Source organism: Chlorocebus sabaeus, chromosome 4, assembly GCF_047675955.1.
Source record: "Chlorocebus sabaeus isolate Y175 chromosome 4, mChlSab1.0.hap1, whole genome shotgun sequence".
In the NCBI taxonomy this organism is placed as follows: Eukaryota; Metazoa; Chordata; class Mammalia; order Primates; family Cercopithecidae; genus Chlorocebus; species Chlorocebus sabaeus.
In genome coordinates, this window is record NC_132907.1 from 51,441,765 (window position 1) to 51,513,853 (window position 72,089).

The following is a 72,089-nucleotide window of genomic DNA, read 5'->3' on the forward strand; positions in this document are numbered from 1 at the left end:
TTCAAGTGATTCTCTCACCTCAGCCTCCCAAGTAGCTGGGATTACAGATGCCCACCACCACACCCAGCTAATTTTTTGTATTTTTAGTAGAGACAGGGTTTCACTATGTTGGCCAGGCTGGTCTTGAACTCCTGACCTCAGGTGATCCACCTGCCTTAGCCTCTCACAGTGCTGGGATTACAGGTGTGAGTCACCATGACCAGGCCAGAGATCTTTCCTTACATTATTTTTTTTGTTGCATTACAGTTCATTGTGTGCATGTGCCATCATTTTTCCTAGTTCACTATTGATAGATATGCAGGTTGTTTTAATATTTTGCTATTAAGGTAATGTTACAATGAGATTCTTATGCTTACATTTTTGCATGCATTTTTCTGCATTTGTAGCATAAATTTCAGTAGTGAAACTCTTAAGTCAAAGTATATATTTTAAATTAATAGGTATTGACAAATATATCCTAAAAATTTTCACCAATTTATACTCCTGTTAACCATGTATGAGGGAATACTTGTTAATACCAGGTAATATGAATCACTTTGATCTTTGCCAGTTAGGCAGGTGAAAATGTAGGTCACTTTTATTTGTTTTTATTTGCATTTAAGTAACTTTGAATAATGTTGAGCATTTAAAAAAAAGTTTGTAAGTCCTTTTTATTTTTGTGAACTGCCCATCCTTATCCACAGCCTATTTTTCTTTTATTATTATTATTACATATATATATTTTTGAGACGGAGTCTCCCTCTGTCACCCAGGCTGGAGTGCAGTGGTGCAGTCTTGGCTCACTGCAACCACTGCCTCCTGGGTTCAAGTGATTTCCTGCCTCAGCCTCCCAAGTACCTGGGACTACAGGCACCCACCACCACGTCCAGCTAACTTTTGTATTTTTAGTAGAGCCAGGGTTTCACCATGCTGACCAGGCTGGTCTTGAACTCCTGACCTCAGGTGACACCCGCCTTGGCCTCCAAAAGTGCTGGGATTACAGGTATGAGCCACCATGCCCGACCATCTACAGCCTATTTTTCTGTTGAGCTATTGGCTTCTTCCTTACTGATATATAAGACCTCTTAACACAAGAGTCTTTTGTCTTCTGACTTACAAATACCATCCCCCGGTATACTTATTTCAACTTTTGTCTTTTTTTGAATTTTATTTATCCATGATGAAATTTCACTTTTTTATAAGGTCAAGTTTTTTTAAATGGGTTCTGAGCCTTGTTTTATGCCTAGAAAGACCTTCTCTGCTGTAAAACTTAAACAAAAAAAAAAACTCTTCCGTATTTCCTTGGGTGGTTTTACATTTTAATTCTTCATTTTAAATATTTAATATACCTGGAATTTAAAGGTTTCACTTTATCTTTTTTCTACACAGTTAACCAGTTGTTTCAAAACCATTCATTGAATAATCCACAGTTTTCCCTGAGGTAAAATATTAACTTTGCAATATATTAAATTGGCATGAGCCTTTTGTCTTCTGGATTTATGCATCAGTGATACACTAACTTAACTACAGTAAATTTATAATATATTTTAACATCCAGAAACATTAATCATCCCTCTCTGCTCTCCTTTTTCTGATTTCCCTGGGGGTGTTTTTATTCCTGTTAGCTCAAGGTACCATTCTGCTCTATGGTTCCCAAATTATTGACTGAACTTAGGCAAGTCACTTAACTTCTATGCTTTAGCGTATAATAAAGCTGATGATGGCGATACGGAATTGAATTTGTATTCATATATCTGGAAAGCATGAATGCTTAAAAAAAAAAAAAAAAAATTTAAGCCAGAAAGGAAACTATAGTGTTAACCAGGAATAAGAAAGTCAGGGCAAGGGAAATTCCCTCCATTGGCCCTAGGTTCAAACTTTGTTCCTAATGACTAGTCCTGCATTCTTTCCTCTCTGTTTACTTTGGCATACCTCATCACACATTTAATTACAGAGTGTAAACTATGAAACCACACACTGAAAGGAACCAAACCTGGCTCTCCTAAAAGCCATCTCAGCTGGAAAATGTTCCATCTTGTTTCTAAATACAGATTTCTGAAATTCTCTCTCTATCTCCCTTTCTGTCACTGCCTTTGGCCCTTGTTTCAAAACTATAAATCTTCTGGTGATATACTTTTACAACTAATTATCCTCCAAGAGTAATTTATTATTTTCACTGTGGTATATAAAACAATCTCTTCTGAGAAGTGAAAATTTAAAATATTATTACCAATTAGGCTATAGATATTCAGAAAAGGCCAAGAGTACCAATTGTAGACTTCTGTGACCACACTGACAAGACTTTGCTTATGTAATGAAGGCCTTCTCATTTGAGTTATCCAACTCATTATTCATTCAGTGAATAGTCATCTACTATTTGCCAAGCACTGAGCAACACACTGGAGATCCTGCCTTCACTGAGCCCACACTATTGGAGGAGAGAGGCATGTACTGAGATATTTTCAATACTGTGAGATAATTTGGCACTATATATGAAAAAGTGATTTAAATGGGCATACCCTTTGACAATTTTCACTTCTAAAAATTTATTTTATTTTTTTCAAGGCAGAACCTCACTCTATCCACCCAGACTGGAATGTAATGTTGCAATTTCTGCTCACTGCAGCCTCAACCTCCTGGACTCAAGCAACCCTCCCACCTTAGCCTCCTGAGTAACTAGGACTACAGGCACATGCTACCATGCCAGGCTATTTATTTTTATTTTTTGTAGAGACAGTGTTTCCCCATGTTGCCCAGGCTGGTTGTGAACTCCTGGGCTCAAGTGATCTGCCCATCTCGCTTTCCAAAGTGCTGGGATTACAGGCAAGAGCCACCATGCCTGGCCCTAAGAATTTATTTAAGAACAGCTAGGCGCAGCAGCTCACACCTGTCATACCAACACTTTGGGAGGCTGGGTAGCGTGGATCACGAGGTCAGGAGTTTGACACCAGCCTGACCAACATGTTAAAGCCCTGTCTCTACTAAAAATACAAAAATTAGCTGGGTGTGGTGGTGGGCACCTGTAATCACAGCTACTCAGGAGGCTGAGGCAAGATAATCACTTGAACCTGGGAGGCAGAGGTTGCAGTGAGCAGAGACTATATCGCTGCACTCCAGCCTAGGCAATAGAGCAAGACTCCGTCTCAGAAAAATAAATAAATAAATAAATAAATAAATTTAAGAAAATACTGAAATGGATGAACAAAAGGTAAATGAATGACTATCATAGCATTTCCACAATAATAATCATCATCAGGAAAGAGACAAAATCAAACTACCTAAATATCCAGCAACTGGCAGAATCAAGTAAATAAACTATGACAAAACTATGTGATTGAATACTATCAAACCACTGAAAGAAAAAAAACTATACAAATCTATAGATATAGCTATAGGTGATGATTCCTGATTTATTAACTGAAAAAAGTCACAAAACAGGAAGTGTTATATGACCATTTTTGTAAAAATAAAATACACTTACAAACAAATTTTTAAAATATGAAAAGATGTACATCCTAATGTTAAAAAAGAGTTAACATTTGATTGGATTGTTGATTATAAATTATCATATGTAAATGATTATATGATGGTTTATAATATGAATTGGGTATCTCGTTATAGATGATTTCTGTACTTTCAAAAAATAATATAGTGTAAAACCTAATTGTATATTCATATATATTTTGTACAAAGAACATGTATATTTTTAGTCAGAACAAAAGTTTCTAAACCTAAGGTATAATACAGTAACAGTGATTCAACAGGCATTCCTTTCAGTAATGGGAATATAGCACCTTCTGTGTGTTGGGCCTGAGCTGCAGTAGAGCAGGCAAAGCTAATGGGAGGGGTTTCCCGCTCTCGAGGCCCAGACTAGAAGGTTGTGAGAGCAGAGGGTCACCCACCGGAGCATGGGGAAACGTGGATGGGCAGCAGAGAGATGCACAGAGTGTCATTGAAGCTGTACCTTAAAAAATGAGGAAGAGTTTCCTAGATGGTATGGGAAAGGCTGTGAAGGTTGTCCAGGCAAGGGCAACAAGATCAGAGTCTCAAGAAAAAAACAGAAAGGTCAGGGCTGCAGATGGATATGCAGTTTTCACTGCAGAAAGCTACCTGCTGAGGAAGGAGGAGTGGGGCGGATATGCAGGACGGGCTTCACTTGCCAAGTTATACATCCCAGTTGCAACCGCCCTAAGAAGTATCCACTCCCCGTCTTTTTTCTTTTTTGTTTTTTAAATAGAGGAAGGGGACTTTTGTTTCTGCAAGCACCTTCTGCTTGTGAAGCTGTGGGTCTGGAGGCTTTGTTCACCCAGAGAGGGATACCTTTTCCTATTTGCAGAAGGTGCACTGAGGGCTTTGAAACCTCTGTCCAAAAAAGTCCTTAAATCCTGACTTGGGAAAAACCATACCTGACATTGTCTTCCTGAGGATGAAAGAGCCCTGTCACATGCTCTCCAGAGCCATTGTAACGCATGTGATAGGCTTTACATAATAAAAGCCATCATTGCAAGATGCTGGGAAGATGTGGAAAGTGTTGCCGAGAAAAAATTAAAATTTGGTAAATTTTTCAGCTTAACAGCATGAATATGTATCAAAAGCCTTTCAAATAAGGATTCCTTTTTACTTTGCAATTCCACTTTTCAAAAAAAAAAATTTAATGCATTCTAAAGAATAAGTATAAAAGTTTGAATGTGATTCATTGCAGAAGTTACAATAGTCGAAAAAAAATCCACAATCTTGGTTGGGTGCCATGGCTCACACCTATAATCCCAACATTTTGGGAGGCTGAGGCAGGTGAATCATTTGAGCCCAGGAGTTTGAGACCAGCCTCGGCAACATGGCAAAAACCCATCTATGTAAAAAATACAAACATTAGCCAGGCATGGTGGCGTGCACCTACAGTCCCCACTACTCGGGAAGCTGAGGTGGGAGGATCACCTGAGCCCAGGAGGTCAAGGCTGCAGTAAACCAAGATTGTGCCACTGCACTCCAGACTGGGTGACAGAGCAAGACCCTGTCTCAAAAAACAAACCACAATCTTTTGGTTTGTTAAGAACAGTTGGTTGGTTCAATAAAGTACAATATCTCTGTATTAGGAAATACTAAACTAGGCAGCAGTTAAAAATCATGTTTTAGGCCGGGCACGGTAGCTCACGTCTGTAATACCAGCCCTTTGGGAGGCCAAGGTGGCAGATCATCTGAGGTCAAGAGATTGAGACCAGCCTGGCCAACATGGCGAAACGCCATCTCTACTAAAAGTACGAAAATTAGCTGGGCATGGTGGCACTCGCCTGGGAGCTACTCGGGAGGCTTAGGCGGGAGAATCGCTTGAACCCAGGAGGCAGACATTGCAGTGAGCCAAGATCATGCCATTGCACTCCAGCCTGGGTGACACAGCAAGACTCCATCTGAAAAAAAAAAAAAAAAAATCATGTTTTAGAGCTGATTCATTCCCAGACTAGGTGAAGTACCTCTGCAACAGCATCCTAAGCACTGTGCTTCTCCTGTGTTTGCACTGAGCAGACTTTATTGCTATGGCTTACTGAATTGTGTATCCTCCTTGCAGACAGAGACCATGTACCTTTTGCTCACCATTTGTCCTCAATGCCTAGCACACTGTCTTACATATAGTAAGTAGTTCCTTTATCAAGGTTTAGTCAATGAATGAATTACTAGATATGCCAACAGATTAAGAAAGCTATTTTTTTGATATTTAAAATGTTTACTTTTTATACTTTTTTACATGTTCCAAATTTTCTACAATGGCCCTAGTATAATTTTGTAATCAAAAGAGAACATATTATTTTTAAAATTTGTAACTCAGCAGCCTGCCATAAAGTATCTGGAGTCCAGTTTTTAATATGAGACTTCTGTTTGGCTCTGCCCTACTTTAGCAAATCTATTAACTATTCAAGTATTACACAGGATAAAAGGTGATTATTCTCAATGCCAGAGGGTTTATCAAAGGGGTTCATTACATTATAAATTATCCTAGGATATTTAAGTGTTGATATGATTTTCAAAATACTCTGTCCAGACGTGGCCTGTAATCCCAGCAATCTGGGAGGCCAAGGCGGGCAGATCACTTGAGGGCAGGAGTTCGAGACCTGCCTGGCCAACACGGTGAAACCCTGTCTCTCCTAAAAATACAAAAATTAGCAGGTCGTGGTGGCGTGTGCCTGTAGTCCCAGCTCCTTGGGAGGCGGAGGCCGGAGAATCTCTTGAACCCTGAAAGCGGAAGTTGCAATGAGCCAAGATTGTGCCACTGCACTCCAGCCTGGGTGACAAGAGTGAAATTTCATCACAAAATAATAATAATTATTGTATATATATATATTCCATCGATATGCTAATTTTCCAAGACAAATATTCAAGGAAGCTTCAGTGGCTTAATTTTATTTTGTGAATTGTTACTCTTTGGAAATCTTCATCCTCCTAATCCAAGCAGGTCATTTTACCCAGTGCAGGATGGCAGTAGGTATTTTTATGATCATTCGAGATTTACAATTTGCTTCTTTTTAAAGTAAAAACTCTCTGGTTCTTCCTGGTAATTTTTTTAAAGTTTTTTTCCTAAAAGGTTACATCTAGATATTCTTAGCCAGGACCATTTCATAAACGGAAAACACAAAACCAGACATAGTTTTAGGTCCTCAACTGTTTCATCCTATGGCTCAACTATCCTCTGGGCCCTAATGGCACACATTTCTGTCTCCTCATTTTCTTTTGCAGAGTCCCCGTGCATAGAGAAAAATATTTAGGTAATCAAAGTTATTCATCTGAATCCACGGCTTTGGGACTCCTTCCTAGTTTATGGGTGGCAGTGTCTGCCTAGTTAGCACCCCTCTCAAACACAGACACATGCCCCATAATTATAAATTGTCCTGTGTTCTCTCCAGACAAGAATCCCATGGTTCAGTTTTTCTCTCACTCCAAACGAAACTGATGTGCCCAGCATTCCTCTTATTCATGTCTTAGTACAAAAACTTAGTAAAAAAAATGACATGGCATAGGGTTTGTAGTGGTTTACAGGTTCCTGTGGGTAGACGTCAGGCTTGCTTTTTAGCACCAGGGTAACATAATACCCTCCCATAAGGTTGTAATTTCAATGGTGATAATTTCATGAGAGCTTTAATAGTTTTGGTTCTATATGTTATAGCAACTGTCTTCTAGTAACCACCATCCAACCCACGATCCCGTTCTAGTGCCCCCAGGAAGCTGTGGATGAAAGGGAGAATGCTAACAACCCAAGGAGGAGTCCCTTTGCTTTCCAAGTCCCTGGATTAGCTGTGAACCAAGACCAGAATGGGCTTTAATAATTCCGTATCTTTCCACAAAGATAATTTTTTTATGACTTGTCACCCTTGTCCCCAGAAACTCATGGTTTCCATAAGCTACTTAAAAATTGATTATGCAATGGGCCTCAAGTGTCCATTAGAATCACCTGTGGAGCTTTTACAAGCTTCAAATGACTGGTCTCCTACCCGAGAGTTCTGGTTTACAAATCAGGGAAAGGGGAGAGTCATGTAGACTGATTTTTTTTTTAATGTTTCCCAAATGATTCTGATGCACACCCCAACTCACAATGACCCTGCCAGCTGCCAGATCTCCACTGACATCCCCTGACCCCCAGGCAGGGTGAACACAAGTTAGGAGCTTGATAAGTCAGGGAGGAGCTGGCCTTAAGGAAAGAAACATGAGAAACAGATACCCTGAACACCTCCCAGGGCGGGGCCACCTGGCTTACTTTTCCTCTACACTTTCTCTGTGCCCAAGGACACTTTTAGCCTCATTTCCTGATTGAACAGCCTTACTTGTGTTGCTCTCAGTGCCAGTAGGGCAGGCAGGAATGCAGCAGACAGGACTTGCCATCATGGCCTTGGCTGTCTGTGCAGCCCTACATGCCTCAGAAGGTGAGTGGGGGCACTGGCCACTTAGGCCTCCACTGGAAGGGGGGTATCTCCCAAATCTGTGCTGGAAGGATTGAGGTGGGGCAAGAATAGCTATCTCTTCAAGCAGGAATTTCCAATTGATTTCTGATTACCTACCAGGGAATGACATAGGTTTAAATTCTAGATCTCCCATTAGTTTCAGGAAGGAACCTCATTCTAACAGGCATACTAGAAATTTTTGCCACCTGCAGGATGAGGTTCTTCCATATAGGTGCAACTTCGGGCTATATTTCCTTTTCTGATGATGGTATCTTAGAAAATCCCCAGCTAGAGGCTGGAGTAAAGCTCCTACTATTCATCTGTCTTCCTCCACACCCCAACCTGCTAAATTGTCTGAACACAAGTGTGCACATTCCTGGAGGGAAAGACAGACTTGGCCAGCTGCATTCAAATTAGGTAAGTTGTAAATTTCCTGAGCAAAGTCAGCCCTATGGATACAAAAAACGTAAACTTCAGTCTGATCTTTAAAAAGGGAGGGCAGAGCTGAGCACAGTGGTGCATGCCTGTATTCCCAGCTACTCGGGAGGCTACAGCTGGAGGATAGCTTCAGGCCAGGAATTCGAGATTGCAGTGAGCTATGATCGCACTGTGAATTGCCACTGCACAGCCTGGGCAACATAGTAAAGCCCCATCTCTTAAAAACAAAAAGAGGGGAGGGGAGGGGAGAGGGAAGGAAAGGAAGAAAGGAAAGAAAAGAAAGAAAAAGAAGGATGAGGGAGATTGAACCCTACAAATTATGTCAAAGAGAATTTAAATTGTGAGTTGCTAGCATGTATATGGAGACGGTAACTGCATTTGAACTAGAGGGAATCTCTTCTAAAGTAGCACTCACTACTATATTCAGGAAACCCTAAGTGTCAGTACTTAACACTTGACCAATGGCTCTTTTCCACTGTCATCTTTTCTTTAAGCTTTATCCTGAACAGATTCTCTAAGTCTAGAGCAAAGGCGGAATATAAGTCTTCTTTGGTCTGCTTTTTAAAAATTTGAGCCAACATTTTAAAACTGAAAGCTTTCTCATATACATATTCATACATACACACATACAAATTGGATTTTAAAGCTTCTCTTGAAAAATCAGATGTGGCAACAATGATTCCACCATACCGAGGCAAGAACTGGCTAAAGCAGATGAGCCTCTGAAGTTTGCTGTATTAACTGCCTAGTCCCTGCAGACATTTGCTTAGGGACTCCAATATAGTCCATCAATGTACTGGGCTTATACAAATAAGCAACAGAAAAAAACTGGACAGTCTCTTCTCAATTTCTAGTAATCTATCTATCTTATCAAGATAAAGACAAAAATTTGTCACTTTATGTTTCTGTAACATTTCTCAGAAAAATTCACCACTGAGATTTTGGGACTCATTTTCACTATTTCTGAAAGGTCTACCTGCTAAGGCTTCACTTCTAGTTCTGGTAATTCCACTAACTCAAATTTTTTACATAAAACTTTGAAATGTGTGCCTCTATCCAGCTTCCTGACCTACTCCCACCTGTCCCCGCAGCAGCAGCTCTCCTACAGGAAAGAAGGGAGGGAACAGCAGGTCGAGAAGGCAGAGTGTAATGAGGAAAGCTCTGCCGCCGAGCGCGGTGGCTCAAGCCTGTAATCCCAGCACTTTGGGAGGCCGAGACGGGCGGACCACGAGGTCAGGAGATGGAGACCATCCTGGCTAACACTGTGAAACCCCGTCTCTACTAAGAAATACAAAAAACTAGCCGGGCGAGGTGGCGGGCGCCTGTAGTCCCAGCTACCCCGGAGGCTGAGGCAGGAGAATGGCCTAAACCCGGGAGGCGGAGCTTGCAGTGAGCTGAGATCCGGCCACTGCACTCCAGCCTGGGCGACAGAGCGAGACTCCGCCTCAAAAAAAAAAAAAAAAAAAAAAAAAAAAAACAAAGAAAGGGAGCCGAGAGACCCAGCAATAGCCTTTTGGCTTAGTCTGGATGCTTTACCTAAGGCAGTTTAGGCCACAGGAAAATCACATTGCCTGAGAAGCTCTAACCTTCTGCCATTTAAAAAGAAGTGATACTGGGTAAAAATACACATGTAGTCCTGAGAACAGTTGTGGAACAGAGGGGCAACGCCACAGCTATTCTTAGCAAACTTCCACTCAAGTGTCCATGTAAGCCAGGTGCCCTGTGGGAGGCACTTAAGTGATTCTGGGTCCAGGGAAGGGGTGGAAAACCAAGTGGGGAGGGAGGAAGGTAGAGAACACTCAACAACTCAACAGTGCAGAGAAAAGGACAGGTGGCCTTGGCAAGGGGAATAGGGAAATGGCCTGTGCCAGTTTGGAACTTTGGGAAATATATTTTGTTTTCTTCAGGCAGAAAGCTGTTCCTAATCTTAATGGTGTCTTAAATGGCTAACTTGTTGTGATGGCTCCATAACTGGCATTCCCAAAGTGTTTTGCATAAATCAGGAAGCAGGTGACTTTATCTATAATTAAAAGCCTTGGATTCTGCCCAAAGGTAGGGCACACTCCACCTCTGCTGACGTGGCTGCTGGCTCCCAGAACTCAATACTGAATCCATAAACATGTCTTTCATCCTGTTTCAGTGGCCCTGAGCCCGATTATTTAAACCCACAATCTAGGGCTTTGTGGGCTTGGCTGTTTTATTGTACATTAAGATCAAGGCTCACTTGTGCCCAGCAGATTCAAGTTAGGAGGTTTTGCTGCAGTGAGGCCCAAATTGTCTTCCCACTGACAACCTTCTTTCTCAGAGTACGATGGCTACTGAATCACACCAATACTTGCTAGAGATTTGCTGCTTGCATCCTAAAATATTTACTTTTGTTTTAATCATAAGACACTGGCTAGGGAAGATTACCAGGAATATACATTTGTGACTCAGTGTTGTTCTACACAACTGGGACTCTCCAATTGTGGTCCCTAAGAGGTCTGACATAGGTGGGACTACAGGTGCATGCCACCACACCTGGCTAATTTTCTGTTTGTTTTTGGAGATGGAGTTTGTTGCTCTTGTCGCCCAGGCCAGGCTGGAGTGCAATGGGGCGATCTCGGCTAACTGCAACCTCCATCTCCTGGGTTCAAGCAATTATCCTGCCTCATCCTCCTGAGTAGCTGGGATTAGAGGCTTGCACCATCACACCCAGCTAATTTTTGTATTTTTAGTAGAGACAGGGTTTCACCATGTTGCCCAGGCTGGTCTCAAACTCCTGACCTCAGGTGATCCACCCACCTTGGCCTCCCAAACTGCTGGGATTACAGGTGTGAGCCACCTGCCCAGCCACACCTGGCTAATTAAAAAAAAATTTTTTTTGTAGAGATAGAGTCTCACTATGTTGCCCAGACTGGTCTCGAACTCCTGGTCTTAAGTGATTCTCCTTCCTTGGCCTCCCTGCCTGTAATCCCAGCACTTTGGGAGACTGAGGCAGAAAGATTGCTTGAGCCCGGGAGTTCCAGGCTGCAGTGAGTCATGATCGCACCACTGAACTCCAGCCTGGGTAAAAGAGTGAGACTCTCTATCAAAAAAAAAAAAAAAAAAAAAAAAGTATAAAAAAAGGAAAGTCCCACTTCATCATTCCTTTAATCCCTCTCCCCTGTCCAGAGGGTTCTGTATATCCTTCCAGAATTTCCTCTAGGCATTTAGCAACACAACCCACACATACATCCATACCAATATTTTTTTATTATTATTCTTTAAGATCTAGGGTACATGTGCACAATGTGCAGGTTTGTTACAAATGCATACATGTGCCATGTTGGTGTGCTGCATCCATTAACTCATCATTTACATTAGGTATATCTCCTAATGCTATCCCTCCCCATCCCCCCAATCCACGACAGGCCCCAGTGTGTGATGTTCCCCACCCTGTGTCCAAGTGTTCTCATTGTTCAACTCCCACCTATGAGTGAGAACATGCAGTGTTTGGTTTTCTGTCCTTGCGATAGTTTGGTCAGAATGATGGTTTCCAGCTGCATCCATGTCCCTACAAAGGACACGAACTCATCCTTTTTTATGGCTGCATAGTATTCCATGGTGCATATGTGCGACATTTTCTTAATCCAGTTTATCATTGATGGAAATTTGGCTTGGTTCCAAGTCTTTGCTATTGTGAATAGTGCTGCAATGAACATATGTGTGCATGTGCCTTTATAGCAGCATGATTTATAATCCTTTGGGTATATATCCAGTAATGGGATGGCTGGGTCAAATGGTATTTCTAGTTCTAGATCCTTGAGGAATCGCCACACTGTCTTCCACAATGGTTGAACTAGTTTACAGTCCCAACAAGAGTGTAAAAGCGTTCCTATTTCTCCACATCCTCTCCAGCACCAGTTGCTTCCTATGATCACCATTTCAATGATCACCATTCTAACTGGTGTGAGAAGGTATCTCATTGTGGTGTTGATTTGCATTTCTCTGATGGCCAGTGATGATGACCATTATTTCATGTGTCTGTTGGCTGCATAAATGTCTTCTTTTGAGAATTGTCTGTTCATATCCTTTTTGATGGGGTTGTTTGATTTTTTCTTGTAAATTTGTTTAAGTTCTTTGTAGATTCTGGATATTAGCCCTTTGTCAGATGGGTAGATTGTAAAAATTTTTCTCCCATTCTGTAGTTTGCCTGTTCACTCTGATGGTAGTTTCCTTTGGTGTGCAGAAGCTCTTTAGTTTAACTAGATCCCATTTGTCAATTTTGGCTTTTATTGCCATTGTTTTTGGTGTTTTAGTAATGAAGTCCTTGCCCATGCCTATGGCCTGAATGGTATTGCCTGGGTTTTCTTCTAGGGTTTTTATGGTTTTAGGTCTAACATTTAAGTCTTTAATCCATCTTGAATTAATTTTTGTATAAGGTGTAAGGAAGGGATCTAGTTTCAGCTTTCTACATATGGCTAGCCAGTTTTCCCAGGACCATTTATTAAATAGGGAATCCTTTCCCCATTTCTTGTTTTTGTCAGGTTTAGCAAAGATCAGATGGCTGTAGATGTGTGGTATTATTTCTGAGGGCTGTGTTCTGTTCCATTGGTCTATATCTCTGTTTTGGTACTAGTACCATGCTGTTGTGTTTACTGTAGCCTTGTAGTATCGTTTGAAGTCAGGTAGTGTGATGCCTCCAGCTTTGTTCTTTTTTGCTTAGGATTGCCTTGGCAATGTGGGGTCTTTTGGGTTCCATATGAAGTTTAAAGTAGATTTTTCCAATTCTGTGAAGAAATCCATTGGCAGCTTGATGGGGATAGCACTGAATCTATAAATTACCTCGGGCAGTATGGCCATTTTCACATATAGATTCTTCACATCCATGAGCATGGAATGTTCTTCCATTTTTTTGTGTGTCCTCTTTTATTTCATTGAACAGTGGTTTGTAGTTCTCCTTGAAGAGGTTCTTCATATCCTAGGTATTTTATTATCTTTGAAGCAATGTGAATGGGAGTTCACTCATGATTTGGCTCTCTGTTTATCTTTTATTAGTGTATATGAATACTTGTGATTTTTGCATATTGATTTTGTATCCTAAGACTTTGCTGAAGTTGCTTATCAGCTTAAGGAGATTTTGGGCTGCGATGATGGGGTTTTCTAAATATACAATCATGTCATCTGCAAACAGGGACAATTTGACTTCCTCTTTTCCTAATTGAACACCCTTTATTTCTTTCTCCTGCCTGATTGCCCTGGCCAGAACTTCCAACACTATGATAAATAGGAGTGGCAAAAGAGGGCATCCCTGTCTTGTGCCAGTTTTCAGAGGGAATGTTTCCAGTTTTTGCCCATTCAGTATGATATTGGCTGTGGGTTTGTCATAAATAGCTCTTATTATTTTGAGATACATCCCCTCAATACCTAGTTTATTGAGAGGTTTTAGCATGAAGGGCTGTTGAATTTTGCTGAAGGCCTTTTCTGCATCTATTGAGATAGTCATGTGGTTTTTGTCTTTGGTTCTCTTTATATGATGGATTCTGTTTACTGATTTGCGTATGTTGAACCAGCCCTGCATCCCAGGGATGAAGCCAACTTGATCATGGTGGATAAGCTTTTTGATGTGCTGCTGGATTCGGTTTGCCAGTATTTTACTGAGGATTTTTGCATCAATGTTCATCAGGGATATTGGTTTAAAATTCTCTTTTTTTGTTGTGTCTCTGCCAGGCTTTGATATCAGGATGATGTTGGCCTCATAAAATGAGTTAGGGAGGATTCCTTCTTTTTCTATTGATTGGAATAGTTTCAGAAGGAATGGTACCAGCTCCTCTTTGTACCTCTGGTAGAATTCGGCTGTGAATCCGTCTGGTCCTGGACTTTTTTTGGATGGTAGGCTATTAATTATTGCCTCAATTTCAGAGCCTGTTATTGGTCTATTCAGGGATTCAACTTCTTCCTGATTTAGTCTTGGGAGGGTGTATGTGTCCAGGAATTTAGCCATTTCTTCTAGATTTTCTAGCTTATATGCATAGAGTTGTTTATAGTATTCTCTGATGGTAGTTTGTATTTCTGTGGGAATGGTGGTGATATCCCCTTTATCATTTTTTACTGTGTCCCTTTGATTGTTGTATCTTTTCTTCTTTATTAGTCTTGCTAGCAGTCTATCAATTTTGTTGATCTTTTCAAAAAACCAGCTCCTGGATTCATTGATGTTTTGAAGGGTTTCTTGTGTCTCTATCCCCTTCAGTTCTCCTCTGATATTAGTTATTTCTTGCCTTCTGCTAGCTTTTGAATGTGTTTGCTCTTGCTTCTCTAGTTCTTTTAATTGTGATGCTAGGGTGTCAATTTTAGATCTTTCCTGCTTTCTTTTGTGGGCATTTAGTGCTATAAATTTCCCTCTGCATACTGCTTTCAATGTGTCCCAGAGATTCTGGTATGTTGTATCTTTGTTCTCATGGGTTTCAAAGAACATCTTTATTTCTACCTTCGTTTCATTATGTACCCAGTGCTCATTCAGGAGCAGGTTGTTCAGTTTCCATGCAGTTGAGTGGTTTTTGAGTGAGTTTCTTAATCCTGAGTTCTAGTTTGATTGCACTGTGGTCTGAGAGACAGTTCGTTATAATTTGTGTTCTTTTACATTTGCTGAGGAGTGCTTTACTTCCAACTATGTGGTCAGTTTTGGAATAAGTGTGATGTGTTGCTGAGAAAAATGTATATTCTGTTGATTTGGGGTGGAGAGTTCCGTAGATGTCTATTAGGTCTGCTTGGTGCAGAGCTGAGTTCAATCCCTGGATATCCTTGTTAACTTGCTGTCTCATTGATCTGTCTAATGTTGACAGTGGGGTGTTAAAGTCTCCCATTATTACTGTGTGGGAGTCTAAGTCTCTTTGTAGGTCTCTAAGGACTTGCTTTATGAATCTGGGTGCTCCTGTGTTGGGTGTACATATATTTAGGATAGTTAACTCTTCTTCTTGAATTGATCCCTTTACCATTATGTAACGGCCTTCTTTGTCTCTTTTGATCTTTGTTGGTTTAAAGTCTGTTTTGTCAGAGACTAGGAATGCAACCCCTGTTTTTTGTTGTTGTTGTTTTCCATTTGCTTGGTAGATCTTCCTCCATCCCTTTATTTTGAGCCTATGTGTGTCTCTGCATGTGAGATGGGTCTCCTGAATACAGGAAACTGATGGGTCTTGACTCTTTATCCAATTTGCCAGTCTGTGTCTTTCAGTTGGAGCATATAGCCCATTTACATTTAAGGTTAATACTGTTATGTGTGAATTTGATCCTGTCATTATGACGTTAGCAGGTTATTTTGCTTGTTAGTTGATGCGGTTTCCTCCTAGCATAGAGGGTCTTTACAATTTGCCATGTTTTTGCAGTGGCTGGTACCGGTTGTTCCTTTCCATGTTTAATGCTTCCTTCAGGAGCTCTTGTAAGGCAGGCCTGGTGGTGACAGAATCTCTCAGCATTTGTTTGTCTGTAAAGGATTTTATTTCTCCTTCACTTATGAAGCTTAATTTGGCTGGATATGAAATTCTGGGTTGAAAATTCTTTTCTTTAAGAATGTTGAATATTGGCCTCCACTGTCTTCTGGCTTCTAGAGTTTCTGCTGAGAGATCTGCTGTTAGTCTGATGGGTTTCCCTTTGTGGGTAACCCGACCTTTCTCTCTGGCTGCCCTTAACATTTTTTCCTTTATTTCAACTTTGGCGAATCTGACAATTATGTGTCTTGGAGTTGCTCTTCTTGAGGAGTATCTTTGTGGCATTCTCTGTATTTCCTGAGTTTGAATGTTGGCCTGCCTTGCTAGTTTGGGAAAGTTCTCCTGGATAATATTCTGAAGAGTGTTTTCTAACTTGGTTCCATTCTCCCCGTCACTTTCAGGTACACCAATCAGATGTAGATTTGGTCTTTTCACATAGTCCCGTATTTCTTGGAGGTTTTGTTCGTTTTTTTTTTTTTTACTCTTTTTTCTCTAAACTTCTCTTCTCGCTTCATCTCATTCATTTGATCTTCAATCACTGATACCCTTTCTTCCACTTGATTGAATCGGCTACTGAAGTTTGTGCATGCATCACATAGTTCTTGTGCCATGGTTTTCAGCTCCATCTGGTCCCTTAAGATCTTCTCTATGCTGTTTATTCTAGTTAGGCATTCATCTAATCTTTTTTCAACGTTTTTAGCTTCTTTGCAATGCATTCAAATATCCTCCTTTAGCTCAGAGAAGTTTGTTATTACCGATCGTCTGAAGCCTTCTTCTCTCAACTCGTCAAATTCATTCTCTGTCCAGCTTTGTTCCATTGCTGGTGAGGAGCTGCATTCCTTTGGAGGAGAAGAGGCACTCTGATTTTCAGAATTTTCAGCTTTTCTGCTCTGGTTTCTCCTCATCTTTGTGGTTTTATCTACCTTTGGTCTTTGATGATGGTGACGTACAGATGCGGTTTTGGTGTCGATGTCCTTTCTGTTGGTTAGTTTTCCTTCTAACAGCCAGGACTCTCAGCTGCAGGTCTGTTGGAGTTTGCTAGAGGTTCACTCCAGACCCTGTTTTCCTGGGTATCACCAGTGGAGGCTGCAGAACAGCAAATATTGCAGAACAGCAAATGTTGCTGCCTGATCCTTCTGCTGGAAGCTTCATCTCAGAGGGGCACCAGGCTGTATGAGGTGTCAGTCGACCCCTACTGGGACAAGTCTCCCAGTTAGGCTACTTGGGGGCGTCAAGGACCCACTTGAGGAGGCAATCTGTTCTCGGATCTCAAACTCCATGCTGGGAGAACCACTGCTCTCTTCAAAGCTGTCAGACAGGGATGTTTAAGTCTGCAGAAGTTTCTGCTGTCTTTTGTTCAGTTATGCCCTGCCCCCAGAGGTGAAGACTACAGAGGCAGGCAGGCCTCCTGGAGCTGTGGTGCGCTCCACCGAGTTCGAGCTTCCTGGCCGCTTTGTTTACCTACTCAAGCCTCAGCAATGGTGGACGCCCGTCCCCCAGCCTTGCTGCTGCCTTGCAGTTTGATCTCAGACTGCTGTGCTAGCAGTGAGCAAGGCTCCGTGGGCATGGGACCCTCTGAGCCAGGCACAGGATATAATCTACTGGTGTGCCATTTGCTAAGACCATTGGAAAAGTACAGTATTAGGGTGGGAGTGTCCTGATTTTCCAGGTACCATCTGTCACAGCTTCCTTTGGCTAGGAAAGGGAATTCCCTGAACCCTTGCACTTTCCTAGTGAGACAACACCCCACCCTGCTTCGGCTCACACTCCGTGGACTGCACCCACTGTCAAACAAGCCCCAGTGAGATGAACCCGGTACCTCAGTTGGAAATGCATAAATCACCCATCTTCTGCATCGCTCACACCGAGAGCTGTAGACTGGAGCTGTTCCTATTCGGCCATCTTGGAACCAGCACACACCAATTTTTTAAGACAGAAACAGGATGGCCGGGTGTGGTGGCTCACGCCTGTAATCTCAGCACTTTAGGAGACTGAGGTGGGTGGATCACGAGGTCATGAGATCGAGACCATCCTGGCTAACATGGTGAAACCCCGTCTCTACTAAAAATACAAAAAATTAGCCAGGCGTGGTGGCGGGTGCCTGTAGTCCCGGCCACTTGGGAGGCCAAGGCACAAGAATGGCGTGGACCTGGGAAGTGGAGTTTGCAGTGAGCCAAGATCGCGCCACTGCACTCCAGCCTGGGCGACAGAGCAAAACTCCATCTCAGAAGAAAAATAAAAATACAAAATAAAAAAATAAAAAAAATAAAACAGAAACAGGATCACAATCTACATATTGTCTTAACATGTATTTTAATCATAGATAACAGTAAATCTATTCAACACAAAAATTCTGAAAATCTGCAGCTTCATCTTATATAAAACATTTAAACTTCTCAGAACAACTGGGAATGTTAATGTTTCATTTATTATTAATATCAATCAGGGTCCTATCAGGAGACAGAAACCAGATAATTTGAAAGTTTAATATGAACAAATTATTAACTATAACAAGAAATAGGCTAGAAAGAAAGATAATTTTAAGGAATGTAGGAAAAGCAGATATTCCAAGGGCAAAAACAGATCACTCAAGGAAGAGTTCCTGCACCCTTACCCTCTCCAGCTGAGATCCAGCCATGGCTCACCAAATGGCAGAAAAGTCACCTGGTCTGTACTGGCAGAATATGCTGGATATCCACCTTCTAGTTTTTAGGGGAAAGTCTGTCACAGGAAAGCATCTCACTGGAGGCACTGGGCTACAAACCTGCCTGTAGGGGTGCTACTAATTGCCATGCACTGAAGAAGCTAAAGCACTGCAGGAGCTGGGTCTACAGGAATCTGATGAGAGAACCCTGGAGCCAGGAAGGAAAACCCCCTCTTCCTTCAATGTCTCTTCAATATCTTCTACAGATAAAGTTTAACAACGTGCCAGCTAGCCAAGGAAAAATATTTAAGGGCCCATCTCAATTTCATAGAACAGGGTGAGTTTGAAACTGAGGAAAAATAAATAAACAAGTGGCACATTCCACAAACACTTAATGGGCCCCTGTATACTTAGTGAGCCAGGGACTGTACTGCATATTGGCCCACATATGTCCTTTTTGTTTCCGTTTATTGAGTGCTATCTGTTGTCATTCCTGTTCTAAGCACTTAAATATACAAACTCATGCAATCTTCACAATAACCCTGAGGTAGATGCTAGGACCACCCCCATATTACAGATAACAGGATTGAGACACAGAGAATTAACTCACCCAAGGTCAGCTAGTAGGTAGCAGAAACAGAATTTAAACCTGGTAGTCTCCACATGTTTAAGTACCATGCTACAAAGCCTCTCAGGATGTCTTTATGGCACAAAATTATCCAAACCCCTTCAAGACTATCCCCTGACCACTCTAGTGTCTGTATCATGTTAAAGCAAAGAAAAATCCCCATCCACTCTCCATGCCCCCAAACATTATCTCAGGGTTCCAAAAAGTATCTTGGAGGACTTTACTTGGGAATAGCAGTTCCACATATCATGGATTATTGAGTCTTTCCTGCCCACTTAGTGACAGCAGTGGCCATCTGTCAGCACCCACCGCACGATCTGGCTACATTAAGGCGTGAGGTCCACGAGAATGGAGGGATGTGTTCTAACCACATTCTGAACATTATGTGTTGCCTTTTTTTTCTTTAGATGGAGTCTTGCTCTGTTGCCCAGGCTGGAGTGCAGTGGTGTGGTCTCTGCTTACTGCAACCTTTGCCTCCCAGGTTCAAGCAATTCTCCTGTCTCGGCCTCCTGAGTAGCTGGGATTACAGGCGCCTGCCACCACATCCAGCTAATTTTTTGTATTTTTAGTAGAGACGGGGTTTCACCATGTTGGCCAGGCTGGTCTCGAACTCCTGACCTCATGATCCACCCACCTCGGCCTCCAAAAATGCTGGGATTACAGGTGTGAGCCACCACACTCAGACTGCCCTTCTTAAATTTCAGTCAGTCTTGAGACACTGCTAGTAGCTAAGTGAATCTGTCATTTTTATCTTTAGTCTGCAAATCCTTTCTGCAATAATTGCATGTGCCTTTCTTTACTGTTTCTATTTTGCTGTGTTCTGTATACAGTACCAATGCTTTTCAAACTGCATTTCTAATTAGCTCCCAGGTGATGCCATTGTTGTGGCTCTGGGTACCACACTTTGAGTAGTGAGATCCTATACAACTAAGCGAGGAAGCGGTTCACCTCTCTATAATAGCAGGATCCTTTCCTTAAAACCCAAAATCTGCCAGGCACGGTGGCTCACACCTGTAATCCCAGCACTTAGGAGACAAAGGTGGGAGGATAGCTTGAGTCTAGGAGTTCAAGATCTGCCTGGGCAATAGAATGAGATACCGTTCAACAACAACAACAAAACCCAGAATCTAATTTTTGTATCACAAATTTGATGTGCAGTGCCAACAGTTCTTGAGCACTGAGAAATCTTTACAGCCGTCTAGTGACCAAAACTGGATCATAGACAGAACCAAAACAGGGACTCACATTCCTGGAAAATCATCCATACACTTAATACTGGGAATAATAATGACAACAATCCAAAGCTAATAGAAATAACACCAGAATAAGGCCAGGTGCAGTGGCTCATGCCTATAATCCTTGCACTTTGGGAGGCTGAGGTGGGAGGATCGCTTGAGGCTAGGAGTTTGAGACCAGCCTGGGCAACATACAACACCCTGTTTCTGCAAAAATTTTTTAAAATTAGCCAGGCGTAGTGGTTGCACCTGTATTCCCAGCTACTTGGGCAGCTAAGGCAGGAGGATCACTTGAGCCTGGGCATTCAAGGCCGCAGTGAGCCATGATTGCACCATCGCACTCCAGCCGGGGCAACAGAGCAAGACCATCTCCCAAAAAAAAAGAAGAAGAAAAGAAAAAAGGAAAGAAAAGAAATAACACCATAATAAGACAAATAGGAATGCTTTTATTCAGATACTAAAAACATCTTTAAAATATTACACATAGTGAACAAATGATTTATTATATTTACTGACCCCTAATTACTTCAATGTGCAGGGATGGTACCTATGAAAAGCACTGTGTAATTGTAGGTAATTTGGGACATAAGACCTTGACCAAAAACTGAAAATACTATTCCTAGAAAAAAAGCAAAAATATTTTATACATTAAAAGCCTTAAAACAAGATAAAAATGAAACACTGATAAGATCAGAGCTTAGTTCAGTCCAAGAAACTTACTTAGCACTAATACCAGACAATGTGCTATGTGGTGGGGGGTTACAAAGATGCCCTGTGGGAGCTTACAGTCAAAAGACAGTCATAGACTCTTAATTTCATACATGGTAAAGACAAAGATATAGGAAAGCACAAGGTACTGTGGGACTTCAGATTCAAATGGGGATATGATAAAATTGGAAAAAAGTAGACAACTGAGAGGTTCAGCAGTCCAGAAGCCAATTAATGAGGTCCTGAACTAAGAGTGGTAACAAGGATGAAGAGGAGACAGATGTGAAAAGCGTTAAGGAAAATACAATCTACAGGAGTCTGACTGGCCATGGGAGTGCAGAAGGAAGATGGAATTACACTTCGATAACAGTACAAAGTGATTAAGTGAGATGAGAAAAGGAAAACAGAAGTAGATTTAAAGTGGCAGGAGAGGATGTCTTCAGTTGGGGTTCTGTTGAGTTTGGGGTGCCTGTGGGATATCCAAGTGCATGTTCAATAGCAGGTGGATATACATCAGAATATTTGGGTAGAGGTAAAAAACCCATTTTGAAGTTACCGACATAGTAAAAATTTTAAACATGAGATGTGGAAAGAAAAGAGCAGTATGTTAGGGATGGAACTTTGAGAATGCTAACTATTGAGGAAAGGGCAAAGGAGGACGCATTCAAGAAGCAGAGAAAGTAATTTCTGGTTTTTTTTTTTTTTTTTTAATGAGATGGAGTCTCGCTCTGTCACCCAGGCTGGAGTGCAGTGGCGCAATCTCGACTCACTGCAACCTCCACCTCCCGGGTTCAAGCAATTCGCTGCCTCAGCCTCCTGAGTAGCTGAGATTACAGTCGTCTGCCACCACGCCCGGCTAATTTTTTGTATTTTTAGTAGAGATGGGGTTTCACCATCTTGGCCAGGCTGGTCTTGAGCTTCTGATCTTGTGATCCACCTGCCTCAGCCTCCCAAAGTGCTGGGGTTACAGGCGTGAGCCACCGCGCCTGACCAGTTTCTCATTATTCAGAAAATTAGAAGAGACTGGTAACTAAGAATATGGAAATTTTCAAGGAAGGAATGGGCAAGTGTTAAATGCAGCAGAGATGTCCAATGAGATAATGTTAGAAAAATGTCTGCTCAGCCTGGGCACAAAGTGAGACCCCATCTCTACAAAAAAATAAAGAAAGTTAGCCGGGCATGGTGGTCTGCACCGGTGGTCCCAGCTACATGGGAGGCTGAGGCAAGAGGATCACTTGAGCCCAGGAGGTGAAGACTGCAGTCAGCTGTGTTTGTACCACTGCACTCCAGCACTCCGGCTTGGGTGACAGAGCAAGATCCCATCTGAAGGAAAAAAAGAAAAAAAAAAATCTGCTAATTGTAGGTGCCCTGAGAGTAGGTCTATGACTTACTAATTCTTATATACTCGGTGTCTGTTACAAAGACTGATACAATGTAGGCAGCACTCTATAAATGCTTCTAGAATTTTACTGGCATGACTATCACTTTCATTAGTAAAATAACACACTTATACGATTCAAACAGAAACATGTCAGTACTAGATACTGCAGACATTTTCCCAAGGGAGATTTTTCTTGACTCAACTCAGCCTAAATTTTTAGTAGGAAAATATTAATAAAGGAAATATAGAAAATACTTTTCCAACAGAAAGAATAAAAAGCAAAGAAAAAGGATTTAAAATCGTAAAAAAGATAGAATAAATGAATACAAACCAAAAGATCAGTGTAGCAATGTCAATAACAGAAAAATACTATTTAAGCAAAAAGCTACAGTAGAAACAGAGGAATCTTACCGAAAGATAAAAAAGTTCACTTCACCAAAAAGCTATCTCTAGGGCCCAGACTCCTGTGAGGCAAGAGAGGTGATCGAGTCGTGAACATGCAGTCAGATTTTGTTTTTATTTAAAATTGCAGCATTTTACTAATCATAGACTTTTTTGCATTAATTTTTATTTTGAAAAATATTGCATCCAAATACTGCTCATCTTCATTAGGGAGCTCTTTTGGCGGTTCCTTAAATCCTGCACCTGAGGCTCCTGCCTCATTCTAATCCTGGCTGTGGACCAGCAGGGTACTTAGGCGTCTGAAAACATAACCCCAAGTGTTATATCAGAAAAGTAGACAGAATTGCAAGAAGAAGAAGAAGATAAAAATAAAAAATAAAAATAAAAATAAAAAAAAGCTGGCACAATCCCAGTAACAGTTTAACATACCCGCATCAAAAACTGATCAAAAAAATACTAGTAAGGGTTAAGGAAATGCGTGCACAATACAACTAGATTTCTCCTGCAGCTCTGTGAAGGGCAGCCCGCGGTAGGCCAGGTCTGGTCCTGGGCGCCCCAGCCGGCTCCCCTGGGTCCAGGCGTGCGCTTGCGGGAGACGTGGGCGTCTCCGCGTCCGGCCGTCAAGCAATGCCTGGGACTCCACCCTACCCTTCGCGTAGTACTTGTTATACTTCGGCAGCTTCTTCACGCCCGGTCCTCTCCCCGCGCCGGTAGGAACCGTCCACCGCCTTAAAGAAACCTGCTCACCAGGTCAGGGGCGCCAACCAGGTTGCGCACGCGCAGAGGCCGGAAGGGCAGCTGGACGTCGCCCAGGTAGACGACGTCCCGCGCCACCAGTTTCTTGTTGCTGTCACTCTGCACTTCCCACTGTCTTCCTTGGTCTCGGCTTCCGCTACCGCCCGCGGTTTTCCACTTCAGTCTCTCCTGGTCCGCAGCAGCCACGACTACAGATACCAGTAGCGCGACAGCCGCAAAGCGCCATAACGTCGTGCTTTTCTTTTTTTTTTTTTTTTTCTCATGCTTTGTTTCTTCTGATTTTCCTTTTCCGGGTGTTTAGTTGAACACACGTTTTTTCCGTATATGTGTTTTAAATAAATGCATTTAGGGCTAAATTTAACTGTATCCCACCCATTATAATAAATAGTACTTTCACTATTTTCCAGAATAAGATTTTGTGGTTTCCTCTTTAACCCATGAGTTGAATGCTTTGTTTCTCAGCAACTTACACTTGTAAGTTTATAAATATATATTATTATTTATATCCAAACGTATTTATTATTAGAGACAAGGTCTCTGTCGCCCAGGCTGCAATGCAATTGTCAGAGGCGAGTGAACCAGAGCAACTCCATCTTAAAATAGGAGCTAGGTAAAATGAGGCTGAAACCTACTAAGCTGCCTTCCCATCTAAGTCACAGGATGAGATAGGTCAGCAAAAAATACAGGTCATAAAAGATCTTGCTAATAAAACAGGTTGCAGTGAAGAAGTCAGCTAAATCCTACCAAAACCAAAATGGCCCCAAGAGTAACTTCTGGTCGCTCTCACTACTACACTCCCATCAGCGCCATGACAGTTTACAAATGCCATGGCAACGTCAGGAGGTTACCCTATGGTCTAAAAAGGGGAGACATGGGCCGGGCACGGTGGCTCACGCCTGTAATCTTAGCACTTTGGGAGGCCGAGGCGGGCGGATCACGAGGTCAGGAGATGCGACCATCCTGGCTAACACAAACCCCATCTCTACTAAAAATACAAAAAAAAATTAGCCAGCTCTGCTGGTGGGGGCCTGTAGCCCAGCTACTGGGGAGGCTGAGCCAGGAGAATGGGGTGAACCCGGGAGGCAGAGCTTGCAGTGAGCAGAGATCGCTCCACTGTACTCCAGCCTGGGCCACAGAGGAGACTCCCTCTCAAAAGAAAAAGGGGGGGGAGGGGGAGGGCGTGAATAGTCCACTCCTTGTTTAGCATATCATCAAGAAATAACCATACAAATGAGCAACCAGTCGCCCTCAGGGCTGCTCTTTGAAGTAGCCATTCTTTTATTCCTTTGCTTTCTTAATAAACTTGCTTTCACTTTGCACTGCAGAGTTGCCCTAAATTCTTTCTTGCATGAAATCCAATAACCCTCTCTTTGGGTCTGGATGGGGACCCCTTTCCTATAACGCAGTGGCGGATCAAAGCCTCCAACTCCTGGGCTCAAGCGATCCCCCTGCCTTAGCCTCCCAGTAGGTGGGCCACAACGCCTGGCTCATCTTTTAAATTTTTTGTAGAGACAGGGTCTCACTATGTTGCCCAGGCTGGTCCTGAACTCCTGGCCTCAAGCAATCCTCCCACCTCAGTTTCCCAAAGTAGTGGGATTATAGGTATGAGCCACCACACCTGGCTCAAACTTTTAAACTGTACTTTGCACAGGAAACTTCTCTTCAAACACTAAGAATTTAAAAAAAGAGTCATGACTGCAAATACAGTAAGATAAACCTATGAAATTCTGTGAGAATAAAGTAGAAATTGTGGATAAAATGAACAATTTCTTGGAAAAATAATAAATATATAAATATATATGTAAATATATATATATTTATTTACACACACACACACAAGTTAGCCAATAACAAATCCAACTTAAACTTTATCTTTCCTCAGACACCAGGCCTAGATAGTTTTTGAAGTTTTACCAAAAATTGGAGGAACCGAAAATCTTTATCTTATACAAACTCTTTCAAAGGATGGAAGAACAGAGAAGAATACCCAATGCATTGTTGAGATTAACATACCCCTTAATACCCAAAACATGGAAGGATGGTAACAGGGTGTAAAAGTGTAGATGAATTTATGAACAGAGGTGCAAAAATATTAATAAATAGCAAATCTTATACAAGATATAAAAATTAATATGTTATGAATAAGTATGGTTTATCCCAGGAAGACAAGGAAGAAAATAGATTGATCCACCACAGCAATTTAAAATTATGTGTTGAACTTCCAATGGGCTAGGCACTGTTCTAGGCATTTAGCAAAGTAACAGATTTTAAAAGAGAAAAAGCCTTTATTTCCTACACAGGAATCGAGAAAGAAAGAGATAAAAATGACGATTTACCTATAAAACTGGAGTATCTATTCCAAACTATTACAAATAAAAAAATTCAGCAAGGTTGCTGGATACAAGAGCAACATTAAATAATCAATAGAATTCTTATACATAAAAATTAACTAATTAGAAAAAAAGTATTTTTAAAAAGCTCATTCACAATACAACAAAATTTAAAAGGTACCTAAATATAGATCTAACATATACAACATTATCTTATCATTTTTTTCTTTTTTTTTGTTTTTTACAATTTTCAGTTATAATTTACTGTCTGTTATGGGAAAAATTACATGTTTCAGTAGACAGTTCGTCAAACTTTTCTTTTTTTAACTTATGTCTTCTAAAATACTATCTCAGTTTGTTTTCTCTCTATTCCCACCAGTTAAGGTTTTCACTGACCTCTGTGTTCTAAGACTTTTTTTTTTTTTTAATTATACTTTAAGTTCTAGGGTACAATATGCACAACGTGCAGGTTTGTTACATATGTGTACATGTGCCATGTTGGTGTGCTGCACCCATTAACTCGTCATTTACATTAGGTATATCTCCTAATGCTATCCCTCCCCCCACCCTCCCCACAATAGGACCCGGTGTGTGACGATCCCCTTCCTGTGTCCAAGTGTTCTCATTGTTCAATTCCCACCTATGAGTGAGAACATGCGGTATTTGGTTTTCTGTTCTTGCAATAGTTTGCTGAGAATGATGGTTTCCAGCTGTATCCATGTCCCTACAAAGGACATGAACTCATCCTTTTTTATGGCTGCATAGTATTCCATGGTGTATATGTGCCACATTTTCTTAATCCAGTCTGTCATGGACATTTGGGTTGATTCCAAGTCTTTGCTATTGTGAACAGTGCCACAATAAACATACGTGTGCATGTGTCCTTAGAGCAGCATGACTTACTTATCGTTTTTTTCGTAAAGATCTTGGAGGACCAGGAAAATCTGAATAGCTAGGGAGATAATTCCATATTTATGAATGGGAAGACAATATTTTTCAGATCTTAGTTGTAATAAAATAAATAAATAAATAAAGTGTAACCAAAAGGTCTAAAAAGTGCCAGAATGCATATATTCAAATTCCAGCCCCACCATTTATTTCTTGGTCCTTCGATCTCGGGGAAGTTATGTAGTTTTTCTCTATATTATTACCCATTTATAAAATGGTGATTAATATACTTCCTTCTATATATAGTTGCTGTGTAGATTATATAAATTAATTCACACATGGCAGTTACACTAGTGCCTGGCACAGAGTAAGAACTCAATAAATGTCTGTTATCATTAGGACGTTTGTTGTAGCCTTGCTTGTTATAGTAAAGTACTGGAAACAGTTACTTAAAAATAAGACTAAAGGCAAATATGGAAAAGATTTAACATTAATAACATTTGGGTGATGAGTATATAGGTGTTTTTATTATTCTTGGTAGTTCCTCTGTGTTGAAATATTTCACGAGGAAAGGAGAATAGTAATAAAGTCATCATTTATTTATTCATATCTACATTTCCACAGAAGTATTAGTTTAGGTGAATTATCATATCTTGATTTTTAAAGTTTCCATAGAAAGAGGTTACTGAACTTATGTTATTGGTATAAAATATAAAGCTGTCTGGTCTCAAAATGCTTTTCATGTCATCCTCCTACAACTTACATTCATAAATTCTATATTCCAATCAAATTGGCATGAATCTGCCTTTTTCCACATTTGTATCTTTACGCCCACTGTCTCCTCTATATTTACTGCCCTATTCATATTCTATCCATTTTCAAGTTTTCAGCTCAAATGCCACCACCTTGATAAAGATGAACCTAAGTCTCTATGTTATAATTTATTGCTTCTGCCTTTTAGTGTTCCAGGTATCATTCTGTTTATCACATAGCCCTTGTCACATTTTCTCTTTTGTTAGAAATATTTTCCCCCTACTTTCTTTCACACACACTCTACAGAAGCACACCCGTATTTTTAATGGAGCAAAAGTTGATACAATCTCAAAAGTGCCAGAGCAAACTGATTCAAATATGATTTAAATACTGATTTCAATTCACTGCACAGACACATAGATGCTGCCCATGGAACTCCTATACTCTGGGCTTCACTGGCTGGTGAGTAGAAATTGTGATGTTCCGGGTCCCCACTTTCTTGCCTGGCAGTAATTACAAAGTTGCTGCAGGATTTCTCAATCCAAATATTCTTGACAATTCTCAAATAGTGGGTTGCGGAGAGGGGTACTTTCCCTCTAAGAGTCTGGGGGAAGTTGGTCTGATACTGTAGGAGGGATGATCCCTTGCATAATCAGAAACCTTACTCCCAGTTTTGTGGTTCCTCTGTTGGGCAGCTGCTCTGGATCCATTTGAAACCCACTGGTGGTTGCCCACTTCCTCCAGAGAGCTAACCTCAGTGCCTGCTTCTGAGGCCAGCTGGGAAACGCATCTGCTGATCTCACAAATCACTTTTCAGAGAAATTCCCTGGTGGATCTGCTGGACTTTGTCCTTCCCAAAGCAAAGGGAGCACCTCTAGGAGGGGTTAGAGAGGCAGTTGGGGGTGGATCAGGCAAAGTCTTGCAGCATACCTCTGATCCTTGCTCTTCATACCTCGACTCCGTTGCTTTATCAAGCCCACTCTGCAAGACTTCTCTTATTTTCAGTAGTAGTCACATATTTCTCTTCAGGGGAACCCCTTCTCCATCATACAGGTTTGTGTTTGTGTGAACTCCAATTCTGGAACATAAACTGATTATTTTCCATTATATTCCTGACCAAGGTGGTTTTTGCAGACAGGTTTTGGCCTCCCTGATCTCTTATCAGCTTGCCTCCCCAACAACCTCTCCAACAACCATTGTTCAGTATCATCTGAACAAAACTATGTAAATGCTGAAGAAATGTCACATAATCATCTTTTTCAGCCTGACACACCACAATCTCTCCTGTATGGAAATTCTAGAGTCATAATTGAAATAAACGGAAATAGCTGATGGCTTTTTAAAAATGGAAATATTCTGACAGGAGGCTACAGGAGGGAACCTCTAGGGGACGATGTTACCTAACAGAATTTTACAGTTGCCCTGTTCGGAACTACCCAGTTTACGTTCTCCATTGCCTAACTTCCCGTGTTCTCTCCAAGGTTGTTTCCTGGCCTGTTATATTTTCTGCTTCCTCTGGAGGGCACTAGTTGCACCTACTAACATGTAATAAATGTTGGCCTGCTTCTTGCCTTTTATAGTTAATCTGACTTAGATCAAGTGATCTCCAGCTGAGCCCATCCTACGTTTATATTAATATTTGAGAAATGCAATCCATTTTACTAAGTATATATATAGGTCCCTGGTACTCTTCGGGCTTAAGACTGTTTGAATTCATATCAGCACTCAGATAACTCAAATTCCTAAACACACAGATTTTCTTGTGATTCTTAATTGCTACCATGCTTCTGAAAGTACGTTTCCTATTAGAGTTGCTTGGGTCACAACTAATCTTTGAGGCTAGTAACTCTTCATCTTTCTACCTTCAGGGTCTAGCATAGTGATTCGCATATAGTGAGATGGGTGAATGAATGAATGGGTGGATACGTGGATAAACCCAATACCTTGTTCAGGATATTAAGAGTTTGACTTAGGCAGCACAGCATAGCTAAAGAAAGAAGCAATTAGTTTTAGGAAATAAATGCATTAATAAATGTAGGAACAACTGAATAAAATTCTCCATTTTAAAGCATAAAATTCAGTGGTCTTCAATATATTCACAGAACTGTGCAATTACCAATATCTCATTCCAGCACATTTTCATCGCTCCAAAAAGAGATCTTGTACCTGTTCGCAATCACTCCCTGTCCCCTCCTTTCATTCGTCCCTCTCCATCCCTTAGCCCCCCAGCCCCTGGCAACCACTAATCTACTTTCTGTCTTTATGGATTTGCCCATTCTGGATCTTTCATATAAAGGGAATCATACAGTATGGCCTTTTAAATCTGTTTTTTTTTAATGTGTAATCCCATAACACTTTTAACATAACTCTTTAACACTTATTTTACTGTGTTGGGATTATTTGTTTATGGCCTGCCTCCCACTGCACTACTAAGCATCACAAGGACAGATTATGCCTTGTTTATTTCAACTTTGAATGTAGAGCTCAGGGCCTGTTACAGAATGGGCAATCAATAAATGTTTGCTGAACAATTGATGCTTTTCCAGCTCCAAAATGCATGAAACACTGTGCAGACCTAACTCCTTTCATCTTTGATCAGTTTGCAGTACCACCAGAATCCTTGTCTGTAACTCTTTTCATCTCTTTCACTTGTTTTATGTCTTTGCCTAAATTTACATTTTCTCTTTCACAAATATAGCTTAAATTCCAGAAAGTGGGGACATGTCCTGCCCCAAGTCTGTATTCACAAAGTCGTGTTTGCCCCTTGTTTGTGTGGATTAACATTCTGTTTCTCTGAAATCTTTAAAATGAGAACCATGCCAGTGTTCTATAAACTGTAAGATTTAACATTTTCTTTCTTTTCTTCTTTTAGCCATACTTCCCATTGCCTCCAGCTGTTGCACAGAGGTTTCACATCACATTTCCAGAAGGCTTCTGGAAAGAGTGAATATGTGTCGCATCCAGAGAGCTGATGGGGATTGTGACTTGGCTGCTGTCATGTGAGTGCTCTTCAGCCAGGAGGTCTAAACCTGCACAATGATTATTTCCCTGACCATTGAATAATAGGTTGGAAAGGCTTTGCTTGATTACAACATACAAACCGTCATCCAAACAAGGGAGGGAAGAGTAAATATTCTGTCTGTTAGGCCCCAGGCTCCCTGGAGTAAATTCATAGTCTCTCTGTCCAAAGATGTCCTGAGCCCCATACCAGTGCACCATCTACTTCCACCCCGTAGTGCTGTGGTTAGCACTAAATTCCCCCAGTCACCAAAAAGTGTTCATGACTTTCCTAAGCAAAACAAAACCCCAAATAAAAGATGACTCTGTTATATTTCATGGCTTTTAACCTTTTCCAGTATATGGGTTGCTGTCATTTCTACTTTCTGAATTCATCAGGAGCATATTATAAGGTTCAAAAAGGTAGGCCGTGTGTGGTGGCTTATGCCTGTTATCCTAGCACTTTGGGAGGCCAAGGCAGGGGTATCGCTTGAGACCAGGTGTTCAAGACCAGCCTGGGCAACATGGCGAGACCTCATCTCTACAAAAAACTTTAAAACTAGCCAGGTGTGGTGGCATGCACCTGTAGTCCCAGCTACTTGGGAGGCTAAGATGGGAGGATCATTGAGCCCAGTTTGAGGCTGCAGTGAGCCGTGATCATGGCGCTGCACCCCAACCTGGGTGACAGAGTTAAATCCTGTCTCAAAAAACACCACCACCACAACAACAAAAAGGCAAAAACAGAAGAAAAGGTTCAAAAAGAAGTTTGTAAATATCTATACCTGTCACAGTGCTATATGCAATCCAATCACAAATGCCAATCCAATCTCTGCTTTTGATTCTGTGATGTTGGCTCATGATGAAACTTCCCAGCCCTGCCCCTGGCTCACTTATTAAAAGCTTTGTTTGTACATGTACTTAACATCTCTATGGAGGCTCTAACATCTGAACTGCATTGGTATTTAGTAAATCTGGATTCTGACAACAATGCTGTGAGGAAAGCATAAATGATCTCCCGATCACACACAGGAGAAAGCTGTGACTCAGGTTACACGGTTCACTTGTGTACAGCTCGTGAATTGCAGAAATGGGATGTGAACACAGGTCTCTTAGTTCAGAACACTATATACCTCCAATGTCATTCTAAAGCAGTGGTGGGACTAACCATAAAATGCCCTCTCCAAACTCTACTGCATCTGAGTATCAGGCATCTCCCTGGCATGCAGGTTTAAACACCACTTGTGGCTCCAGGTGATGCCAGTGAGTCATTTGGTGCTCCTTTCTTTGGGCTATAAATAAACCCGTTGCTTATGCCTGAGTTCCCGAGTCACTCAGAAACCTTATTCTTTCAGTGAATTCAACAAATATTAATGAATTAATGATTATGCGCCAAGCACTATTCTATATGCTGGGGATGCAGTGGTGACAAAATGGGTTCTGTCTGCCTAGAGTCTCCAGGGGACTCTTTATCCAGCTGGGTTCTGCAGATCATCTTAATGATTTAAGATGATCCCTGGAACTTGAAATATATTTTACCCCCTTTCAGAGGGATTTATCTATTATTCAATTTTGAGGAAAAACTGCTCCAAGATAAGGGTTCTTAAAAGTTCAGAGGAAGAGTTTGTAAGATGTCTGTTGATAGACTTTCAACAGGTTAGGGGCTGTGAACTTCCTGAAATTTTTGTGTATGAACCTGTGAGCATTTGTAGAAGGTCCATAGGTTTTATAAGATTCTCAACGGTTCTGAGATCGAATAAAGTTTAAAGATCACACTCAGGGTCAGATGTAGGGGAGGAAACAATTCTTGATCCAAACTTGCATTAAGCATGAGTGTCTTTGTGGGAGAACGGAGAAGACTGATAATTTCCTCAGCATCTCAGTTCAAGCCACCACCTGGCTCCATTGGCTCAGGTGGTTTAGTCATTGGGAACCAGCATCACCTGTGGTACTCCAGGGACTACATACCAGTGAGGATTCTGAGGGGTGCTCCAAGTTCCCAACTTCTTTGAAAAACTCCTTGGTATATGTCTGGCCGAGATTCTACCAGTCTTTTATTTAATCTTAAAGAATACTGTTGATAATAGTTGGAGCGTAAAACGTTCATAGACAATGCATGGATAGACAATGCTTTAGGTGGTTAGAAACAGCTGGATATTTGTGTCGAGTGGACACAGCTGCACTAAATCTGTCTGAACCTGCTCCAGTTGCTCTGAGAAATTCCAAATTTTCAGCTCCTCTCAATTCCTTCCACCTCATTGGCATATATCACCTCAGACTTGAAGCTTGAAACTTGTAAGGGCTCCAATAGGACTCCCAGAAAGACTTGGAGAAAAAAAAACAGAGCAAGTTTCTGTGGGTGTATAAGACAGATTCTGGAGGTTATCCAGGGAAGCTATTGGTAACAGGATTTTCAGGGATGTTTCTTTGGGATAAGCAGGTGTCAGAGATCTGAAAGGCATAGGAACGGAAATGATGTTTTGCTGTGATAAGGCAAAATATAATCAGAAACATAAGTCTTCATTTTAAAAAAGACTCAATTTTAACTAAAGAGGTTCTAGGAAGCCAATCACCTGGATCCAAAAATATTTACTTTATTCAAGCATAATTTGTAAATTGACCTCTGTGCTAAGAAAGCTGAAAAATACAGAGTTACTATGACCTAATCTCAAATAAAATTAAACTCTATAGTATTTTTTAACCATAAGTTACAGATCCTCTCTGTTCTGTTTCCTGATGTTCAACATAAATAGATAAAGATTCTCTTGTTTTCAGATTAGTTTAGTATGGAGCATGTCTTTACTTATCTAAAATGTAGTCCCTTAACCCTGACTGGGTATAAAGACTTTAAGATTTGAGAAAGTGTTTAAGATGCAGAAAGCATTGCTAACACTAGAAATATAATTCCCAAGTAGCATGTATTACTAATAACAATTAATTAATATAAATCAACGTACAGTAAACTTATTAGGCTTTTTTTCTTTTCTGCCAAGAAATAGGTCCTTTGTTTTATACCTTATAAATGGTCATTGTAGTTTTTGATGCCTGAGACAGCAGTTTTCTTGTTCAAACTCCTCTACAGTGACTTCATTAATGAGCTTCTGGATGTTTCTGAACATAAATACAGTAAAAAGTTGTTTTTCATGGCCAGGTGCGGTGGCTTACACCTGTAATCCCAGCACTTTGGGAGGCTGAGGCGGGCGGATCACGAGGTCAGGACATTGAGACCATCCTGGCTAACATGGTGAAACCCCATCTCTACTAAAAATACAAAAAAATTAGCTGGGTGTGATGGCAGGCACCTGTAGTCCCAGCTACTTGGGAGGCTGAGGCAGGAGAATGGCGTGAACCCGGGAGGCGGAGCTTGCAGTGAGCTGAGATCACGCCACTGCACTCCAGCCTGGCTGATAGAGTAAGACTCTGTCTCAAAAAAAAAAGTTGTTTATGTTGGGCAGAGGTCAGAGGATTCTTAATCAAACAGACATTTTTTGTTGTGAGAAAATGTGAAGTTTTTAAATAGAATTATCTGGAAGGCTTGAGTAGTTTTTCAGATGTGGTTGTGAGACATTGTTGTGTTTCGAGGAATGGGTAAAGAAATAAAGTTTAGGGGATATTAAAGGTATAATCTCTATGGCAGGGCCACCCCTTTACGTCCATCAGACTATCTCCAGCTATCCTCCTGTGGGTTAAGAAAAAAAAAAATCAGGGATTGGCCTCATGATTTCTAATAGTCAAAACTCTCCACCTACAAACTCACCATTGGGAAGGTGGGGATTGGTGCCCATCAGAATACTATGGAATTGTGAGTAGGGGAAGGAATGTGGAATAGGCCAGCCCCCTTTCCAACATTACTTCATCTCTTTCTATCCTGGTGGAAAATACATGGGATCCAAGTAGAGATTTAAGAAGTTTTTAAACTTTAGGATTCTAAAACATCATAGGATCTCAGATTTGGGAGCTGTGTTCTGGTAGCTGATTTTTTTTCCTGGTTGAATTACATTGGGAGCTTGTGTCACCAGCAATCTTTGAAAAAGCCCACATGCTAGTTGTTGCGTATTTTCCTATGGTCCTCCACCTCTGTGAATCCTCTGTCTATATCTCTTCAATCTGGTTCTCTCCTTCAGCACCAGTGCCAATGCCCCTCCCTGAGTACTATCTCTCTTATTTTCATAATGGACTTGAATCCTAGCTCTTTCCTGTGTAACTTGTGGGCTTATCTGCATGTCACTGAAATCTTTTTTTTTTTTTTTGAGACAGAGTTTCCCTCTTGTTGCCCAGGCTGGAGTGCAGTGGCACGATCTCGGCTCACTGCAACCTCCATCTCCCAGGTTCAAACAATTCTCCTACCTCAGCCTCCCAAGTAGCTGGGATTACAGGTGCATGCCACCATGCCCAGCTAATTTTTGTATTTTTAGTAGAGACAGGGTTTCACTATGTTGGCCAGGCTGGTCTCGATCACCCGACCTCAGGTGATCTGCCTGCCTCGGCCTCCCAAAGTGTTGGGATTATAGGCGTGAGCTACTGTGCCCGGCCTGCATGTCACTGAAATCTTTATCTGCTCAGTTTCTTGCTGACATCACAGGGAGAAGCAAGAGTTTTAGTCCTTTGGAAAGGGTAGGAGCTTCAATGCCAGTTTTTTTTTGTTTGTTTGTTTGTTTTTGTTTCCTACGCAGCAGTGGTACAGCCATGTTTTCTCCTATGATAGCAAACCAACTGACCATAGTGAGAAATAGGTGGTGCCTTTTTTTTTTTTTTTTTTGAAGACTCTGTATCTAATACACATAGCGAATATATTGTTCTCTTATTAAGATGCTCTACTTCTTTCAAATTAATATTCCCCACATGGTGGCTTTATTATGTTAAAGCTCATTGTTACTTTCCCCCCATTCTCCCCACTTTTCTCCCATTTCAGGAGTCCCTACATTAGCTGATAATGATTCAACTTAGGTCATCTAGAAAAACAGCAGCCTACTCTCTACTCCACCTCTGTTTTTTCCCTGAATAACAGGGTCAGGAGTTTCAATTTATCTGGACATAGAAATACTGTATATGTAGAGCCAGCAGGATTTGTGACATTTGGTAAGAGCTGATGACCCCTCGTGGGGAAATTAGAAGTCACCAATATCTTTTTCAACAAAAAATTCTTCTAGTTACCAGAAACTGTGCGTGCTGCCCTAGCATTCTCTCAACCCACTGTGAGAACTTCATATAGAAAAATGAAAATGAACCAGGCATGGTGGTCATGCCTGTAATTCCAGCACTTTGGGGGCTGAGGTGAGTGGATCACCTGAGTTCAGGAGTTCAAGACCAGCCTGGCCAACATGGTAAAACCCCGTCTCTACTAATAATACAAAAATTATCTGGGTGTGGTGGTGCACACCTGTAATCCCAGCTACTTGGGAGGCTGGGGCAGAAGAATCACTTGAACCTGGGAGGCAGAAGTTGCAGTGAGCCGAGATCACACCATTGCACTCCAGCCTGGGTGACAAGAGCGAAACTCCATCTAACCAAAAAAAAAAGAAAAATGAAAATGAAAGCACATTCTGAACTGTGTCATAGATCTACATCATATTAAAATGTTAACAAATGCCTAGAATATCTTAGTTTTGTTTTGTTAATTTAAGTTTTAAATTGTTTAAGTTTTAAATTAAAGTTTTGAATAAGGCCTTTTCAAGAAACTTCTAGACTATTCCTCCTTCAAGGAACGTATCTCCAGTAGGAGAGATGAGATGAGTATTCAGATAAAAGACAGCATAAACTAAGTGCCAGAAAAGAGGTAAGTAACTCTCATTGTGGAGAATCAGAGGGGAAAAAGGACAGCATCTAACTGAGAGAATCTACAAATCCTTATGGATCAGAAAAACCTCAAACAAACCTTAAGGATGTGTTTGAGATGGGCTGTGAGGATGAATTGGTTTTGTTGGGTGAAGCTTGAAGTCAAGGAAGATAATTGTTTTCACTTGGTTTTTATTATCTCTTTTCCTCCTTTCTTCTTCCTCTTTTTTCTCATTCCTTTTCTCCTCCTGCTCCTCATCCAATTCCTTCTTCTCCTCCTCTTTCTTTTAATACTCTCTGCTGATATCTGAGGCCCCACAGGCAGCAGTGCTTGTGAAGTCAAAATTGAACCTTGTGGTGCTCAACTTTAGAATTCACTTCATTTCTACACTGAATTCAGAAATTTAGTCTGAATTTAGTCTCTAGGAATACAGTGTCCCAAAGTGGGAGCTGCAGGTAAGTCACTTAGTGGTTATTTATATATATTTTCTATCAGTGACTTTCTTTTGCTTCCCTTTCTAACAGCCTTCATGTCAAGCGCAGAAGAATCTGTGTTAGCCCGCACAACCATACTGTTAAGCAGTGGATGAAAGTGCAAGCAGCCAAGAAAAATGGTAAAGGAAACGTTTGCCACAGGAAGAAACACCACAGCAAGAGGAACAGTAACAGGGCACATCAGGGGAAACACGAAACGTATGGCCATAAAACTCCTTATTAGAGAGTGTACAAATGAATCTACAGAGACAATTCCTCAAGTGGACTTGGCCATGATTGGTTGTAAGTTTATCATCTGAATTCTCCTTATTGTAGACAACAGAACAAAACAAAATATTGGTTTTTAAAAAATGAACAATTGTGTGGTATGCAAATGTAGCCAATAATATACACAACTGGAAGATGAAATGAAAAGATAATGCTGGCTGGGTACGGTGGTTCACAGCTGTAATCCCAGCACTTCGGGATGCTGAGGCAGGAGGATCACTTGAGTCCCGGAGTTTGAGACCAGCCTGGGCAACATAGCAAGACCTCATTTCTACAAACAAAAAAACATAGGCATGGTAGTACTTGCCTATGATCCCAGCCACATGGGAGGCTGAGGTGGGAGGATCACCTGAGTCTGGGAGAGTTTGAGGTTGCAGTGAGCAGCGTGGGTGACAGAATGAGACCCTGTCTCTAAACATAATAATAATAATAGTGCTTATCTTCATATAATATTTTAAGAGGAGCATATAGATATAACTTCTCCCACCTTTTTAATTATAGTTTTCCAAACTTACAGAGAAGTTAAAAGAATGGTACAATGAACATCTATATATCTTTCACCTAGATTAATAGTTGTTAATATAGTGTCACATTTGCTTTCTCTCTCCTCTCTTTGTATGTGTTTCTATAGAAAATATTATAACTTTTAAAATATACCTTGTTTGCTGAACCATTTGAAAATAAGTTGCAAACATCATGGCACTTCACCCCAGTTTCTTTTTGGTGTTATAACTTGACATACTCTAAAATAAAGACATTTTTCTACCTAATCACATTGTCAGTTTTATACCTAAAAAATTAACAATTTCATCTCATATATTCCATATTCAAATTTTCTCAACTATTTAGATAGCATTTTATGTAGTTTTTTTTCAATCCAGTAAACAATCAAGGTTGACATACATACTGCAAATAATTGTTATTTTTCTTTAATGTCTTTCAATCTAATAAAGTTCCTCTGCCTTTTTTTTCAATTTTTAATATTATTTTGTTGAGGGAGGGTCTTGCTGTGTCTTCCAGGCTGGAGTGCAGTGGCACAATTTTGATTTTGGCTCACTGAAGCCTCAACATCTGGGGCTCAAGCAATCCTCCCACCTCAGCCTCCCGAGTGTCTGGAACTAGGTGCATACCCACCACACCTGGCTAATTTTGTTTATTTTTTGTAGAGACAGGGTCTCACTGTGTTGCCCAGGTTGGTCTCAACCTTCTGGGCTCAAGCGATCCTCCCACCTTAGCCTCCCAAAGTACTGGGATTATAGGTGTGAGCCACAGTGCCTGGCCTAATTATTTTCTTATAATCAAATTCAGGTTTAATGTTTTTGGTAAGAATTTCCTATGTGAATTTGTATACTTATTTTGTCAGTTAGAGTTCATAAATATTAGAGGTTTTTTCTAAATAGAAAAGTGTAAACTAAATATAACTTCAAAACATCTAGTTTGAGTAGCTACCATTGTTTGAATTGTAATTTTCTCATACTGAAAAGAACAAAAAGCCTGCCTTGCTGTCCAGAATATTTTGCCTCCCGCAGTCAGTTCTTGGAGCACCACTAGTTAGGGGCCCAGAGTTTGGTCCTCTGTGTGGTGATTTTACACTCTGCCTAAACAAGGAGTCTGCATCTTTTAGCTCCTCTCCCACCCTTCTTACACGTTTTTGTTGTGTTTGGTTTTTTTTTGTTGTTTTTTTTTTGAGACGCAATCTCACTCTGTTGCCCAGGCTGGAGTGCGGTGGCACAATCTCAGCTCATTGCAACCTCCACCTCCCAGGTTCAAGCGATTCTCTTGCCTCAGCCTCCCAAGTAGCTGGTATTACAGGAGCCCAGCCACCACACCCCGCTGATTTATGTATTTTTAGTAGAGACGGGGTTTCCCCATGTTGGCCGGGCTGGTCTCAAACTCCTGACCTCAAGTGATCCACCCAACTCTGCCTGCCAAAGTGCTGGAATTACAGGCATGAGCCACTGCACCCGGCTCACACGTTTGAGTCGATACCATTGTGCCATTCCTCTTTTGGCCTCTTTTTTGTCCATAGAGGCTTTGAGATAGGAAGAGCCCAGTGTTCACAAAAAGCCAATAGAAAGCAGGAGCCACTTTTTCAGGTGGCAGGTGTCCTGGGTCTCCCTGCTGGCTAGTCCCAGGCAGTGGTGTTGCCAGGATGTCTTGAAGGTGATAATGGGACACACAGAGGCACTGAGTCTCCATAGGTTAAAATGCCACCAAAACTGGCCTTTGCCTAATATCCTTCATTGACTATTTAGCATTTAATTTATTTATATTCCTGACATTTCTGCAAGCTTTGTATTTATATTTCCACTTTATGGATGAGGAAACTTGAGGCTCTTAGAGGTAAAATGACTTGCCCAGATCACACAGTAAGTGGCATAGACAAGCCTTTTAAATAAGAAAAAAAATCATAAAATATAATATAAGAGTAACTTAAAATAATAAACCACAATTTTAAATTAACCATAATAACCAACGTTAATAAAAGTTGAGATACCAAAATACTGGTGTCTAATTCTTTCAACTAATAACTTTAATTATTTTCCATTTTGTTTCTTCTAGTTTGATCTACAATGCTACACAGTTGTTGGGTAGCTATGAATGACAGTAGGTTTACATGATATATTTTAAAAACTGATTTCTCTGCAATGCAAATAATTGAAACTTTGTCTGAAGATAGTGTGCCTCGGAAACCAGATTTTTTTTTTTTTTTTGAGATGGAGTCTCGCTCTGTCACCAGGCTGGAATGCAGTGGTGCATCTCAGCTCACTGCAATCTCTGCCTCCTGGGTTCCAGCAATTCCCTTGCCTCAGCCTCCCAAGTAGCTGGAACTACAGGTGCACACCACCATGTCCGGCTAATGTTTTGTATTTTAGTAGAGACAGGGTTTCACCATGTTGGCCAGGATGGTCTCAGTCTCCTGACCTCGTGATCCACCCACCTCGGCCTCCCAAAGTGCTGGGATAACAGGCGTGAGCCACCACGCCCAGCCAAAACCAGATTCTTAAAGAAATTACATTTTACAGGTTATTGCATGTGCTTAGTAAAACATTATCACTGTTACTGTACTATGCACTATTATTGTACTAAGAGTGAATACTGTTACTATATCATGAGTAAATCACCTGGTTAATCCTTTAAGTTTTCTTTTTGAAAAGTTACATTTTTATTGAAGTCATATAGGTGTGTGATTAAAAAAATCAAAAGTACAGCAGAATTTATAATAAAAATAACATCCTCCCAGCCTATCCTCCCTATTCCTAGGCCTGTCCTTGAGGCAACATCTTGTAATCTTTTTTTCTGAGACAGGGTCTTGCTCTTTTGCCCAGGCTGGAGTGCAGTGGAGCAATCTGGGCTCATTACAATCTTGACCTCTTGAGTTCAAGCAATCCTTTTACCCCAGCCTGCCTAGTAGCTGGGACTACAGGCATGTGCCACCATGTCTGTCTATTTTTTTAAATTATTATTTTCTGTAGAGACAGGGTCTCACTATGTTGCCCAGGCTGGTCTTGAACTCCTGGGCTCAAACGATCCTCCCATCTCACTCTCCCAAAGTGCTAGGATTACAGGCATGAGCCACCTCATCTGGCTTTCTTAATCCTTTTAAAAGTTTAAGTTCTAGTGGTTACTTCTGTGATTTCAAATGAAATGCTTAAAGTATCATTTTTTTGCTTATCTCTTCCCTTCTTTCTCCTCATCCTAGTGCTTGATGTTTCATTGCAATTATTTTTCTTTATCTCTGTAACTTTCAATAATATACTTGTCTTCCATTTATTAGTCTTTTTTAAATACTTTTTTCTTTTCTTTTTTTTTGATACAGAGTCTCACTCTGTCACAAAGGCTGGAGGGCAGTGGCACAATCTCAGTACACTCCAACCTTTGCCTCACAGGTTCAAGGGATTCTCGTGCCTCAGCCTCCCGAGTAGCTGGGATTACAGGTGTGTGTCAGTACGACTGGCTAGTTTTAGTATTTTTTGTTACAGGCAGGGTTTCATCATGTTGGCTGGGCTGGTCTCAAGCTTCTGATCTCAAGTGATCCATCTGCCTTGGTCTCCCAAAGTGCTGGGATTACAGGCATGAGCCACCACGCCTGGCTTATGTATTAGTCTTTATGTAAGATGTACATAATACTCCATACTCCTTTCCTTTTCCTCCCATTGAAACTGTCCCTATAAACTTTATGAAATAAATCAGGGAAGAAAAGAGGGTGAGAAACACGTAAATAATCCAAGCTTGCAGCACATTCAGCATTAACCATTAGGTCAGTTTGCTCGCTGACCCCTTCCTCGTAGTTGTTTGGCTATTGCTTCAGAATTATGTGGAGTCTGTTACAAGATTATAGTTCCCCTTAACTGCTCTATAGGTAACAGCTTGAACATTATGAAATGTTAAGTTTTCCCTTTGAGACATTGTTTCGGGTCCTGCATACTGATGAAACTACTGATGTCAGCTGGTCTGAAGGACCCTACCAGAAGCTAAATCATCAAAGAATGCAATTTCCGTATCCTAATGATTTAATCTCCCTTACCCTGACCAATCAGTGACCCAAATTTTCCAGCCCCTTGCCTTCCATGATCTTCTTAAAAACCCCAGCCCAGAACTCTCCAGAGATTTAGGAATCTTCTCCTACTTCCTGACTCAGCACCATGTAATCATTAAACTCTCTCTGCTGCAAACTCTGCTGTCTCAATGTATCAGTCTGTTACTGCACAGTGGGTATATGAACCTCTTGGTCTTATGACACTATCCTCCTATGTTTCATCTTGTGTCACATCAGCTATACTTTTACATTTACATGACTGATGTTGATAATTCTAACTCTGCACTGTGATAATTGTCTTTCCTGTTTTGCTTAGGGCAGGGTTTCACAATCCTGGCACTACTGACATCTTGGGCTGACAATTCTTTGTTGTGAGGCGTTCTCCCATATACTGTAGATGGGTTAGTAGTATCTCTGGCCTCTGCCCACCAGATGACATCCAAAAATGTCTCAAGATATTGTCACCTGGGGAGGAGTGTAAAAATCTCCTCTAACCCCAGTTGAAAACAACTGGTCTAGAATCTAAGGTAGATTTCAAAATTGAAAACCAATATAGTCAGAAAAATTCTGAGATGACCCCTAAATTTTCTGCCCTGGTATAGACATACCTCCCAAGCACCAATCTAGGTGCTGCAGTGAAGGTATTTTGCAAATGTAATTAAGATCACAAATCAGTTGACCTTAACATAGGGAAATTATCCACGTGATAGTGACTTAATCACAGGAGCCCTTTCAATTTTTTGAGAGAGAGTTTCGCTCTTTTTGCCCAGGCTGGAGTGCAATGGCACAATCTCGGTTCACTACAACCTCCGCTTCCCACACTCAAGCGATTCTCCTACCTCAGCCTCCCAAGTAGTTGGGATTACAGGCACACACCACCACACCCGGCTAATTTTTTGTATTTTTGGTAGAGATGAGGTCCACCCACCTCAGCCTCCCAAAGTGCTGGGATTACAGGCATGAGTCACCATCCCTGGCCCCAAGTTCTTCATATAGCCTACTATTCTTGCCTTTATCAATTACTCGAAATCTTGAGATGACCACTTGCGCATTTGAAGCTGTTTATAGTTCTAAGATTTTTAAGTAACAGCATTCATGTCAACTGCATTGCTGGGGAGGGCTGTGCCCTTCAAAATGAGTGCAAAATGTCTGTCTCCAGATCCCTAAAAGTGGGCAATGACTTTTTCTATCAGTTAACAATGGTTTTTTTTTTTTTTTTTCTTTAGCTTTCTTTCTGTTTCTGATGAGTGCTTCTGTTTCTGGCTACCTTGGGTTGGTAGATGAGTTTTTACTCCTTTTAATAGGAGGACTATTGGCCGTGCACAGTGGCTCACGCCTGTAATCCCAGCACTTTGGGAGACTGAGGTGGGTGGATCATGAGGTCAGAAGTTTGAGACCAGCCTGGACAACATGGCGAAACACCCTCTCTACTAAAAATACAAAAAATTAGCTGGGCATGGTGGCAGGCACCTGTAATCCCAGCTACTCGGGAGGCTGAGGCAGGAGAATTGCTTGAACCTGGGAGGTGGAGGTTGCAGTGAGCTGAGACCACACTATTGCACTCCAGCCTGGGCAACAGAGCAAGAGTCCATCCCCAAAAAAAAAAAAGAAAAGAAAAAGACTATTGTAGCTTTCAATTTAATCTGAATTGAAAAAGATCTTCCAGGCCAGGCACAGTAGCTCAAGTCTGTAATCCCAGCACTTTGGGAGGGCAAGGCGGGTGGATCACCTGAGGCTGGGAGTTCGAGACCAACCTGACTAACATGGAGAAACTCCGTCTCTACTAAAAATACAAAATTAGCTGGGCATGGTGGTGCATGCCTGTAGTCCCAGCTACTGGGGAGGCTGAGGCAGGAGAATCACTTGAACCGAGGAGGCGGAGGTTGCAGTGAGCCAAGACCGCACCATTGCACTCCAGCCTGGGCAACAAGAGCAAAGCTCCGTCTCCAAAAAAAAAAGAAAAGAAAAAGATCTTTCATTTTGTAGAAAATGGATTTTCTGGGTAATGCCATTAAACTTCACTATTTCAATCCAAATTGGGATGGCTAGCAGAGAATCTAAAATGCTTCATTCACTCATTCTATGAAGCATAACTACAGAACAAGAGAAAGAGGACAAAGATGACCTAAATGTGGTATTAGTACGCATCCCTGTGAGATCTGAATTGTTTTTTTTTTTTTTGGAGACACAGTCTCACTCTTTCACCCAGGCTGGATTGCAATGGCTCAATCTCAGCTCACTGCAAACTTCACCTCCTAGGTTCAAGCGATTCTCCTGCCTCAGCTTCCTGAGTAGCTGGGATTACAGACTTGTACCACCACACCCGGCTAATTTTTGTATTTTTAGTAGAAATGAGGTTTCACCATGTTGGTCAGGCTGGTCTTGAACTTCTGACCTCGTGATCCACCCACCTGGGCCTCCCAAAGTGCTGGAATTACAGGTGTGAGCCACTGCACGCGGCCTTGAATTTTTATACGATCACAGAATAAATAGAACGATGACATATGTTTCACAATTACATAGCTAATTCGATGTTCTTTTGACAATTCTAGCACATTTCTTTTACAATGATAAAATCATTGTTTCCCTCTGGTAAATGTGGGTGACTCCAAGTTCATTCCATCCTAATGCCATGCTTATGCTCTTCCTCACTATTCCTGACAGATAATTGATTAACTGGCATATTGAAGCCTCTATATATTCTTGCCATTCTACCTCTATATAAACTTATCAAAACAATACAGCATCTCCTTTCTTCATCCAGGGTCTAGCACATAGTAAGACCTCAGTAAATATTTATTGATAAATATATGTAGGCAAGTGACATCTTATTTGCTCAATTACAATGAAAACAAAACACCACAGAGCAGTCATGCACTCTCGAGATGACCAACTTCTACTGAAAAATGAGAAGGCTACTGAGGGTTAAATTCTGCCAAGACCTGGCCTAGGAAACTATGTTAAATTAAGCCGGTGTGACTGGGCTCCAGTGTTTCCAAGCTGTTCCTAATATCAGACGTTTCATGCCCTCAGTCTGTCTATAAGATAGACTTATCTCTATTTCTACTCATTTTTTTCCCAGGCCATAATTATATGTATCAGTGAGTTACAAAACCTTTGCACAGTAGGTAGGACAGGAGAAATGGCTTCTGGAAGCCCAACTTTGCTAAACGCAGGCCACAGTGAAGACAAGTGGCACAATCTGTGAGAAAAGTCAGTTTTGGAAAGAATGTGGGAACACAGTGGCCTTGGAGATTATAAAAGATGAAGAAAAGAGGTGATGCCCTGTTGATTCTTTATTTGGAGAGTTACCCTGGATCAGTCAGAAGGGGTAAAATTTAAAAGATAAAAATATCAAGTGTTAGTCCGGGCATGGTGGCTCATGCCTGTTATCTCAGCACTCTGGGAGGCCGAGGCAGGTGGATCACCTGAGGTTGGGAGTTCAAGACCAGCCTGACTAACATGGAGAAACCCCATCTCTACTAAAAATACAGAATTAGCCGGGCGTGGTGGCACATGCCTGTACTCCCAGCTACTCGGGAGGCTGAGGCAGGAGAATTGCTTGAACCAGGGAAGTGGAGGTTGCAGTGAGCCGAGATTGCACCACTGCACTCCAACCTGGGCAAAAGAGTGAGACATCATCTCACCAAAAAAAAATAATAATAATAAAAATAAAAATTAAGAAAATCAAGTGTTAGCAAGGATGTGAAGCAACTAGAACTTTTATATGCGTGAGAGGAGGTGGAAATTAATAAAATCATTTTGGAGAACTCTCTATCACTATCTAGTCATATACCTATGCTATGACCCAGAAATTCCACACGTGGGTATTAATAATATCCAGTTAAGTGAATATGTTCGTCAAAACACATGTATAAGAATGTTCAGGCTGGGCATGGTGGCTCACACCTGTAATCTCAGCACTTTGGGAGGCCAAGGTGGGTGGATCACCTGAGGTCAGGAGTTCAAGACCAGCCTGGCCAACATGGTGAAACCCCATCTCTGCTAAAAATATAAAAATTAGCTGGGCATGGTGGTGAGTGCACCTGTAATCCCAGCTTCTCAGGAGGCTGAAGTAGGAGAATCACTTGTATCTGGGAGGCTGAGTTTGCAGTGAGGAAAGATCACACCACTGCACTCCAGCGTGGGCAACAGAGCAAGACTCTGTCTCAAAAAATAAAAATAAAATAGAATGGATAAATTCAAAATATTATATGCATATAGTGAATATAACATTTGGCTGGGCATGGTGGCTCACCCTTGTAATCCTAGCATTTTGGGAGGCCAAGTTGGGTGAATCAGTTGAGGTCAGGAGTTTGAGACCAACCTGACCAACATGGAGAAACCCCGTCTCTACTGAAAATACAAAAATTAGCTGGGCATGGTGGCACACACCTGTAATCCCTACTACTCGGGAGACTGAAGCAGGAGAATCTCTTGAACCTGGGAGGCAGAATTTGCAGTGAGCTGAGATTGCCCCACTGCACTCCAGCCTGGGTGTCAAAGCAAGACTCTGTCTCAAGCAAACAAACAAACAAAACAAAAAGAATATAATATTTGTGTTAATGAGAAAGGACATCTGAAGGATACGAGTCCTCTTCAAGAACTCATGAAACAATACAGATGTATCTCACAAGCATAATGATTATAGAACAAGACCAGATACAAATAAGCCAGTATTAGTTATTGCTACAGTTAGCTATGTTTGTCCCCCAAAGCTCATATTGCAATTAGATCCCCAGTATTGGAAGAGGGGCCCAATGGGAGGTGTTTGAGTCATTAGGGCAGATCCTTCATGAATGACTTGGTGCCATCCTTGTGGTATTGAATAAGTTCCCACGCTACTACTAATCTGGAAAGCAGGTTGTTAAAAAAAGAGCCTGGCACCTCCCCCACTCTCTTGCTTCCTCTCTTACCATGTAATCTGCACACACTGGCTCTCCTTTGCCCTCCACCATGAGTGGAAGCAGCCTGAAATCCTCAACAGAAGCAGATGCTTGTGCTCTTGTACAGCCTGCGGAATGGTGAGCCAACTAAACCTCTTTTCTTTATAAATTACTCAGCCTCAGCTATCCCTTTATAATATAAATAGACTGAGATAGTTATCCATTAACATATAACAAGTTACCCCAAAACTTAGTGACTTAAAACAACACATATTTATTATCTCATAGTGTCTGTGGATAAGGAATTTGGGAGTGACTCAGCTGGATGGTTTTGGCTCAGGATCTCTCATGAAGTTGCAGTCACAATGTCCACAGGGGCAGCAGGCATCTGAAGACTTGACTGGGGCTGGAGGATTCCCTTCTCAGATGGCTCACTCACATGTTGTTAGAAGGAGGCCTCATGTGGGTCTCTCCATGAGCTGTCTGAGTATTCTCACAACACAGCATCTGAATCCCTCAGAGAAAGTGATCCAAGAGACAGAACAAGGAGAAAGCGTCAGTGTTTTTATGACCTAGCATTGGAAGTGATTCATCCTGTCTCTGTAGGTTATACAGACCAAATCTGATACCATGTGGGTGGGGACTACACAATGGCGTGAACACCAGAAGTCAAGGATCACTGGGGACAATTTTGGAGGCTGGAATCATCCATTCCACACGTTTCTGTAAAGTACAAAAGCAGGTGAAACTAAGCTATGCTGTTGGTTAAGATAATGGTTACTCTGGGGAGAGGGCAGTGACTGGAAGGAGGGAAGAGATGGGCACTTGGGAGTGCTAGTAATGTTCTGTTGCTTGACATAGGTGTAGTTATATGACTAAATTCATCAGGCTGTAACTTATATGTTCCTCCATGTATATTAAACTTTGATAACTTAAGCAGAATAAGAAAAAGGAGAAAAGAAAGAGAGAAAGAAGCTGGGCATGGCGGCTCACTCCTGTAATTCCAGCATTTTGGGAGGCCAAAGGGGGCAGATCAATTGAGACAAGAGTTTGAGACCAGCCTGGCCAACGTGGTGAAACCCCATCTCTACTAAAAATACAAAAATTAGCTGGTTGTGGTGGCAGGTGCCTGTAATCCCAGCTACTCAGAAGGCTGAGGCAAGAGAATCACTTGAACCCAGGAGTCAGAATTTGCAGTGAGCCGAGGTCACGCCACTGCACTCCAGCATGAGCAACAAAGCGAGACTCTGTATCAAAAAAAAAATAAATAAAAAGAGAGAGAGAGAGAGAAAGAGAGACAAAGGAAGAGAGAAAAAGAACTCTGGAATACATCCAGAGGACACGGGATTCATATTCTATGAATGGAAAATCAGACCTTCTCAAGAAGGTGCTTAGCCCAGTGGCCCAGTGACCCAGTGCAACATAACTCAGAAGGAGAAGGGAGGTCCTGATCCATTTGACTAATCTAGGACACAATACATTGGCAGCTGTCTTATTATTAACCCAGGTGCCATAACTTCTTGAGTATATAAACAGGTAAAGATATTAGAAGAAGCAGGAGTAATAAAATTTAGATGTCTGCAATATTGCTCCATTCCTGGGTGTATCATGCCAACCAGAGACAACAGATTGTCTGTGCATTGGTATGCATAGTCATGATCTCATAAGACTGTTGAGAGATTAAGCGATATGATGTGTGAGAAAGTAGTAGGAGAATAGCATGGAGGAGGCACTGAACACATTTATGTATTCGTTAACTAGTATTTGAATTATATATTGCCATCTAACTCACCATCTTAAAAATTGGTGGTTTAAAACAACAATAATTTATTATTTCTCACAATTTTCTGGGTTAGCTGGGGCTCAGTTGGACAGTTCTTACACTAGTCTCACTTGAAATCTTTCATATGGGTACAGTCAGATGGTTAAGACTGGAAAGTCCAAGATGGCTGCACTCCCATATCTAGCACTTTGTGGGGATGACAGGGAAGCCGAGCCCCACAGAGTGATGGGATTGCAGGGTCTAGTCTTTCTCCATAGTCTCAGAGTCTTTCCCTCTCCATGTGGTCTCTTCCCATACTATCTCTAGCACAGTAGCCAAACTTTTTTCATGGTGACTCAGGGTTCCCAAAAGTACAAACATGGAAGCTGCCAGGTCTTGTGCCACATTCAGTTAATTAAAACAAGTTGGCAGATTCCATTTGGGAAGGGACTGTATACCAGGAGATATGATTCATTGGAGGTCATCTTTGGAGTCTAGCTGCCACATGTGAACACTTAAAATATATATCAAGGCCAGGTGCAGTGGTGCACCTGTAATCCCAGCATTTTGGGAGGCCAAGGCGGGTGGATCACTTGAGATCAGGAGTTCAAGACCAGCCTGGCCAACATGGTGAAACCCCATCTCTACTAAAAATACAAAAATTAGCCGGGTGTGGTGGCACACACCTGTAATCCCAGCTACTTGGGAGGCTGAGGTAGGAGAATCGCTTTAACCTGGGAGGTGGAGGTTGCAGTGAGCCAAGATCCCACCACTGCACTCCAGCCTGGGTAACAGAGAGAGAATCCATCTCAAAAAAAGAAAAGAAATAAAATTTTAAAAATAAAATAAAATACATATCAGGAAATAACAATTTTGTTTATTTTAAGAATGTACTTTCTCAATTTGTTTCTACTTTTTGTCTCAATTTTTTAAGATCAGCTTTAGGTATACTAGAAATTAACAAACTAATGAGTCTGGTGGGTAATTTTCTAAAATGGTTCCCAATCATCCCTGCCTTCTAGTATTCACGCCCTTAAGCAATCCCCTTCCCTTGAGTGTGGGCTGAACCTAGTGATTTGCTTCTAACAAATAAAATACATCAAAAGTAAGGGGATGTCAGTTTTTTAATGAATTATAAAAGATAGTGACTTTGTCTTACTGGTTCTCTCTCTCTCTCTTTCTTTCTCTCCCCCCGACCCCTGCCCCACCTCTCAAAGACACTCTCCTGTCTTCTTGGCTTATTTGCTATATGAGTTTGCTAGGGTTGCCATAACAAAGTACCACAAACTAGGTGGCTTAACAACAGAAATTTACTGTCTCACAGTTTCAGAGTCTAGAAGTCTGAAGGTATCAGCAGGGTTGGTTTCTTCTGAGGGCTGTGAGGGAAGGTTCTGTCCCACGCCTCTCTCCTTGGCTTGTAGATGGCTGATAGCCAGCTTCTCCCAGTGTCCCTTCACATCATCTTCTTTCTACATGTGTCCATTTCTGTGTCCAAAATTCCCCTTTATATGAAGACCTCAGTCATGCTGGCTTAGGTCCCACCCTAATGACCTTATTTTAGCGTAGCTAATTAAATCTATAACAACTCTGTTTCCAAATAAAGTCATACCCTCAGGTAGTAGGGGTTAGGTAGGACTTTAACAATTCAACCCATAACAGGGAGGATGCGTGCTGTGGGAATGGGAAAGGAAAGTTGTTTTCTTTAAAGTACATGACTCAGAAGTTGCATATAGCGCCTCCCCTCATATGCCATTGGCCAGCAGTTAGCCACATGGCCACATGACCATCCAACCTCAAGAGAAAAAGGAAATATAGTTTTTAGCTGGTGGCCACCTGCCAGCCAAAACTGTTGTTGTTTTATTATTAGAGGAAGATGGGGAGAAAGGATATTGGGGGCAACTAGCAGCTTCAGATACATTATAGTTTGCAAAAATTTTGTGAAGGAGAAAACTACCTCCTTCAAACTGCAATAATAATTGCTCTTTTGTTGCAACTACCAACCTGCCATACCAGAAATCTTATAATTAGTCCTCACAATAACCCTGAGAGTCATTTTTCCTCCCATGTATTACAAAAGGAAAAATCGAAGTTCAGAGAGATTAAGCAATTTGGTCAGAGCCAAACCTTTTAAGTGGTAGAGGCTGGAATCCAACAGAGGATTCTGTCTGGTGTTAAAGCCTGACCATTTCACTGTACCCCATCACATACCCTAGCAAGCAGCACTCCATCAGGTCTACCTTATTTGTACTCCTTAACTTCATGGCAGTTCTAGGTAGTGACTTGAAAATTTGTATGAGAAACATCAGAAATGCCCATTTCTAGATTTTATGGGCTAACAAAGTGAGAGACAATCAAAATTCCTATATAAAACATACACTGGTAGTTGGAGGCAAGATAGACATAGCTGAATAGAAACAGCTCTGGCCTGCAGCTCCCAGCAAGATCAATGCAGAAAGCAGGTGATTTCTGCATTTCCAACTGAGGTACCCAGCTCATCTCACTGGGACTGGTTAGACAGTGGGTGCAGCCTATAGAGGGTGAGCCAAAGCAGGGTGGGGCGTTGCCTCACCTGGGAAGCATAAGGGGTTGGGGAACTCCCTTCCCTAGCCAAGGGAAGTCGTGAGGGACTGTGCCATGAGAAACGGTGCACTCTGGCCCAGATACTACGCTTTTCCCGCAGTCTTCGCAGCCTGCAGACCAGGAGATTGCCTTTGGTGCTCATGTCACCAGGGCCCTGGGCTTCAAGCACAAAACTGGGTGGCCATTTGGGCAAACACCAAGCTAGCTGCAGGACTTTTTTTTCCAAACCCCATTGACACCTGGAATACCAGTGAGACAGAACTGTTCACTCCCCTGGAAAAGAGGCTGAAGCCAGGCAGCCAAGTGGTCTAGCTCAGCAGATCCCAGTCCCACAGAGCCCAGCAAGCTAAGATCCACTGGCTTGAAATTCTTGCTGCCAGAACAGCAGTCTGAAGTCCACCTGGAGCGCTCAAGCTTGGTGGGGGGAGGGACGTTCACCAATACTGAGTCCTGAGTGGACATGCAAACAAAGTGTAAACACAAACACAGTGTAAAAAAAAAGTGTAAACACAAACACAGTGTAAACACAAACACAGTGTAAACAAAGCCACTGGGAAGTTCGAACTTGGTGGAACCCACAGCAGCTCAGCAAAACTGCTATAGCCAGACTGCCTCTCTAGATTTCTGCTCTCTGGCAGGACAGCTCCAAAAGAAAGGCAGCAGCCCATAGTCAGGGGCTTATAAATAAAACTCCCATCTCCCTGGGACAGAGCACCTGAGGGAAGGGGTGGCTGTGGGTGCAGCTTCAGCAGACTTAAACTTTCCTGCCTGCCAGCTCTGAAGAGAGCAGCAGATCTCCCAGCATAGCACTCGAGCTTTGCTAAGGGACAGACTGCCTCCTCAAGTGGGTCCCTGACCCCCATGCCTCATGACTGGGAGACACCTCCCAGAAGAGGATGACAGACACCTCATACAGGACAGCTCCAGCTGGCATCTGGCAGGTGCTCTTCTGGGATGAAGCTTCCAGAGGAAGAAACAGGCAGGAATTTTTGCTGCTCTGCAGCCTCCGCTGGTGATACCCAGGCAAACAGGGTCTGGAGTGGACCTCCAGCAAACTCCAGCAGACCTACAGAATAGGGGTCTGACTGTTAGAAGGAAAACTAACCAAGAGAAAGGAATAGCATCAACATTAACAAAAAGGACGTCCACACAGAAACCCCATCAAAGGTCACCAACATCAAAGACCAAAGGTAGATAAATCCATGAGGATGAGGAAAAAACAGCACAAAAAGGCTGAAAATTCCAAAAACCAAAACGCCTCTTCTCCTCCAAAGGATCACAATTCCTCATAAGCAAGGCAACAAAACTGGAGGGAGAATGAGTTTCATGAATTGACAGAAGTACGCTTCAGAAGGTGGGTAATAACAAACTCCTCCGAGCTAAAGAGGCATGTTCTAACCCAATGCAAGGAAGCTAAGAACCTTGAAAAAAGGTTAGAGGAATTGCTAATTAGAATAACCAGTTTAGAGAAAAACATAAATGACCTAAAGGAACTGAAAAACACAGCACAAGAACTTCATGAAATATACACAAGTATCAACAGCCAAATCAATCAAGCAGAAGGAAAAAAGGATATCAGAGGTTGAAGATCAACTTAATGAAATAAATGTGAAGATAAGATTAGAGAAAAAAGATTGAAAAGGAACGAACAAAGCCTCCAAGAAATATGGGACTATGTGAAAAGACCAAACCTATGTTTGATTGGTGTACCTGAAAGTGACGGGGAGAATAGAACCAAGTTGGAAAACACTCTTCAGGATATTATCCAGGAGAACTTCCCCAACCTAGCAAGACAGGCCAACATTCAAGTTCAGGGAATACAGAAAACACCAGAAAGATACTCTTTGAGAAGAGCAGTCCCAAGATATATAATCGTCAGATTCATCAAAGTTGAAATGAAGGAAAAAATGTTAAAGGCAGCCAGAGAGAAAGGTCAGGTTACCCACAAAGGGAAGCCCATTAGACTAACAGTGGATGTCTCTGCAGAAACCCTACAAGTCAGAAGAGAATGGGAGCCAATATTCAACATTCTTAAAGAAAGGAATTTTCAACCCCGAATTTCGTATCGAGCGAAACTAAGCTTCATAAGCAAAGGAGAAACAAAATCCTTTACAGACAAGCAAATGCTGAGAGATTTTTGTCACCACCAAGCCTGCCTTACAAGAGCTCCTGAAGGAAGCATTAAATATGAAAAAAAAAAAAAAAAAAAAAAAAACAATACCAGCCACTGCAAAAACATACCAAATTGTAAAGACCATCGACATTATGAAGAAACTGCATCAACTAACAGGCAAAATAACCAGCTAGCATCATAATGACAGGATCAAATTCACACATAACAATATTAATCTTAAATGTAAACAGGCTAAATGCCCCAGTTAAAAGACACAGACTGGCAAATTGGATAAAGAGTCAAGACCACTGGGCACAGTGGTTTATGCCTGTAAGCCCAGCACTTTGAGAAGCTGAGGCGGGTGGATCATGAGGCCAGGAGATCAAGACCATCCTGGCTAACATGGTGAAACCCCATCTCTACTAAAAACACACAAATTAGCTGGATATGGTGGCACATGTCTGTAATCCCAGTTACTTGGGAGGCTGAGGCAGGAGAGTCGCTTGAACCAGGGAATTGGAGGTTGCAGTGAGCCAAGATCACACTGCTGTACTCCAGCCTGGCGACAGAGCAAGATGCCATCTCAAAAAAAAAAAAAAAAAAAAAAAGAGTCAAGACCCATCAGTGTGCTGTATGCAGGAGACCCATCTCACATGCAAAGACACACATAGATTCAAAATAAAGGGATGGGGGAATATTTACCAAGCAAATTGAAAACAAAAAAAAACAGGGATTGCAATCCTAGTCTCTGTTAAAATAGGCTTTAAACCTAGTCTCTGTTAAAATAGGCTTTAAACCAACAAAGATTAAAAAAAAAAAAATACAAAGAAAGGCATTACATAATGATAAAGGGATCAATGCAACGAGAAGAGCTAACTATCCTAAATATATATGCACTCAATACAGGAGCACCCAGATTCATAAAGCAAGTTCTCAGAGACCTACAAAGAGACTTAGATTCCCACACAATAATGGTGGGAGACTTTAACACCTCACTGTCAATATTAGATCAATGAGACAATAAATTAACATGTGTTTTTTTTTAGAACTGAAATAATTGCATTCTATGATAAAATTATTTTGAGATTAATATACCATAAGGCTGCCAGAAATCTATATCTTTACACAAATTGATATGCTTTTTAAAAAATTTCTTATTTTTATCAACACATTGTAATTATATATATTTATGGGGTACAATTTGATGTTTTGATATATATGTTATATAATGATCAAATCAGGGTACTTAGCATACTCAAAAAAATGCAGTGGTATAAACATATAAAACACTCTACACAATACGCATACATATACACATGTGTACATGTACATACACACACACACACACACATATAGTTTTGCTTTTGTGGAAAATTACTATCCTTTCTTTTTTCCTCCAAGAACATCACTCTGCTCTGTGTTGCTCTAGTTTAAAAAAAATCACAATGTTTATCAGAAAATAAGGTTTGTAGTCTGCCTATGGAGTAGCCATTCTTATATTCCTTTACTTTGCTAGTAAACTTGCTTTCACTTTTTAAAAAGTAGAAAAAGAAAAGAAGATCTATACATAAGATTTTGCTGAAGTTGAGCAGAGAGTTTTATCCCTGTCCCTCTCCCAAATCTGATGGCAGGTTATTGTTTCACTTATCTTAGACACTTTTCCTTTTTCTCGAGGCAGAGGCAGGGAGTCAATTGGGGATGATGATTCACTAGTCTCAATTGCTCTGTGAAGGCTTTCTTGAATGGCTTCTATTTCCTTGTGTAAACCCAAAGGTTGCAATAAGATGATCCTCTCCCCCTTTATGGGTTAGCAGCAGTTTCTTCCACTAATCTCTGAAAATTCTGGAAAAGAGGTATGTAGGTTACATCAGAGAGCCAGAACTTTTTGGGAAAGAGGTACCAGCACTCTAATCTGATCTACTGAAATTGGAGATAGGATAATCTGTCAGGGTAAACCCCTGAAGTCAGCTAGCAGGCAAGGCACCAACTGCCACAAAGGGAAACTCACCTGAAGAGCAAGTGCATTCTCAGTTGGTCACTCGGGCTTGACACCAGGGTCTCAGTGCTTGGGCATGGAGGTGGATTCTTTCTACTTCAGTGAGTGGTTAGGAGCCAAAATGCTCAAGATCTTACCACTCAGGGTATGGAATCTGAGCCTATGTGTTTCCCAGGACAGCTGCAGCTATGGAGCCCAATTCTGGAGCAAATGAAGCTGGTGCATGTCTGGTCCAGTAAGGACATCATCATCTACTGAACTGTGGTATTAGAAAAGCCCCATGAGGGCAGAGCCATGTCTAATGTGTTCCCTGTTCTATTCCTGGTGCCTAGCTCACTATCCTGTATGTGGAAGGTGCTCCGTGAATATTTCATCATAAAAGACGCTAAATAAAGAATTCAGGATCTAGAATTCAGTAACATAACGCTGTGGTAGCAACCACAGCAACCATAGCAACCATGCTGGTAGACTCAAATCTCTCTCTCTGCCTCATATCTGGAAAACAAAAGGACTGAATTCTTGGACTATTCAGGTGGAGGACATAAAGAGACCTTGAAAAGGAAATACTCTAGTTCTTGTAAATGAAGGTAAATTGATTTGCAATGAATTGACTGGAATAATAAATGTTAGTGTATGTGCACCCCAAGTAAGTAGAACAAATCATACTGGTTGCATAAGATATTATTTCAGGTATCTGAATCATGTAGATCATGGGTGACAACTGCAAGGTTCTGATTCCCTGAAAGGACATGCCTGAACAAATCTTATTTTAGTTGGATGAACCACTTAGTACGTATACATATCAATCTTTTATGTCAGAAATAGCTCCTCTTTCCAAAATGGGCTCAGGTTACTTTTCAGGTGTAAAATGAGAAACTCAGCATTTCTAATTCTCCAAATCAAATGTTAAAATCAGGTCAATTTCTCCATATTGCTGTATAAGAAATCAGAAGTAGCGAAGACACAGCAGATATTATTTATTTCTGGAGCAAACATATTCACAATGACTGCTATGTAAATAATTCAAGTAAAACATTAGTTTTAATAATCTTGCATGCATTTTCATGGAGTTAGAAATTATTATTTAAAACATACACACAACTTAGTAGCTAAAAGTGAGTCTGTTTTTTTATAAAGTATATATACCTGAAAACTATGGAGTAAATAATATTTTTATAACTATAATGAAATTGTAAATGAAGTAGAAAAGTTTTGCAGATGACATGATTCTTTATCTAGAATACCCCATAGTCTTGGCCCAAAAGCTTCTTATGCTGATAAACAACTTCAGCAGTTTCAGGACACAAAATCAACATACAGAAATCACTAGCATTCCTATACACCAAAAACAACCAAGCTGTGAGCCAAATCAGGAATGTAATCCCATTCATAGTTGCAACAAAAATAATAAAATACCTGGGAGTACAGCTAACAAGGGAGGTGAAAGATCTCTACAATGAGAATTACAAAACACAGCTCAAAGAAATCAGAGATGACACAAACAAGTGAAAAACATTCCATGTTCATGGTTAGAAAGAATGAATATCATTAAAATGATCATACTGCCCAAACCAATTTACAGATTCAATGCTATTTCTATCAAACTACCAATGACATTCTTCACAGAACTAGAAAAAACTATTTTAAAATTCATATGGGGCCGGGCGCGGTGGCTCAAGCCTGTAATCCCAGCACTGTGGGAGGCCGAGACGGGCGGATCACGAGGTCAGGAGATCGAGACCATCCTGGCTAACACGGTGAAACCCTGTCTCTACTAAAAATACAAAAAACTAGCCGGGCGAGGTGGCGGGCGCCTGTAGTCCCAGCTACTCCGGAGGCTGAGGCAGGAGAATGGCGTAAACCCGGGAGGCGGAGCTTGCAGTGAGCTGAGATCTGGCCACTGCACTCCAGCCTGGGCGACAGAGCGAGACTCCGTCTCAAAAAAAAAAAAAAAAAAAAAAAAAAAAAAAAAAAATTCATATGGAACCAAAAAAGAGCCTGAATAGCCAAGGCAATCCTAAGCAAAAAGAACAAAGCTGCAGGCATCACTTTACTGGACTTTGAACTACACTATAGGACTACAATAAACAAAACAGCATAGTACTGGTACCAAAAAAAAGACACATAGATCAATGTAACAGAATAGAGAGCCCAGAAATAAGGCCACATATCTACAACTATCTGATCTTCAACAAAGCTGACAAAAATAAGCAATGAGGAAGGGATCCCTGTTGAAATCCTATTTATTGAATCCCTATTCAATAAATAGTGCTGGATAACTGGCTAGCCATATACAGAAAATTGAAACTAGACCCCTTCTTTACACCATGTATAAAAATCAACTCAAGATGGATTAAGACTTAAATGTAAAACCCAAAACTGTAAAAACCCTGGAAGACAACCTAGGCAATGCCATTCTGGACATAAAAACTGGCAAAGATTTCATGATGAAGATGCCAAAAGCAATTGCAATAAAAGCAAAATTGATAAATAGGGTCTAATTAAACTACAGAGCTTCTGCACAGGAAAAGAAACTATCAACAGAGTAAATAGACAACCTACAGAATGGGAGAAAATATTTACAAACTATGCATCCAACAAAGGTCTCATATTGAAATGCAAATCAAAACCACAATGAAATAACCATCTCACTCCAGACAGAATGGCTATCAAAGGAATATAAGTCATTCTGTTATAAAGTTACATACATGTGCATGTTCATTGTAGCCCTATTCACAATAGCAAAGACATGGAGTCAGCCTAAATGCCCATCAATGATACACTGGATAAAGAAAATGTAGTACATATACACCATGAAATACTACGCAGCCATAAAAAGGAGCAAGATCATGTCCTTTGCAGGGACATGGATGGAGCTGGAGGCTATTATTCTCAGCAAACTAACACAGGTCTAGAAAACCAAACACTGCATATTCTTGCTTATAAGTGGGAGCTGAATGATGAGAACACATAGGGAGGAAGAACACACACTGGGTCCTGTCAGGAGATGCCAGGGGAGGGAGAGCAGGAGGAAAAATAGTTAATGGATGCTGAGCTTAATAACTAGGTGATGGGATGATCTGTGCATCAAACCACATGCCAAACATGGCATGTGTTTACTTATATAACAAACCTGCACATCCTGCACATGTACCCCTGAACTTAAAATAAAAGTTGAAGATAAAAACGTATCATATCCAGAATCTATAAGAAACTTAAACAAATTTATAATAAAAAGAACCATTAGAAAGTGGGCAAAGGACATGAACAGACACTTTTCAAAAGAAGACATACATGTGGCCAATAGGCATATGAAAAAAGAGCTTAATATCACTAATCATTAGAAAAATGCAAATCATTTTGCATTTAGTACATATACACCATGAAATACTATGTCATGAAAAAAAGGAGATCATGTCCTTTGCATGGACATGGATGAAGCTGGAGGCCATTATCCTTAGCAAACTTAGGTTTTCAGGAACAGAAAACCAAATACCACATGTTCTCATTTTTAAGTGGGAGCTAAATGATGTAAATACATAGACACAAAGAGGGAAACAACAGCCATGGGAGCCTACCTGAGGGTAGAGGGTGGGTAGAAGGAAAGGAGCAGATAAAATAACTATTGGGTATGAGGCTTAGTACCTGGCTGACAAAATAATCTGTACAACAAACACCCGTGACACGAGTTTACGTATATAACAAACCTGTGCTTGAACCTAAAATTTAAAAAAAATTCCCAAAAAAATCACGTGATAAAAATGATTATTATTATTTCTTTTTTTTACATGGGTCTGGGGACCAAGGGAGAATATTACTTCATAAAGCCGATGTTGACATTTGAGTTTTCATTTGTGCAGCATTACCTGGTAGTGTAATTGCCCACAAGGGTCTTCTTGTCTGCTGCATGGATAAACCAATTCACTGAGACAGCATTAGGCAGTAAAGAGTTTAGTTTACACAGGGCCAGCCAGGTGGGAGGGCAGGAGTTCTTTATTACTCAAATCAGCCTCCCTGAGAACCCTGAATCCTGAGTTTTTATGGATAATTTGGTGGGCAGAGGATTAGGGAATGGGTGCTGCTGATTAGCTGGGGATGAAATCATAGGGATGTGGAAAATGGTCCTCATGCATTGAATCTGCCTCTAGGTAGGGGCCATGGGACTGATTTTGAGTCATAAGTCACAGAACTGGGGGGGATGTCATTCAGTTGCCAAAATGCAAAAGTCAGAAAAAAATCTCAAAAGACCAGTCTTAGGTCTTACAATAGTGATGTTATGTATAGGAGCAATTGAGGAAGTTACAAATCTTGTGATCTCTGGCCACATGACTCCTGAGCAGTAAGGTATTATAGAAAAACAATCTAGGTGAACAATGGCTGCTTATTGTTGGGAACAGGCTCCCAAATCTGGCCATAAACTGTCCCCAAAACTGGCAATAAACAAAATCTCTGCAGCACTGTGACATGTTCCTGATGGCCATGACACCCACACTGAAGGCTGTGGGTTTACTAGAATGAGGGCAAGGAACACCTGGCCCACCCAGGGCGAAAACCACTTAAAGGTGTTCCTAAGCCACAAACACTATCATGAGCGATCTGTGCCTTAAGGACATGTTCCTGCTGCAGATAACTAGCCAGAGCCCATCCCTCTGTTTCCCATAAGGAATACTTTTAGTTGATCTATAATCTATAGAAACAATGCTTATCACTGGCTAGCTGTTAATAAATATGTGGGTAAATCTCTGTTCGGGGATCTCAGCTCTGAAGGCTATGAGTCACCTAATTCCTATACCATACTATATTTCTGTGTCTTTGTCTTAATTCCTCTAGCACCACTGGGTTAGGGTCTTCACAACTGAGCTGGTCTCAGCAGCTATACCTACATTTTAGCAGAATTCAGGCCCCTTTCATAATCCTAATCTTGTGGCCTTTCATTAGTCTTACAAACATGGTTTCAGTCCCTGAACAATGAGGGGATCCGTTTTAGGAAGGGATTATTATTATTCTGACTTTATAACTAAACTATAAATTAAATTCTTCTTATAGTTAGCTTGGCTTTTGCCCAGGAGTGAGTGAGGACAGTCAGCCTGTGAAGCTAGAAGCAAGACAGAGTCAGGCATACTAGACCTCTCTTGCTGTCATAATCTTTGCAAAAATGATTTTAGTAGAAAAAGTATGGGACTATTTTGGTCAGACAGCCCTTGATTAAAATCCTTGTAATTACCATTGGTCTGTTTATCTATAAATAGATATTTTTAAAAACTTGCTTAAAAGGTTGTGAGGAAGGCCGGGCGTGGTGGCTCAAGCCTGTAATCCCAGCACTTTGGGAGGCCGAGACGGGCGGTTCACGAGGTCAGGAGATCGAGACCATCCTGGCTAACACAGTGAAACCCCGTCTCTACTAAAAAATACAAAAAACTAGCCAGGCGAGGTGGCGGGCGCCTGTAGTCCCAGCTACTCGGGAGGCTGAGGCAGGAGAATGGCGTAAACCCAGGAGGCGGAGCTTGCAGTGAGCTGAGATCCGGCCACTGCACTCCAGCCTGGGCGACAGAGCGAGACTCCGTCTCAAAAAAAAAAAAAAAAAAAGGTTGTGAGGATTTCATATAAAGCACAGTGCTTGATATAAGTGTTGCTCAGTAACTATTACCTCTGTTTTGGTGAAGACCTAATTCCCAGCAGTTGCTGCATAAAATTTATTGAAGACCAATGGTTTGGACTGATCTCCTGCACAAGGTCCAACAGATCAAACCAAAATGAAGTTACTTTTGCTGAAGTTCCACACCACCAAATAGAAACTAAGTTGTTTATCTGACCTTCCAACAAATGAGAAGAGAGAAAGATAGCCAAATCTTCAAACAGGCCAGTTTTTGGCTGACATAAGTGAGTCCCCTCTGCTTTAACCTTTATAAGGAAAGTAAGTTTGAAATGACCAATCTGCTTTTTGTTCTCTGTTTTTGCTTTTTTATGACCTTTTCTGTCTATAAAGCCAGTTTCCTCTGTTCAGCTCATGGCAACACTCATTCTACTTTATACAATGAGGTGTTGCCTGATTCTAGAATTCCAAACAAAAGCCAATTAAGATATTTCAACTAAATTTTTTGGAATTTGTCATTTGACACACTTGAGCACCTATTAAATATTACAGCTTTGCCTCAGCCGTGCTGTGGAAGTTGGGGAACTGTATTGTGCTTCAGAACAAATTGCTGAGAGGAGCTGTATCTTCACAAGGCCTGAGTGGTGACATTAGGGGCTGTCACTAATAGAACAGAAGACATCTGTGCCTCTAAAAGCAGCAAGTTCGTGTGGGTCATTAGTAGCTGAAGTAGTGACAGGGCAGCAGAAACAAGGCCTGTCCCTGAGCACAGTTGGGGCAATACCCTTGGGCCCTAGGTGGAGGTGGGAGTGTCACACTGAAGAAAGAAAATTTTTGAGTGAGTTTGGTGGAATTACAAGATACCTTAACTGAACATCAAAATAACGTGCCCCTGTCTTGCAGTCACATCAGTTATTTTTTTCACTGCATGAAATTAGCTTCTGTTTCATTGATTTAGACTGGATTTTGGAGAAGTCTGAGAAAATGTTGTAGCCTACACTTCCCACCCCACCTTTTTTTTCCTTTCTTTCAGGAACATCAGAGACCTGGGTGGGTTAGAGTAAGAGAAAGAACACAAGAGTAAAAAATAAAGTATAGCCACAGCTTTTGGAAATAAGAAAAATTTGGGAGCTTGATCATGTTTTTGCTTTTGTTGTTTTCCCCTTCTGCTTCACCTTCCACCAAGCCTACTTCCCCAATGCCATGGCGAAAGATCAATGACAACAGCTCTTATTCTCTTCTGACTGGCTTCACTATCCTGAATGGTGTCAAAGAAGTGGTTCTTCCCTGCACTGAAATTGGAGTCTATTATGATGGTCTATTGTATACTGAATCATTGGCCCCAATTCTTTGTCCTTCTCTGTATGCACACCCTTTGCCAAGTGGCTTTGCAGTTCCTCCCACAAAAAATTTCTTATCGCCTTGACTTTGGAATTGAGCGCATGACCAATTTTGGCATGTTAGCAATTGTGATGCAAAGGGGGGCTTGAAGAGTATTTGTGCAGTGGTGCTTGCCCTCTTACACTCTGTCACTGCCATAAGAACCCTTCATTCTGGGTAGCAACTCCCTCCATTCTGGGTCCTAGAATGAAAACACCCCAGCACAGATCTAAACTGGCCAGACCCATACATTGAACAGAGCCATTTGGCTGAACCCACTCTGGATCAGCTGACCCCTTGCTAACCTGCAGAGGTGAGCAAATAAATGATTGCTGTTTTAAATCATTGAGCTTTGGGGTGTTTTATAATAGTAGCTGACTGTTGTTTTATAATAGTAGCTGACTAATGCCATATTTCTATAGAAGGGAGGTAGAGAGAAATGTATAGTTTTTTCATAGGAATTCATCTGTCACAGGGGAAATCCTGCTACATCGGGGAATGGAAGAGAGGAGGAGAAGTGATAGGGCCAGAGTGATAATGAGGTTGTGAGAAAAACAAGATAAATCTGGGGGATATTACAAATTAAAGTCAGTTTGGCATGGTGGCTCACACCTGTAATCCCGGCTTGGGCAACATAGTGCGATCCATCCCTAAAAGGAAAAAATAGGCCATGCACAGTGGCCCATGCATGTAATCTCAGCACTTGGCAAGGGGCCAAGGTGGGTGAACACCTAAGGTCAGGAGTTCAAGACCAGCCTGACCAACATGGTGAAATCCCATCTCTACTAAAAATACAAAAAGTTGGCCAGGCATGGTGGCAGATGCCTATAATCCCAGCTACTTGGGAGGCTGAGGCAGGAAAATCACTTGAACCCAGGAGGCAGAAGTTGCAGTCAGCCGAGATCGTGCCACTGCACTCCAGCCTTGGCAACAAAGACTCTGTCTCAAAAAAAAAAAAAAAAAAAAAAAAAGCTGGGTTTGGTGGCACGTACCTGTAGTCCCAGCTATGTGGGGTGGGGGCAGGGAGGTTAGGGCTGAGGCAGGAGGATAACTTGAGCCTAGGAGTTCAAGGCTGCAGTGAGCCTTGATCATACTGCTGTACTGCAGCCTGGGTGACAGAGCAAGACCCCTGTCTATAAATAAATAAATAAGTCAGAGGTGTACCGCCCTTAAAGTATGGGCTGAGCACAGTGATTCCCTTTTAAGGAACACAGTATAGAAAGTGGGAAAAGAGTAACTTTATAGTGGAAAACCCTGGTAAACATTGCCTCAGTCAGATGATCAAGGTTAACATCAACCGCAATAAGTCATGTTGATAGTATGTACCCTTGGTATGATTTAATGAGAATGGCACTTTAAACTCGGTGGTCTTCCTCCAGAAAACCTATTACCCCAGTCTTGCCATGAGAAAAACATTAGACAAACCCCAATTAAGGAACATTCTACAAAATAGTTGACTAGCATTTCTCAAAACTGCCAAGGTCATCAAATACAAGGAAAGCCTGAGAAATTGCCACAGCCTAAGGTGATATAATAATGTGGTGTTATGTGGTATCCTGGAGGGGATCCTGAACAGAAAGAAAACACTGGGTAAAAACAGAGGAAATCTGAATAAAAGCATAGAATTTAGTTAATTCTAAATGTGTCAGTATTGGTTCATTAGTTATGACAAATGCATGGTATGTAAGACATTAACAACTGGGGAAATGGGGTGTGGAATATATGGGAACCCCATATAACATTCGTAATTTTGCTGTAAACCTAGAACTACTCTAAAATTAAAAGTGTATTTTTAAAAATCAGAAGAATTCTTTATTTAATCCAATTCTCACATCCCCAAGAAGTCTTTTTTTGTTTTGATTTCACTCATTGATGCATTCTCCATCTCTTTCTTCAAGACCTGGAAATTCCAGTTCACCTGTTCTTTTCAAGACAGTACCTTCAGTTCTCTCTCTGTCTCTCTCTCTCTTGCTCGCTCTCTTTGTTTTTTTTTTGTGTTGTTTTGTTTTGTTTTGTTTTTTTTGAGACAGAATCTGGCTCTGTCAGCCAGGCTGGAGTGCAGTGGCATGATCATGGCTCACTGCAACCTCCAGCTCCCGGGCTCAGGTGATCCTTCCACTTCAGCCTCCCGAGTAGTGAGGACCATAAAACATGCCAGCATGCCTGGCTAATTTTTGTATTTTTATTTTCAATTTTTATATATTTTTAAATTTTTGTATAATAGTAGAGACAGAGTTTCACCATGTTGCCCAGGCTAGTCTCGGACTGATGTGCTTAGGCAATCAACTTGCCTCAGCCTCCCAAAGTCCTGGGATTACAAGCATGAGCCACCATGCTCAGTCCCTTTAATTCTTTTCCTTCCCTTCATTTGTTCACATGTCACCTGTAATCATTCTTGTAGGCAAGCTGCCCCAGGCAAAGCAAAACAGGACACGACAGGATAGGGCAGTCCTACCAGTCCCACCTACTTACTATCACCTCAACAGTTCAAACAGTTGGATAAAATACCATGTCTCTGCTCTGTTGTGGGAAGTCAGGGAACCCAAATGGAGGGACTGGCTGAAGTCATGGCAGAAGAACATACATTGTGAAGATTTCATGGACCTTTATTAGTTCCCCAAATTAATACTTTCATAATTTCTTATGCCTGTCTTTACTGCAATCTCTGAACATAAATTGTGAAGAGTTCATGGACATTTATCACTTCCCCAATCAATACTCTTGTGATTTCCTATGCCTGTCTTTACTTTAATCTCTTAATCCCCTCATCTTCGTAAACTGAGGATGTATGTCACCTCAGGACCCTGTGATGATTGCATTAACTGCACAAATTGTTTAAACAATATGAAATCTGGGCATCTTGAAAAAAGAACAGGATAACAGCGATGTTCAGGGAACAAGGGAGATAACCATTAGGTCTGGCTGCCTGAGAGCTGGTCGGAACAGAGCCATATTTCTCTTCTTTCAAAAGTAAATAGGAGAAATATCGCTGAATTCTTTTTCTCAGCAAGGAACAGCCCTGAGAAAGAGAATGTGTTCCAAGGGGGAGGTCTCTGAAACGGCTGCTCTGGGAATATCTGTCTTTTACGTAGATAAGGAATGAAATAAACCCCGGTCTCCCATACTGCTCCCAGGCTTATTAGGACGAGGAAATTCCTGCCTAATAAATTTTGGTCAGACCGGTTGTCTGCTCTCAAACCCTGTCTCCTGATAAGATGTTATCAATGACAATGCATGCCCAAAACTTCATTAGCAATTTTAATTTCACCCCAGTCCTGTGATCTCGCCCTGCCTCCATTTGCCTTGTAATATTTTATTACCTTGTGAAACATGTGATCTCTGTGACCCACACCCTATTCTTACACTCCTTCCCCTTTGAAAATCACTAATAAAAACTTGCTGGTTTTGTGGCTTGAGGGGCATCACGGAACTTGCCAACATGTGATGTCTCCCCTGGACACCCAGCTTTAAAATGTCTCTCTTTTGTACTCTTTCCCTTTATTTCTCAGACCGGCCGACACTTAGGGAAATAGAAAAGAACCTGTATGAAATAACGTTGAATTATGAGGGGCTGGTTTTCCTCAGAGTAAAATTACTTTGGAACTGTGAAAACAAGAGGCATTCTTATTTTAGATATTGAAAAATCATAGAACTTAAGAATGTAGCAAGTACTTGGAAAATCTCTCATTTTAAAGATGAAGAAGATAAGAGCCAGAAAAGGTAAGGTTGAAAAGGGTAGGCTCAAATCCATGGTTCTTGCTTTAGAGATCATATGTGCAGTTTATCACACATAATTTTTAGGGAAATAATTACCCAGATCAACTATATTTATTTAAGAAAATATTTAAGCGTCTACTTTGGGCAAGGTGTTGTGCTAGATGCTGAAGACAATAGAAACATGGGCAAGAATAACACCTGTCCCCAAGGAGCTTCCAATGTAGGGATGGGAGGGAAATAACACCAATATGTGGAATAACTATAATGTAAGCAAGAGTAGCATATGTGCCATAAGAGGTAGTGAGAAAGGCGACATGACATCCAGGCAAAGATACCAAGAAAATATTCATGGGCGGGGTATCATTTGCAGTGGGTTTTGAAGGATGAGTGAGACTTTGGTGGGTAGAGATGCGGTGGCAAGGCATTCTAGACAGAATAAGAGCAAAAGTCAAGTCACAAATGTGGGAGTATATAGATTGAAGTTGAGGAAGAGCAAATAATTTGGTTTGGTAAGAAAATTCTGCAAGAATAGGCCAGGATACTATGAACAAAGGACTTTGGATGGCTGTAGCTTTGGTATTTAATTCCCTAAGAAATGGGGAATGCCTGGTTTGTGCCACTAGCAGAGAAGATGTGGGACCTTTACCTGGCTTGGTGTTCTCCAGTTCAGAATGGTGAGAAGGTAGAGCCATCCTTTACCCACAGTGTAGAGGCAGCACATAAGCTAGATTGGAGGAAGGCATGTACCTTGAATGAGGTGGGAACACACTGGGAAATCCAAAGTGGTCTTTGAGAATGTGGGGCTGAAGCAGTACAACATAAGCATAGCCAAAAGAATACTTAAATGTGAGCCAAGAGGTATGAGACATGCATAGGGGTTAGGCCATAACTGCAGAACTTGCAGCCAGTTTAAGAGCAAAGAAGGCCAGGAGATGTCCTGAGCAGTGAGTTATGGAGCAAGAGGAGGGTGAGCTAGGAACTTCAGGAAACTCTACAAACAGGAGGCCCATTAGTTTGGAATACTCTCTTATCCTGATCATCAAGATAGTACATATGGAAATTAACTTAGTATGATAAGTATAAAGTTCCAAAGTGAGTGTCAGAATGAGATGTAGATTTTCTTTTTTTTTTTTTTAAGAGGTAAATTAAAGTAACTTTAAATCATTTGAAAAACATGATGTTTATTTGTCCAATACAGACTCAAACTTAAATGCTATGGTTATAATTTCCAAACTTCTGCAAAATTAACATTTATATATACATATGGGTTTTGTTTACAGAACTGTATTTTGCAATCAACAAGTTTTAGAGAACAATATATCTGGTTGCAGTTCCACATATTTGTAGTAAAGACAAAGTCACATAATGTTCATGATGTTAAATCTGGCTCTAAATAACCTAAGGTACAAAATTTTGACCAAATATCAAAATTATAATAATCCAACCTTAAAAGTTCAAACCATATGAAATTACTTTTCAGAGATTAAATGTGCTGTTCAATAATTATTTCAATAACCCTTTCTTTTTATGAGTATTTGCAAACTGATCCTTTTTTTTAATCTTCATGACTCACCAATATTTTAAAGTGACCTCTTTGCTTCCGTGTTACCATTTCAGTACCCAGGGGTTTCTGAGGCAGCATAAATTTGACTTCATAAAAACAGTAGATACCTTAACAGTGACAGTTTTGAGATCTGTAAACTCAATAATCACATTAGTTAGTTCAGCAACTATAAAAACATTGAGATTGTGGCACTGCAAACCAGAATCTCTTTGTGCTTTTAAAATTAAGTTGCATTTACATCTTTTTGGTATTTATCAGCCATCTGTATTTCCCTTATAATAATAAAAGAATATATTTAAAATAAATTTTAAGGTTAAATGTACTGGGGGGCTTATCTACACATTTTTTTAAAACACGGTATAAATCAATTATCTTTTTTCCTTCAGTATTTGGAAGAGCAAAAATTATTTCTGGTCCCTCTTTAGATCAATCAACATCACTTTTCATGACATATAATACTGAAATTTACAGACATCCCTGAAATGTTTTTAAGTAAACGAGTGAATCACAGTGGAGTCTCCATCAGTTAACAGTGTAGATCCATTGTTTTTTTAAAAAACTGAATATTAAAAGAAAATCTTCAAGCTAAAAACAAAAACAAAACCCCCCAAAGAACTAAAGTCGAGTGTGTGTTGTCGATGATTCAATACTTTTATCCCATGACTGATTTAGACTCCTCCTCATATTCTAAGACATGTTTGCTGAAATCTTCACGCCAAGCTTTTGGGACGCCTGGGTGAAGAGGCTATGCTACTGTAGCATCTAAGGGAATAGTGGCAACGTTTCTTCCCTAATAGATTTCATATCCAAAGATGAGCAATGAGTCTCACTCCCCTGCATTCACCAGCATCTTATCAGGAGATAACACTTGCTGTGCAAATTGATAACAGCTGATCCTCCAACCCCATGCCACCCCTTCACCCCCTACTGTCAATGTGAGGTTATCGTCAGTTTGTCATTATATGCACTTGCCTTTCACTCTTTCAATCAGAAAAGCTGTGGCTTACTCTAAAAGGTGGGGGAGGGACAGGGAGAAATGAAAAACCAAGAGTCTGAAGGCATAAAGTCGCATAGCTGCTCTAGTTGGAGTTTGTAAACAGAGAATAGGTTGAATTTAGGTAATCCCAATCTATGAGAGTAAAAAGGCCCCCACAGCAGGCTTTTATCCAGCCAGCTTCTTTGAGACCCTTCATGAGTTTTGAGGTCTACAATGTATGCACTAAAATCCCATACTTCAAAAAGCAATAAGGCAAATAGTATAATCATTATTCCAAAAGTTACAATGGTAGTGTAGGCATACATAGTATAATTTAGTTACAATGTGTGGTACTGTTTCTATTGTGTAACCATATTAACTGTTTATTTCCTACATAATTATAAATTCAGCTGGGTTTCAGTTGAACACAAAACCATCCTGGTATCACCATTGATAGTTGGCAACAGCTCTTTGATAGCAGTTTTTATTCTGCTGTAGAAATTATCCTTGAACTGAAAAAAGCCCACAATTCAATATCCAGTCATTAAACACTATCATATTTGTGAAGAGCTTCTTCCAACTTCTGGATCACTTTTTGGAAAAATATTATTTGTTGTAAGAAATGCTGGAGATGCGAATTTTCAAAGGAAATGCTCAAGCGTTGGTTTGGATTCACAATTCTAAAAACACCCAACTCATAATAAGGGCATGATGGTTAGTTTTATGGGTCGACTTGGCTAGGCTACTCTACAGTTCTCAGTTATTCAATCAAACACTAATCTAGGTGTTGCTGAGAAGGAATTTGGTAGACATAAAGTTCATAGCAGTTGACATTAGGGTCATCATCTAGATAATCTGGATGGGCTGGATTCAACCAGTTGAAAAGCCTGAAAAGCAAAGCTGAGACTTCCCTGAAGAAAAAGTAATTCCACATGTGGAGTACAGCTGCAGCTGTTGCTTGAAGTTCCAGCCTGCCATTCCTGATGGCTTGCTTTCCAGATCTGACTAGCCAGTCCCCACAATTGCATAAGTCAATTGCTTGCAGTAAATCTTTGACTATGTATCTCCTGTTGGTTCAGTTTCTCTGGTTGAACCCTGAATGAGTTGAAAGAGGAGTGCTCAAGAGACAAGTTAGTGAGGAAGGTTTCTTTGGAGAGAGGTATGCTTTGATTTTTTTCCCCTCAAATGAGATGGGGCTTCCATGGGACTCTTAAGAATGTGACATGTGCTCTATGAAGTTGGAGGCAGCATGGACTGATAACAGTTTCTGAGAATGAGAGCAGGTGGGCTACCTCCTTTAGCAGATGAGCCACCTAAAACCAGGACAGAGAATTCCAAGTAAAATATGAATTGAATATACATTGACATTTGCTCACTTGTGAAAACTGACTGAAATGATAGTACATGGACTTTGTAAAAAATCCTAAGAATGGGAAGCCAAAGAGAGGAAACAACAGGAGCAAGATTTTCTTGGGAAGGAAATAAAAGAGGGATTGAAAAATCTAGCGGAACCTATCAGTATCGTCTGAGTATGTAACCAGCTATTGGAAGAAAAAAATTCTCAATATTCCTTATGGGAACAACAGAAAATACAAAAATTCAACTCCAGATTCCCAAAAGAGGCCGTTGGGTAAGCACAGACGTTCACTACTTTAGTGCTGGATTAGTCTGAATTTTCAAAAGTGGATGTTAGTGTCAGAAGATACAATTAACTTAATAGCACCATAAGAAAAAGCCAAATCAATATCTAGGGGTATTGGTTATGGGTTTGTTTCCTCTCAGCTCCAAATTCACTCTGAATTTCCCTGCCCTGTGAAAACAGTTCTGGAACCTTCAAAGGTTTTTCCTTTGCCAGCTGGCACGATGTTAAGCTTTGTCAGTGGAAGAGTTCTAGAAAGACATTACAAGAGGCAAAAAGGGGTTTTGCTTTCTGATTCCCCATGCTCCTCTCAGCAGGCTCCTGCAAGAGTTTAGTGTATGGGATGTGGGATGAGGCAGTAGCCCCCAGAGGCCAGCAGAACTCCCCTTCCCAACACCAGCCCCTGGTCTTGAGCAGCTTTGTAGCCTTTGTAGCCCAATGCCTCTGGTGAGCTCCAACAATTTTCCCCAGCACCCTGGAGGATAAATTTTCACAAATTTCAGAGGACATGCCACCATAGTGACTTCTGTGCCTTTCCGTGAGCCACAGCCAAGTTCTCGCCAACAAAGTCTGGCTCTCAGCCCAGTGCAGGGGCTTTTCCTTGGATGCTCTGTCTCACCTAACAGACCTAGGGATAGTGGTTGCTCCTTATATCTGCTATTCCTGTATTCTTTAGAATTCTCTCTTGACTAGTCAATCCAGGTACACCAATCTCATCATTTAATGCATGATTCTTTATATTAAACCTTTCCTGTTTAAATTACTATGTGTTTCCTCTATCCTGGAAAGAGGAATTCAGATTCAGACAAGAAGAAAAAAGTAGCAAACTAGATACACATTAAATTTTTAGAATTTTACTTTTTTGTTTTATTTTTTGATTTTGAGATGGAGTATCCCTCTGTCACCTAGGCTGGAGTGCAATGGTGCAATCTTAGCTCACTGCAACCTCCGCCTCCCAGGTTCAAGTGATCCTCCTGCCTCAGCCTCCCAAGTAGCTGGGACTACAGGTGTGTGCCACCATGGCCAGCTAATTTTTGTATTTTCAGTAGAGACGGGGTTTCACCATGTTGGCCAGGCTGGTCTTAAACTCCTGGCCTCAAGCGATCCACCCCACTTGGCCTCCCAAAGTGCTGGGGTTACATGGTGAACCACCGTGCCTAGCCTAGAATTTTACTTTGAAAGTGCAAATGGAATAATTTGTATAAATCTGTTTGAGTCTGCCAGTGCTACATTTAAAAACTGTCCTCTTCTCCTGTCAAGTTCTTAAAAGGTTGCTGAGTGAGACCAAAGTATTGCCTATATTCCTGCTAAGAGTCAAAATAAAGGACATGGTCCAGGTGTGTACAGTATCAGTGGGGTTCCTAACGCTAAACCTCTGAATTGCAGACTCACCCTCCCAGGCACCGGCAAGGGTGCACCAGGACAAGCCTCTTTCAGAAGGGCAGGGCTGGTACTCCAAGCTTACTACATGGTAAGGGAAACACAGCCTGGCGGTGGCTCCCAAGACAGAGGGGAATGGACTGGGCCACAGCTTCCTGGTTTCTTCTTCCAATCCTTAAATTAGGTAAATAAGTCTTTCCTCTTGGAAAAGGAGGGAGTAAGTGGGTATGGAAAGGCCAGGAGTATTTTACAATGATGCTCTCCATGTGCCACTCCCTTCAACAAGGTCCAAGCCATATTCATATTACTTTTCTGGATTTCACAAGGATGGATTAAAAAATACAGGTATAGTTGGATTATAACACATATCAATTAAAATTCCGTGTTCGTAATCTCCTAGGCCTATATGGGTCAAGAAATAACATTAGAGTTTTTTTTTTTTAAGAGTTTGGTTTTTTATTGAACATGTTACAAAAGAGATTTCATCAACAAAAGACCGAAGCCCATACATCATCAGACTCCTTGGATTCTTCTTTCTTTGATTCCACTTCCTTCTCTTCAGCTTGGGCTGCAGTGGTGGAGAAAGTAGGACCTCCCACTGGTGCAGCACCAGGTGCTGGAAAAGGTCAACCAGCGTCTCCATCACATATGAGGCTCCTGATGTTGACATTGTCTAGGGCCTCTGCAAACAAGCCAGGCCAGAAACATTCAACATTTCCACCAGCTACTTTAATGATGGTATTTATCTTATCTTCCATGATGGTCACCTCATCATGCAGAATGGGGCCTGGGTAGATGCAGGTGAGCTCAGAGACAGAGTCCATCGTGCAGGTGAGTATGGGGCTGATGCTGCTGGGAGTGGTGCTCACTGTCAGATCAAGTGAGGGCCTCACTCCAAGTCAGCTTTAGCTTCCTCGGAA

At 41.2% G+C, this 72,089-nt stretch overlaps 1 protein-coding gene, 1 long non-coding RNA gene and 1 pseudogene across 2 annotated transcripts; 1 reads left to right on the plus strand and 2 right to left on the minus strand.

The window, feature by feature from the left end:
- Positions 1-20,720: 20,720 nt before the first annotated feature.
- On the minus strand, positions 20,721-24,085 carry LOC140711515 (uncharacterized). The gene is made up of 2 exons (XR_012092783.1): positions 22,795-24,085; positions 20,721-22,325 (listed from the first exon to the last, which is right to left on the minus strand). It is a non-coding gene; the product is annotated as an uncharacterized lncRNA (long non-coding RNA).
- CCL28 (C-C motif chemokine ligand 28) lies at positions 23,451-40,288 on the plus strand. The gene is made up of 3 exons (XM_037990799.2): positions 23,451-23,598; positions 30,385-30,511; positions 36,807-40,288. Exons 2-3 carry the CDS (start codon positions 30,462-30,464, stop codon positions 36,997-36,999), a joined length of 243 nt encoding a protein of 80 aa, XP_037846727.2. The 5' UTR covers positions 23,451-23,598; positions 30,385-30,461; the 3' UTR covers positions 37,000-40,288.
- Positions 40,289-71,654: 31,366 nt separating this feature from the next.
- Positions 71,655-71,993, minus strand: LOC119621477 (large ribosomal subunit protein P1 pseudogene; annotated as a pseudogene).
- Between the last annotated feature and the right edge of the window lie 96 nt (positions 71,994-72,089).

What these genes read in the sequence shown, in the direction of transcription:
- CCL28 (XM_037990799.2), top strand. Translation starts at nt 30,462, where the DNA reads ATGTGTCGCATCCAGAGAGCTGATGGGGATTGTGACTTGGCTGCTGTC. An exon ending in TGTGACTTGGCTGCTGTCAT is followed by an intron (nt 30,512 to 36,806) that starts GTGAGTGCTCTT and finishes CCTTTCTAACAG; the next exon opens with CCTTCATGTCAAGCGCAGAA.